The 62,500-nt window shown below is 44.5% G+C and overlaps 1 protein-coding gene across 1 annotated transcript; it reads right to left on the reverse strand.

The window, feature by feature from the left end:
* Positions 1–11,707: 11,707 nt before the first annotated feature.
* Positions 11,708–45,138, reverse strand: LOC139372772 (fibronectin type III domain containing 5b). Its single transcript, XM_071112573.1, has 5 exons — positions 44,762–45,138; positions 29,743–29,861; positions 25,234–25,432; positions 17,902–17,991; positions 11,708–11,847 (listed from the first exon to the last, which is right to left on the reverse strand). Exons 1-5 carry the CDS (start codon positions 44,838–44,840, stop codon positions 11,708–11,710), a joined length of 627 nt encoding a protein of 208 aa, XP_070968674.1. The 5' UTR covers positions 44,841–45,138.
* Between the last annotated feature and the right edge of the window lie 17,362 nt (positions 45,139–62,500).

Raw genomic sequence — 62,500 nt, forward strand, 5'->3', positions numbered from 1 at the left:
TGTCTGTCCAGCCTTCATCAAATCAACACGCCTACAGTATAATGAAGTAGACAGAGAATGCAGAGGGGAAGGAGGGACACTCCTCCCTGACTAAAGAAGGAACCCCTACACTCCTTCCTGACTAAAGAAGCAACCCCTACACTCCTTCCTCACTAAAGAAGCAACCCCTACACTCCTTCCTGACTAAAGAAGCAACCCCTACACTCCTTCCTGACTAAAGAAGGAACCCCTACACTCCTTCCTGACTAAAGAAGGAACCCCTACACTCCTTCCTGACTAAAGAAGCAACCCCTACACTCCTTCCTGACTAAAGAAGGAACCCCTACACTCCTTCCTCACTAAAGGGCCAATCCTAACTACCTAGTTAGTGCTACATTTTCACTTCATATTGATGTCAACAGGAGACTCTGTGAAAATGTGTATAAATGAGTCTCTTAATGAGACTCCTTCACAAGCAGTCCAAACACTGCATTAGAATTGAACACACTATTCTAGACTGTGAAGGAGAAAAAAATGAAACAAGCTGTCATTCAGTGAAGGTTTTACTGTCAAAGGGATTTCAGGAAGGGGCGAGGAAAAGATGACAGAAAGGTTGTCTGTGTATCCCCATGCAGGGCTTAAACTGACAATCACTCACAGATAAGTGATTTAAGTAAACAAAGTTTGTGTGTGTGTGTGTGTGTGTTGGTGTATTTGTGTATGCGTTTGTGTGGTTGTGGGTGTGATTGGCTGGCTGGATAGCTGTCCTGGGTCAGATGCTGTTTCTCTGTATAATAGCTGAACACTGGATATAGTGTGGCTGTTTCAAGTCATAATGCATAGATGCCGCTGTTGAATTAGGTCTCTCTCTCTCTCTCTCTCTCTCTCTCTCTCTCTCTCTCTCTCTCTCTCTCTCTCTCGCTCTCTCGCTCTCTCTCTCTCGCTCTCTCTCTCTCTCCCTCTCCCCCTCTCTCTCTCTCTCTTTTCAGCCATCATTCTCCCTCCATCTAACTTCTCTCCTTCCCTCTTTCTCTCATATTGCTCTAGTTTTCTCAAAGAGAGTGTTGACGTGGAAAAGCTCGGAGAGGGAGAGAACTGACGAGAAACAGAAGGGAAATAAACTGTGGAGGAAAATAGAGGAATGTGTAAGAAACCATTGGTAGCCTTGTTGTTGCTTCCCCCCCCCCCCCCCCCCCCCCCCCCACACCCTCTCCTCTCTCCCCTCACCTCCCTCTGGCTCATCCACCTACATCTTATATAAGACGCCCAAGACAAAGTATTGATAGTGTCTATTTCTCACTCTCCTCTTCCCTCCCTCCTTCCTTCCTCCCCTCCTTCTTTCTTCTCTCCCTCCCTCCTTCTGTCCCTCCCTCCTTCTGTCCCTCCCTCCTTCTCTCCCGCCGTCTCTAATACTCCTCTCTGCCAGCCAGAAATAATTAGCCGTCATTAAAGTAGAGTTTTACTGTCTCTGTCATAGAGGGAGGGAGAGAGGATGAAGGGAGGAATGGAGAGGAGAGGAGGATGATAAACGAGAGCGAGATGGCTGTCGGGAGAGAGGGGAGACCGAGATGGAGAGGTTGATAAATGAGTGTGCAGGACCTGGTGGAGGAGAAAAAGAGGAGAGAGAGAGAGATGGTTTCAAGGGAGTATGTGAGGGGTAAAGAGGGCAAAGAGAGAGGGAGGGATGATAAATGAGAGTGAGGGATGGGTGATGGGGTGAGGGGAGGTTCCAAGAGGGAGGGAGAGAGAGAGAGAAAGAGAGAGAGGGAGAAGGAAAGTGCAGACATGGAAAAGACAGAAAGATGGATGGATGGAAAGCTGAGACAAGTTGAACGAGGGAATAGAATGTGAAAATAGAGGGAGAGAGAGATGGAAAGAGAGAGAGGGATGGGTGTTGAGTCGAGGGTTCAGCACGTTAGCCAAATGGCCATCTCCCTGACACACTGAGTCTTTAACGGATTTCTGAGATGTCTCCTACTCCCCACACTGCTCAGAGAGAGACAGAGAGACAGAGACTAGCTTTGGCAATGTTACCATGTTTCCCATGCCAATAAAGCCCCTTGAATTGAAATGAGTGTGTGTCACTCTGCTGTTCTCTCTCTCTGTGTGTGTGTGTGTGTTTTCCTGTGTGTGTGCTCTCTCTCTCTGTGTGTTCCCCTCTCCCTCTGCTCTGATTTAATGATCCTATTGATCGAGGAGCCAATCAGACTGGATTCCTGTAATGATCCAGGAGCCAATCAGACTGGATCCCTGTAATGATCCAGGAGCCAATAAGACTGGATCCCTGTAAAACCCTGCCTTTAAAGAGGTCAAATTCTTCACTCCAACAATACTATCTGTCAGGTCAAATTCTTCACTCCAACAATACTATCTCAGGTAAACTACTTCACTCCATCAATACTATCTGTCAGGTAAACTACTTCACTCCAACAATACTATCTGTCAGGTAAACTACTTCACTCCAACAATACTATCTGTCAGGTAAACTACTTCACTCCAACAATACTATCTCAGGTAAAATACTTCACTCCAACAATACTATCTGTCAGGTAAAATACTTCACTCCAACAATACTATCTGTCAGGTAAACTACTTCACTCCAACAATACTATCTGTCAGGTAAAATACTTCACTCCAACAATACTATCTGTCAGGTAAAATACTTCACTCCAACAATACTATCTCAGGTAAACTACTTCACTCCAACAATACTATCTGTCAGGTAAACTACTTCACTCCAACAATACTATCTGTCAGGTAAAATACTTCACTCCAACAATACTATCTGTCAGGTAAACTACTTCACTCCAACAATACTATCTCAGGTAAAATACTTCACTCCAACAATACTATCTGTCAGGTAAAATACTTCACTCCAACAATACTATCTGTCAGGTAAACTACTTCACTCCAACAATACTATCTCAGGTAAAATACTTCACTCCATCAATACTATCTGTCAGGTAAAATACTTCACTCCAACAATACTATCTGTCAGGTAAAATACTTCACTCCAACAATACTATCTGTCAGGTAAAATACTTCACTCCAACAATACTATCTCAGGTAAACTACTTCACTCCAACAATACTATCTGTCAGGTAAACTACTTCACTCCAACAATACATTCTCAGGTAAAATACTTCACTCCAACAATACTATCTGTCAGGTCAAATTCTTCACTCCAACAATACTATCTCAGGTAAACTACTTCACTCCATCAATACTATCTGTCAGGTAAAATACTTCACTCCAACAATACTATCTGTCAGGTAAAATACTTCACTCCAACAATACTATCTGTCAGGTAAAATACTTCACTCCAACAATACTATCTGTCAGGTAAAATACTTCACTCCAACAATACTATCTGTCAGGTAAAATACTTCACTCCAACAATACTATCTGTCAGGTAAACTACTTCACTCCAACAATACTATCTCAGGTAAAATACTTCACTCCAACAATACTATCTGTCAGGTCAAATTCTTCACTCCAACAATACTATCTCAGGTAAACTACTTCACTCCAACAATATTATCTGTCAGGTAAACTACTTCACTCCAACAATACTATCTGTCAGGTAAACTACTTCACTCCAACAATACTATCTGTCAGGTAAACTACTTCACTCCAACACTACTATCTGTCAGGTAAACTACTTCACTCCAACAATACTATCTGTCAGGTAAACTACTTCACTCCAACAATACTATCTGTCAGGTAAACTACTTCACTCCAACAATACTATCTCAGGTAAACTACTTCACTCCAACAAAACTATCTGTCAGGTCAAATTCTTCACTCCAACAATACTATCTGTCAGGTAAAATACTTCACTCCAACAATACAATCTGTCAGGTAAACTACTTCACTCCAACAATACTATCTGTCAGGTAAACTACTTCACTCCAACAATAATATCTCAGGTAAACTACTTCACTCCAACAATACTATCTGTCAGGTAAAATACTTCACTCCAACAATACTATCTGTCAGGTAAAATACTTCACTCCAACAATACTATCTCAGGTACAATACTTCACTCCAACAATACTATCTGTCAGGTAAAATACTTCACTCCAACAATACTATCTGTCAGGTAAAATACTTCACTCCAACAATACTATCTGTCAGGTAAAATACTTCACTCCATCAATACTATCTGTCAGGTAAAATACTTCACTCCAACAATACTATCTGTCAGGTAAAATACTTCACTCCAACAATACTATCTCAGGTAAAATACTTCACTCCAACAATACAATCTGTCAGGTAAAATACTTCACTCCAACAATACTATCTGTCAGGTAAAATACTTCACTCCAACAATACTATCTGTCAGGTAAAATACTTCATTCCAACAATATTATCTCAGGTAAACTACTTCACTCCAACAATACTATCTGTCAGGTAAACTACTTCACTCCAACAATACTATCTCAGGTAAACTACTTCACTCCAACAATACTATCTGTCAGGTAAAATACTTCACTCCAACAATACTATCTCAGGTAAACTACTTCACTCCAACAATACTATCTGTCAGGTAAAATACTTCACTCCAACAATACTATCTCAGGTAAAATACTTCACTCCAACAATACTATCTCAGGTAAACTACTTCACTCCAACAATACTATCTGTCAGGTAAACTACTTCACTCCAACAATACTATCTGTCAGGTAAACTACTTCACTCCAACAATACTATCTGTCAGGTAAAATACTTCACTCCATCAATACTATCTGTCAGGTAAAATACTTCACTCCAACAATACTATCTGTCAGGTAAAATACTTCACTCCAACAATACTATCTCAGGTAAAATACTTCACTCCAACAATACTATCTGTCAGGTAAAATACTTCACTCCAACAATACTATCTGTCAGGTAAAATACTTCACTCCAACAATACTATCTCAGGTACAATACTTCACTCCAACAATACTATCTGTCAGGTAAAATACTTCACTCCAACAATACTATCTGTCAGGTAAAATACTTCACTCCAACAATACTATCTGTCAGGTAAAATACTTCACTCCATCAATACTATCTGTCAGGTAAAATACTTCACTCCAACAATACTATCTGTCAGGTAAAATACTTCACTCCAACAATACTATCTCAGGTAAAATACTTCACTCCAACAATACAATCTGTCAGGTAAAATACTTCACTCCAACAATACTATCTGTCAGGTAAAATACTTCACTCCAACAATACTATCTGTCAGGTAAAATACTTCATTCCAACAATATTATCTCAGGTAAACTACTTCACTCCAACAATACTATCTGTCAGGTAAACTACTTCACTCCAACAATACTATCTCAGGTAAACTACTTCACTCCAACAATACTATCTGTCAGGTAAAATACTTCACTCCAACAATACTATCTCAGGTAAACTACTTCACTCCAACAATACTATCTGTCAGGTAAAATACTTCACTCCAACAATACTATCTCAGGTAAAATACTTCACTCCAACAATACTATCTCAGGTAAACTACTTCACTCCAACAATACTATCTGTCAGGTAAACTACTTCACTCCAACAATACTATCTGTCAGGTAAACTACTTCACTCCAACAATACTATCTGTCAGGTAAAATACTTCACTCCATCAATACTATCTGTCAGGTAAAATACTTCACTCCAACAATACTATCTGTCAGGTAAAATACTTCACTCCAACAATACTATCTGTCAGGTAAAATACTTCACTCCAACAATACTATCTGTCAGGTAAACTACTTCACTCCAACAATACTATCTGTCAGGTAAAATACTTCACTCCAACAATACTATCTGTCAGGTAAAATACTTCACTCCAACAATACTATCTCAGGTAAACTACTTCACTCCAACAATACTATCTGTCAGGTAAACTACTTCACTTCCAACAATACTATCTGTCAGGTAAACTACTTCACTCCAACAATACTATCTGTCAGGTAAAATACTTCACTCCAACAATACTATCTGTCAGGTAAACTACTTCACTCCAACAATACTATCTCAGGTAAACTACTTCACTCCAACAATACTATCTGTCAGGTAAACTACTTCACTTCCAACAATACTATCTCAGGTAAACTACTTCACTCCAACAATACTATCTGTCAGGTAAAATACTTCACTCCATCAATACTATCTCAGGTAAACTACTTCACTCCAACAATACTATCTGTCAGGTAAACTACTTCACTCCAACAATACTATCTGTCAGGTAAAATACTTCACTCCAACAATACTATCCCAGGTAAAATACTTCACTCCAACAAAACTATCTGTCAGGTCAAATTCTTCACTCCATCAATACTATCTGTCAGGTAAAATACTTCACTCCAACAATACAATCTGTCAGGTAAACTACTTCACTCCAACAATACTATCTGTCAGGTAAACTACTTCACTCCAACAATACTATCTCAGGTAAACTACTTCACTCCAACAATACTATCTGTCAGGTAAACTACTTCACTCCAACAATACTATCTGTCAGGTAAAATACTTCACTCCAACAATACTATCTCAGGTACAATACTTCACTCCAACAATACTATCTGTCAGGTAAAATACTTCACTCCAACAATACTATCTGTCAGGTAAAATACTTCACTCCAACAATACTATCTGTCAGGTAAAATACTTCACTCCATCAATACTATCTGTCAGGTAAAATACTTCACTCCAACAATACTATCTGTCAGGTAAAATACTTCACTCCAACAATACTATCTCAGGTAAAATACTTCACTCCAACAATACAATCTGTCAGGTAAAATACTTCACTCCAACAATACTATCTGTCAGGTAAAATACTTCACTCCAACAATACTATCTGTCAGGTAAAATACTTCATTCCAACAATATTATCTCAGGTAAACTACTTCACTCCAACAATACTATCTGTCAGGTAAACTACTTCACTCCAACAATACTATCTCAGGTAAACTACTTCACTCCAACAATACTATCTGTCAGGTAAAATACTTCACTCCAACAATACTATCTGTCAGGTAAACTACTTCACTCCAACAATACTATCTGTCAGGTAAACTACTTCACTCCAACAATACTATCTGTCAGGTAAAATACTTCACTCCATCAATACTATCTGTCAGGTAAAATACTTCACTCCAACAATACTATCTGTCAGGTAAAATACTTCACTCCAACAATACTATCTGTCAGGTAAAATACTTCACTCCAACAATACTATCTGTCAGGTAAACTACTTCACTCCAACAATACTATCTGTCAGGTAAAATACTTCACTCCAACAATACTATCTGTCAGGTAAAATACTTCACTCCAACAATACTATCTCAGGTAAACTACTTCACTCCAACAATACTATCTGTCAGGTAAACTACTTCACTTCCAACAATACTATCTGTCAGGTAAACTACTTCACTCCAACAATACTATCTGTCAGGTAAAATACTTCACTCCAACAATACTATCTGTCAGGTAAACTACTTCACTCCAACAATACTATCTCAGGTAAACTACTTCACTCCAACAATACTATCTGTCAGGTAAACTACTTCACTTCCAACAATACTATCTCAGGTAAACTACTTCACTCCAACAATACTATCTGTCAGGTAAAATACTTCACTCCATCAATACTATCTCAGGTAAACTACTTCACTCCAACAATACTATCTGTCAGGTAAACTACTTCACTCCAACAATACTATCTGTCAGGTAAAATACTTCACTCCAACAATACTATCCCAGGTAAAATACTTCACTCCAACAATACTATCTGTCAGGTAAAATACTTCACTCCATCAATACTATCTGTCAGGTAAAATACTTCACTCCAACAATACTATCTGTCAGGTAAAATACTTCACTCCAACAATACTATCTGTCAGGTAAAATACTTCACTCCAACAATACTATCTGTCAGGTAAAATACTTCACTCCAACAATACTATCTCAGGTAAACTACTTCACTCCAACAATACTATCTCAGGTAAAATACTTCACTCCAACAATACTATCTGTCAGGTAAAATACTTCACTCCAACAATACTATCTGTCAGGTAAAATACTTCACCCCAACAATACTATCTCAGGTAAACTACTTCACTCCAACAATACTATCTGTCAGGTAAAATACTTCACTCCAACAATACTATCTGTCAGGTAAACTACTTCACTCCAACAATACTATCTGTCAGGTAAACTACTTCACTCCAACAATACTATTTGTCAGGTAAAATACTTCACTCCAACAATACTATCTGTCAGGTAAACTACTTCACTGCAACAATACTATCTGTCGGGTAAAATACTTCACTCCAACAATACTATCTGTCAGGTAAAATACTTCACTCCAACAATACTATCTGTCAGGTAAACTACTTCACTCCAACAATACTATCTCAGGTAAACTACTTCACTCCAACAATACTATCTCAGGTAAAATACTTCCACTTCAACAATACTATCTGTCAGGTAAACTACTTCACTCCAACAATACTATCTGTCAGGTAAAATACTTCACTCCAACAATACTATCTGTCAGGTAAACTACTTCACTCCAACAATACTATCTGTCAGGTAAAATACTTCACTTCCAACAATACTATCTGTCAGGTAAACTACTTCACTCCAACAATACTATCTCAGGTAAACTACTTCACTCCAACAATACTATCTGTCAGGTAAACTACTTCACTCCAACAATACTATCTGTCAGGTAAACTACTTCACTCCAACAATACTATCTGTCAGGTAAACTACTTCACTCCAACAATACGATCTGTCAGGTAAACTACTTCACTCCAACAATACTATCTCAGGTAAACTACTTCACTCCAACAATACTATCTGTCAGGTAAACTACTTCACTTCCAACAATACTATCTGTCAGGTAAAGTACTTCACTCCAACAATACTATCTCAGGTAAACTACTTCACTCCAACAATACTATCTCAGGTAAACTACTTCACTTCCAACAATACTATCTGTCAGGTAAACTACTTCACTCCAACAATACTATCTGTCAGGTAAACTACTTCACTCCAACAATACTATCTCAGGTAAACTACTTCACTCCAACAATACTATCTGTCAGGTAAACTACTTCACTCCAACAATACTATCTCAGGTAAACTACTTCACTCCAACAATACTATCTGTCAGATCTTTTCATAACTCTGAGTCCATAAATTCCTCATCTGTTGGGTAGAGAAATCGATGAATGAAAAAGACAGGGCCAGACTGGCATTGGGCCCTGGTCAAAAGTAATGTTTTACATAGGGGATAGGGAATAGGGTACAGGGTGTAGAGGATAGGGGTGTAGGGAATAGTGTGTAGAGGATAGGGTGTAGAGGATTGGGGTGTAAGGGATAGGGGTGTAGGGAATAGTGTGTAGAGGGTAGAGGATAGGGTGTAGAGGATAGGGGTGTAGGGAATAGGGTGTAGAGGATAGGGTGTAGAGGATTGGGGTGTAAGGGATAGGGGGTAGGGAATAGGGTGTAGAGGGTAGGGGATAGGGGTGTAGGGGGTAGAGGGTAGGGTGTAGGGGGTAGGGAATAGGGTGTAGAGGGTAGGGGATAGGGGTGTAGGGGATAGGGGGCCATCTTCTTCAGCCAGTCTTCTCTCTGACCCTGCTATATGCTGTCATAAAAACGGTGTCAGATTTGATCCTTCAGATTGGATACTGTAGGAGGACAACTAACAAGGGCAACAAGGTTTCAGCCCAGGAAGAGAGACAGACGGAGGGGAAGTCATTTTCCTTACGAGTCAGAGGGTTTAGGAGGGGAAGTCACCTTCCTTATGAGTCAGAGGGTTTAGGAGGGGAAGTCACCTTCCTTACGAGTCAGAGGGTTTAGGAGGGGAAGTCACCTTCATTATGAGTCAGAGGGTTTAGGAGGGGAAGTCACCTTCCTTATGAGTCAGAGGGTTTAGGAGGGGAAGTCACCTTCCTTATGAGTCAGAGGGTTTAGGAGGGGAAGTCACCTTCCTTATGAGTCAGAGGGTTTAGGAGGGGAAGTCACCTTCCTTACGAGTCAGAGGGTTTAGGAGGGGAAGTCACCTTCATTATGAGTCAGAGGGTTTAGGAGGGGAAGTCACCTTCCTTATGAGTCAGAGGGTTTAGGAGGGGAAGTCACCTTCCTTATGAGTCAGAGGGTTTAGGAGGGGAAGTCACCTTCCTTATGAGTCAGAGGGTTTAGGAGGGGAAGTCTCTTTCCTTATGAGTCAGAGGGTTTATGAGGGGAAGTAATTTTCCTTATGAGTCAGAGGCTAGGGTTTAGGAGGGGAAGTCACCGTCCTTATGAGTCAGAGGGTTTAGGAGGGGAAGTCATCGTCCTTATGAGTCAGAGGGTTTAGGAGGGGCTCTAAAACAACGTCATATTCCTGTCCAAAATAGGACTTAATGATGGGGGAGATAAAGAGTGTAGAGACAGTGATCTGGAGAGAGGGAGATAGAGAGTGTAGAGACAGTGATCTGGAGAGAGGGAGATAGAGGGTGTAGAGACAGTGATCTGGAGAGAGGGAGATAGAGAGTGTAGAGACAGTGATCTGGAGAGAGGGAGACAGAGAGTGTAGAGACAGTGATCTGGAGAGAGGGAGACAGAGAGTGTAGAGACAGTGATCTGGAGAGAGGGAGACAGAGAGTGTAGAGATAGTGATCTGGAGAGAGGGAGACAGAGAGTGTAGAGACAGTGATCTGGGGAGAGGGAGATAGAGAGTGTAGAGACAGGGATCTGGGGAGAGGGAGATAGAGAGTGTAGAGACAGTGATCTGGAGAGAGGGAGATAGAGAGTGTAGAGACAGGGATCTGGAGAGAGGGAGATAGAGAGTGTAGAGACAGGGATCTGGAGAGAGGGAGATAGAGAGTGTAGAGACAGGGATCTGGAGAGAGGGAGATAAAGAGTGTAGAGACAGTGATCTGGCGAGGGAGGGAGATAGAGAGTGTAGAGACAGTGATCTGGAGAGAGGGAGGGGGAGACAGATGCTCCTTGTCCAGAAACGATCACTAGCCCCTTCCCTCTAGACATCTGTTGCGATCTGAAATGATTTGATAGGTTTAAGCAATATGATCATAACTTTACCTTGCCCTCTGATAGTCTAGCTGGAACTTTCTGACCAAACCTGTCAATTCCTCTCTCTTCATAAAGCATCTCAGAGTGGGAGTGCTGATCTATGATCAGGCCTCCCGTGTCCATGTAACCTTGTGTATTATAATCTGAAAGGCACAACCCTAGACGCTGACCCAAGATCAGCGTCTCGGGGCAGCTTCACCCTACACCTCTTCAGTCTCCCCACTCTGGGTGGTAGGTGGTTGTGGTCCATCGTGGGCTGTGCTGCTGGGCTGCTGGGATTGGCTGGGCTGGGTTCCTGTGTGGGGCTGTGCTGATGGGATTGGCTGGGCTGGGTTCCTGGTGCGGGGCTGTGCTGCTGGGATTGGCTGGGCTGGGTTCCTGGTGCGGTGCTGTGCTGTAGTCTGAGGTGCTGATTTGTGGAGGAGATGGTGTCAGGGGTCTTAGCTCGGAGCTGGAGAGCTCATCATCATCGTAGTGGTGATCGTCATGTTGTAGATACAAGGACACGCACACTTCAGGAGAAGTATGAAGAATCAGGATGCAGCCTCAGGTATGACGGTTCTGGTTGGCTGTGTAGCCTCACCTGTCCTGAGGAATAGGATTGGAGGTTATTGCCATATAGGTGAGTGGCCAGTGGGGGCTGTTTTCAGACGTTGCTGCGCAGTAGCCCCCCCTGTGGGTGTTCTGGCGTACTGCACTCTGACGAGGTCTTGGCTTTGTCCTTGTTGTTGTTGGGCTCGTTGTCTTTGATGATGTCATACTGACGACAGAACAGGAGGATCACACCTGAGGGAGGGAAGGAGGGAGGGAGGGAGGGAGGGAGGGAGGGAGGGAGGGAGGGAGGGAGGGAGGGAGGGAGGGAGGGAGGGAGGGAGGGAGGGAGGGAGGGAGGGAGGGAGGGAGGGAGGGAGGGAGGGAGGGGAAAGAGAAAGATGAGTTATGAAACAGGCTCCTTTATTTCACTGTCTGAATGACAGCCTGCCTGTCTACTGTCTGAAATGACAAAGAGAGACAGAGAGAGACAGAGAGAGAGAGAGAGAGAGAGAGAGAGAGAGAGACAGAGAGAGACAGAGAGAGACAGAGAGAGAGACAGAGAAAGACAGAGAGAGAGACAGAGAGAGAGAGAGACAGAGAGAGACAGAGAGAGACAGAGAGAGAGACAGAGAGAGAGAGAGAGAGAGAGAGAGAGAGAGAGAGAGAGAGAGAGAGAGAGAGACAGAGACAGAGACAGAGAGAGGGGGGAGAAAGAGACAAAGACAGAGGGAGAGGCAGAGAGAGAGACAGAGAGAGAGACAAAGACAGAGGGAGAGACAGAGAGAGAGACAAAGAGATGGGGGAGAAAGAGACAAAGACAGAGGGAGAGACAGAGAGAGAGACAAAAAGAGGGGGGAGAAAGAGACAAAGACAGAGGGAGAGACAGAGAGAGAGACAAAGAGAGGGGGGAGAAAGAGACAAAGACAGAGAGAGAGACAGAGAGAGAGACAAAGAGAGGGGGGAGAAAGAGACAAAGACAGAGGGAGAGACAGAGAGAGAGAGTCAAAGAGAGAGAGACAGAGAGGGGGGGGGGAGAAAGAGACAAAGACATAGGGAGAGACAGAGAGAGAGACAAAGAGAGGGGGAGAGAAAGAGACAAAGACAGAGGGAGAGACAGAGAGAGAGACAAAGAGAGGGGGAGAGAAAGAGACACAGACAGAGGGAGAGACAGAGAGAGAGAGGGGGAGAGAAAGAGACAGACAAAGACAGAGGGAGAGAGAAATAAAGAGAGAGAGAGATAGAGAGAGAGAGAGAGAGAGAGAGAGAAAGACAGAGAGAGATCTAAGAGACTATGCAAGAAGGGCCTTCTATGCCATCAAAAATAACATACAACTCAACATCCCAATTAGGATCTGGCTAAAAATACTTAAATCAGTTATAGAGCCCATTGCCCTTTATGGTGGTGAGGTCTGGTTTCCACTCACCTACCAAGAATTCACCAAATGGGACAAACACTCAATTGAGAGTCTGCATGCAGAATTCTGCAAAAATATATTCTCTGTACAATGTAAAACACCAAATAATGCATGCAGAGCAGAATTAGGCCGATACCCACTAATTATCAAAATCCAGAAAAGAGACGTTAAATTCTACAACCACCTAAAAGGAAGCAATTCCCAAACCTTCCATAACAAAGCCATCACCTACAGAGAGATGAACCTGGAGAAGAGTCCCCTAAGCAAGCTGGTCCTGGGGCTCTGTTCAATTAGATCCAACCAAATCATGAGAAAACAAAAAGATAATTACTTGACACATTGGAAAGAATTAACAAAAAAACAGCGCAAACTAGAATGCTATTTGTCCCTGAACAGAGAGTACACAGTAGCAGAATACCTGACCACTGTGACTGACCCAAACTTACGGAAAGCTTTGACTATGTACAGACTCAGTGAGCATAGCCTTGCTATTGAGAAAGGCCGCCGTAGGCAGACCTGGCTCTCAAGAGAAGACAGGTTATGTGATCACTGCCCACAAAATGAGGTGGAAACTGAGCTGCACTTCCTAACCTCATGCCCAATGTATGACCATATTAGATAGACATATTTCCCTCAGATTACACAGATAAACAAAGAATTCGAAAACAAATCCAATTTTGATAAACTCCCATATCTATTGGGTGAAATACCACAGTGTGACATCACAGCAGCAAGATTTGTGACCTGTTGCCACGAGAAAAGGGCAACCAGTGAAGAACAAACACCATTGTAAAGACAACTTATATTTATGTTTTGTACTTACTTTATTTGCCCATTGTTACAACACTGTATATATATATAATATGACATTTGTAATGTCTTTTTTATTTTGGAACTTCTGTATGTGTAAAGTTTACTGTTCATATTTTGTATTGTTTATTTCACTTTTGTATATGATCTAGTTCACTTGCTTTGGCAATGTTAATGTATGCTTCCATGCCAATAAAACACCCTTAAATTGAAATTTGAATTGAGGGAGCGAGAGAGAGAGAGAGAGAGATGAATCTACTCTCCTCTCCACTATTCTCTCAGTCCTACTGTAGCTGCTGAGAGCTGCTATCTGCCTGTCTGCCTGTCTACCTGTCTGTAATCCTGCCTGCCTGTAATCCTGTCTGTCTGCCTGCCTGCTAGCCTGCCTGTCTACCTGTCTGTCGTTCTGCCTGCCTGCCTGCCTGTCTGCCTGTCTGTCTGTCTGTCTGTCTGCCTGCCTGTCTGTCTGTCTGTCTGTCTCTCTGTCTGTCTGTCTGTCTGTCTGTCTGTCTGTCTGTCTGTCTGTCTGTTTTTACCACCATCTACCAGTGCTCATCTCAAATAAAAATCAAAGCATAACGGGGAATCAGTCTGGCATTACTATCGCCCCATAGGTCCAATTTAAAAACCAAGGCAACTCTCTCTCTGTCTGTTTTCTCCTCATATTCCGTGTCTTGTTTTCCCTCTCTCCCTTTCTCTCGTTCTTGCTCTCACTTTTTCTCTACCACCACTCTTTTTTTCTCTGTCTTCCATCTCCTTCTTTACCTCTCTCTACTCTCTCTTCATTCCTGATCTCTCTGTCTTCCATCTCCTTCTTTACCTCTCTCTACTCTCTCTTCATTCCTGCTCTCTCTGTCCTCCATTTCCTTCTTTACCTCTCTCTACTCTCTCTTCATTCCTGCTCTCTCTGTCCTCCATCTCCTTCTTTACCTCTCTCTACTCTCTCTGTCTTCCATCTCCTTCTTTACCTCTCTCTACTCTCTCTTCATTCCTGCTCTCTCTGTCTTCCATCTCCTTCTTTACCTCTCTCTACTCTCTCTGTCTTCCATCTCCTTCTTTACCTCTCTCTACTCTCTCTTCATTCCAGCTCTCTCTGTCTTCCATCTCCTTCTTTACCTCTCTCTACTCTCTCTTCATTCCTGCTCTCTCTGTCTTCCATCTCCTTCTTTACCTCTCTCTGCTCTCTCTGTCTTCCATCTCCTTCTTTACCTCTCTCTACTCTCTCTTCATTCCTGCTCTCTCTGTCCTCCATCTCCTTCTTTACCTCTCTCTACTCTCTCTTCATTCCTGCTCTCTCTGTCTTCCATCTCCTTCTTTACCTCTCTCTACTCTCTCTTCATTCCTGCTCTCTCTGTCTTCCATCTCCTTCTTTACCTCTCTCTACTCTCTCTTCATTCCAGCTCTCTCTGTCTTCCATCTCCTTCTTTACCTCTCTCTACTCTCTCTTCATTCCTGCTCTCTCTGTCTTCCATCTCCTTCTTTACCTCTCTCTACTCTCTCTTCATTCCTGCTCTCTCTGTCTTCCATCTCCTTCTTTACCTCTCTCTGCTCTCTCTGTCTTCCATCTCCTTCTTTACCTCTCTCTACTCTCTCTTCATTCCTGCTCTCTCTGTCCTCCATCTCCTTCTTTACCTCTCTCTACTCTCTCTTCATTCCTGCTCTCTCTGTCTTCCATCTCCTTCTTTACCTCTCTCTACTCTCTCTTCATTCCTGCTCTCTCTGTCTTCCATCTCCTTCTTTACCTCTCTCTACTCTCTCTTCATTCCAGCTCTCTCTGTCTTCCATCTCCTTCTTTACCTCTCTCTACTCTCTCTTCATTCCTGCTCTCTCTGTCTTCCATCTCCTTCTTTACCTCTCTCTACTCTCTCTTCATTCCTGCTCTCTCTGTCTTCCATCTCCTTCTTTACCTCTCTCTGCTCTCTCTGTCTTCCATCTCCTTCTTTACCTCTCTCTACTCTCTCTTCATTCCTGCTCTCTCTGTCTTCCATCTCCTTCTTTACCTCTCTCTGCTCTCTCTGTCTTCCATCTCCTTCTTTACCTCTCTCTACTCTCTCTTCATTCCAGCTCTCTCTGTCCTCCATCTCCTTCTTTACCTCTCTCTACTCTCTCTTCATTCCTGCTCTCTCTGTTTTCCATCTCCTTCTTCACCTCTCTCTACTCTCTCTTCATTCCTGCTCTCTCTGTCCTCCATCTCCTTCTTTACCTCTCTCTACTCTCTCTTCATTCCTGCTCTCTCTGTTTTCCATCTCCTTCTTCACCTCTCTCTACTCTCTCTTCATTCCTGCTCTCTCTGTCTTCCATCTCCTTCTTTACCTCCCTCTACTCTCTCTTCATTCCTGCTCTCTCTGTCTTCCATCACCTTCTTTACCTCTCTCTACTCTCTCTTCATTCCTGCTCTCTCTGTTTTCCATCTCCTTCTTCACTTCTCTCTACTCTCTCTTCATTCCTGCTCTCTCTGTTTTCCATCTCCTTCTTCACTTCTCTCTACTCTCTCTTCATTCCTGCTCTCTCTGTCTTTCCACCAATCTTCTTCCTTCATCTTCCATCTTTTTTTTCATTTGCATCTAGCTGGGTAATTGTGGCCTCCATGTTTGACCAATAGAGATTCATCCAGCAGCGGTAGAGAGTCGGCTGTATGCATTCATAGCAGAGTGTGTAGATAAAACTGAGGGGTACACTGCAAAGCAGGAGCAAGGAGGTAGTTACATCAGAATATTTAGACTAGTTAGCTGACTGTTTATTTTCTAGAAAGATAAGCTGGAAAAGGGTTGAATCGATTCAACACATGAAAACACAAACGATATCTAAGCTTTTTTTAATGAACCGGAAAATCGCTAGTTATTTCTGGTTGCTTATCAAAGTCAGCCGGCCAAGTCATTGGTCCTGCTTTTTTAGTTTCTATCTCCGGTGATTTTTAGTTTCTATCTCCTGTGATTTTTAGTTTCTATCTCCGGTGATTTTTAGTTTCTATCTCCGGTGATTTTTAGTTTCTATCTCTGGTGATTTTTAGTTTCTATCTCCGGTGATTTTTAGTTTCTATCTCCGGTGATTTTTAGTTTCTATCTCTGGTGATTTTTAGTTTCTATCTCTGGTGATTTTTAGTTTCTATCTCCGGTGATTTTTAGTTTCTATCTCTGGTGATTTTTAGTTTCTATCTCTGGTGATTTTTAGTTTCTATCTCCGGTGATTTTTAGTTTCTATCTCCGGTGATTTTTAGTTTCTATCTCCGGTGATTTTTAGTTTCTATCTCCGGTGATTTTTAGTTTCTATCTCCGGTGATTTTTAGTTTCTATCTCCGGTGATTTTTAGTTTCTATCTCCGGTGATTTTTAGTTTTTATCTGCCTAGTGCTTGTTAGTCTAGGATAAAATTAAATCAACAACAAAGTGCCATATGTATGTTAAATTGTGTTTTGGTTGTATTCTGGTTGTGTTAACGGTTGTGTTAACGGTTGTGTTAACGGTTGTGTTAACGGTTGTGTTAACGTTGTGTTGCAGTTGTGATATGGTTGTGTTAATGTTGTGTTAACGTTGTGTTGTGGTTGTTAACGTTGTGATATGGTTGTGTTAATGTTGTGTTAATGGCTGTGTTGCGGTTGTTAGCGTTGTGATATGGTTGTGTTAATGTTGTGTTATGGTTCTGTTATACTTATGTTTGAAGTTGTAGTCATGGTTGAATAAGGTTCTCTTCCAGTCCGCATGATGCATGAATGTGGTTGTGTTGCGTTGTGGTTGTGTTGCGTTGTGGTTGTGTTATGATGTGGTTGTTTAATGGTTGTGTAGGCCTACTGGTTGAATTGTGGATGTGGTTGTGTTGTGGTTATGTTATGATGTGGTTGTTTAATGGTTGTGTAGGCCTACTTGTTGAATTGTGGATGTGGTTGTGTTGTGGTTGTGTTGCGTTGTGGTTGTGTTATGATGTGGTTGTTTAATGGTTGTGTAGGCCTACCGGTTGAATTGTGGATGTGGTTGTGTTGTGGTTGTGTTATGGGTGTGATGTGATGCGGTTGTTTAATGGTTGTGTAGGCCTACTGGTTGAATTGTGGTTGTGGTTGTGTTGCGGTTGTGTTACGGTTGACATACCTGCCCACATGACGAGCACCACTACGATGATGATGAGCTCTCCAACTCTGAGCTGCACTGCCTGTTCCATCTCCTCCCTGTTCACCTCGTCTGGAGAGAGGAGACACAGTTATACTGTAGGTAACTGTAGAAACCACACACACACACACACACACCTACTTTATCACCATCTCATCTGGAGAAGAAAGGGAAGACATAACAACATCCACGCATATTGGAAATGAGATGTTGTAATCCTAGCAACCAGGGAAAATCTAATTTGTTTTGAGGAAGAGATGTGAGTCATTCTCACACCCCCAGCAGCCTTTTTGATGTCTCCTACTGTGTTTCCCCACAGCCATGTCCTGACCTAGGCTAATTAACACGTCGTTAGGATGAGGCTGAGGATGATACCTCTGAGGAGAGAGAGAGAGAGAGTGGATTGGTTCTGCTCTATTCCCTGCTCTTTGCCATGACCATAATGCTTACATCTATCCAAGTCCTTTCAGATCTGTAAACACCAAAGGTGAAGCATCTAAGGCTGAAATGTGATGGGAGCAAACCTGGGTCTCAAACAGGAGTCACGATTGATCTGGGAAAGTTCAGTGCCTTGTCAGTCAGAGGAGCCTCCCTATGTCAGGGCCTCCTGAGTTAAGTACTCTTCAAAAGGTGAGAGCCCATGAAGGACCTGGTATTAAGAACCCTTAGATATGACCCTGAATGGCACTTTAAAGAGTGAGTGAGAGTTGGATTTCCGCAGACAGATGGCAGACTGAATGATGCTAGATACCCAGAGTCCCTGTGGTCATCAGTAGGCACACAGACTACTGACTACTGCAGGAGATGAGAGAGAGGAGGGAGGGAGAAAGAGAGGGAGAGAGAGAGAGACAGACCGAGAGAGAGAGAGAGAGAGAGAGAGAGAGAGAGGGAGACAGAGAGAGAGAGAGAGAGAGAGAGAGATAGAGGGAGAGAGAGACAGAGAGAGAGAGAGACAGAGAGAGAGACAGAGACAGAGAGAGAGAGAGAGAGACAGAGAGAGAGAGACAGAGAGAGAGACAGAGAGAGAGACAGAGAGAAAGAGAGAGAGAGAGAGAGAGAGAGAGAGAGAGAGACAGAGAGAGAGAGAGACAGAGAGAGAGAGAGTGTGTGTGAGAGAGAGAGAGAGACAGAGAGAGAGACAGAGAGAGAGAGAGACAGAGAGAGAGACAGAGAGAAAGAGAGAGAGAGAGAGAGAGAGAGAGAGAGAGAGAGAGAGAGAGAGAGAGAGAGACAGAGAGAGAGAGAGACAGAGAGAGAGAGAGAGAGGAAATACAGAGGCTGGTGAAAGTATTCATCCCCTTCGCCATTTTTCCTATTTTGTTGACTTACAACCTGGAATTAAAATGGATTTTTTATGGGCGGTTGTATCATTTGATTTACACAACATGCCTAACACTTTTTATTGTGAAACAAACAAGAAATAAGACAAAAAAAAAAAAAAACTTGAGTGTGCATTCACCCCCCCCAAAACTGCTCCAGCTCCTTCAAGTTGGATGGGTTCCGCTGGTGTACAGCTATCTTTAAGTCATACCACAGATTCTCAATTGGATTGAGGTCTGGGCTTTGACAGACATTTAAATGTTTCCCCTTAAACCACTCGAGTGTTGCTTTAGCAGTATGCTTAGGCTCATTGTCCTGCTGGAAGGTGAACCTCCGTCCCAGTCTCAAATCTCTGGGAGACTGAAACAGGTTTCGCTCGAGAATTTACCTGTATTTAGCGCCATTCATCATTCCTTGAATTCTGACCAGTTTCCCAGTCCCTGCTGATTTAAAAAACATAACCACAGCATGATGCCACCACCACGCTTCACTGTGGGGATGGGGTTCTCGGGGTGATGAGAGGTGTTGAGTTTGTGCCAGACATAGCGTTTTCCTTGATGGCCATAAAGCTCTCTCATCTGACCAGAGTACCTACTTTCATATATGTTTGGGGAGTCTCCCACATGCCTTTTAGCGAACACCAAATATGTTTGCTTATTTTTTTTCTTTAAGCAATGTCTTTTTTCTTCCGTAAAGCCCAACTCTGTGGAGTGTACGGCTTAAAGTGGTCCTATGGACAGATACTCCAATCTCCGCTGTGGAGCTTTGCAGCTCCTTCAGAGTTATCTTTGGTCTCTTTGTTGCCTCTCTGATTAATGCTTTCCTTGCCTGGTCCCTGAGTTTTGGTGGGAGGCCCTCTCTTGACAGGTTTGTTGTGGTACCATATAATTTCAATTTTTGAATAATGGATTTAATGGTGCTCCGTGGGATGTTCAAAGTTTCTGATATTTTTTTATAACCCAAACCTGATCTGTACTTCTCCACAACTTTGTCCCTGACCTGTTTGGAGAACTCCTTGGTCTTCATGGTGCCGCTTGCTTGATGGTGCCCCTTGCTTAGTGGTGTTGCAGACTCTGGAGCCTTTCAGAACAGGTGTATATCTACTGAGATCATGTGACAGATCATGTGACACTTAGATTGCACACAGGTGGACTTTATTTAACTAATTATGTGACTTCTGAGGGTAATTGGTTGCACCAGATCTTATTTAGTGGCTTCATAGCAAAGAGGGTGAATACATATGCACGCACCACTTTTCCGTTTAGAATTTTGTGAAACATTGCCATTTTTTAAATTTCACTTCACCAATCTGGATTATGTCTATTTGTAGAGAGGTGCGTACTGGCGGCAGAGAAGTCAGGCGCAGGAGAGGAAACTGATTCACAACGGTGTTGTTTAATATCCATAAACCACCGTCATCAGAACAATACAATACATGGGTCAAACAAAACCCGGTAAATACCAGCATACCGTTGCACAAGCACTACAAGAAACAATTACCCACAAGGACATGGGGGGGAACAGAGGGTTAAATACGCGACGTGGAATTGATGGAATTGGAACCAGGTGTGATGGAAGACAAGACCAAAACAATGGAAAATGAAAAGTGGATCGGCGATGGCTAGAAGGTCGGTGACGTCGACCATCGAACACCGACCGAACAAGAAGAGGGACCGACTTCGGGCGGAAATCGTGACGCTATTACTCGGAATCCAAATATAAATCAATTTAAATTATAGTTTGTAATAATACAAAATAGGAAAAATGCCAAGGGGGGTGAATCATTTTGCAAGGCACTGTAGTACTTATTTTCCACCATAATTTGCAAATAAATTCATTAAAAATCCTACAATGTAATTTTCTGGATTTTTTTTCCTCATTTTGTCTGTCATAGTTGAAGTGTACCTATGGTAAAAAATACAGGCCTCTCATCTTTTTAAGTGGGAGAACTTGCACAATTGGTGGCTGACTAAATACTTTTTTTGCCCCACTGTATATGATGAACAGAGACTAGCAGAAGACTAAAAAGAGGGGGTGGTGGGTGGTGGGACACAATGCAGATAGCCCGGTTAGCCAATGTGCAGGAGCACTGGTTGGTAGACCCAATTGAGGTAGTATGTACATGAGTGTATAGAGTGATGGTGATAGGGTTGTATTGAGTCATAGGAGGGAGAGAGGAGGGACGGGAACATAATGACTGCTGTGTGTGTGTGTGTGTGTGTGTCTGTGTGTTGATTTATAGTGGAGAGAGGAGATAGAGACGTCGTAATAAGTGGTGATTTAATCATGGCTCCTAATGAATCACAACTCACCTCAAACTGTCACCACAGGGCTGGAGGTAACGTATTAGAGAGAACCACACACACACACACACACACACACACACACACACACACACACACACACACACACACACACACACACACACACACACACACACACACACACACACACACACACACACACACACACACACACAGATACTCACGCACACACACCGCAAACAGAGATGTCACCTGGCGGCTGTCATATATGACTAATGATAACCAGAGCAGTTGTCACACACACACACACCACACACACAAACACACACACACGCGCACACACACCACACACAGAGATGTCATCTGGCGGCTGTCACCTGGCAGCTGTCATATATGACTAATGATAACCAGAGCAGTTGCCACACACACAAACACACACACACCACACACACACAAACACACACACACACACACACACACACACACACACACACACACACACACACACACACACACCACACACAGACATACACACTCACACAAACACACACACGCCACACATACAAACACAAACACAACCCCTCTCTCATACTCATGGAAATGAACACACACACCCCACACTCACACTCACGCACATGCACACACACCACACACACACAAACACACCACACTCACACTCACGCACATGAACACACACACATACAAATGCACTGACACACACATACAAACGCACACAGACACACGCGCACACACACTACACACACACACACACACACAAACACAAACACACTCACGCACATGAACACACACACACACATCTGTCCATTGCGGATGCCCAACTGTGTAGACTCAGGACGTTAGAGGTGACTACAATACGACTGGTTTCCCAGGAAACACTCATAGTTTTATACTGTATGTTGATGTGGTAATCTGCTGGTTTAGGAGGGTTTTATAATGTATGTTACTGTGGTAATCTGGTGGATTAGGAGGGTTTTGTAATTTATGTTACTGTGATAATCTGGTGGTTTAGGAGGATGTTATAATGTTCTGTATGGTACTGTGATAATCTGGTGGTTTAGGAGGATGTTATAACGTTCTGTATGGTACTGTGATAATCTGGTGGTTTAGGAGGATGTTATAACGTTCTGTATGGTACTGTGATAATCTGGTGGATTAGGAGGATGTTATAATGTTCTGTATGGTACTGTGATAATCTGGTGGTTTAGGAGGATGTTATAATGTTCTGTATGGTACTGTGATAATCTGGTGGTTTAGGAGGATGTTATAACGTTCTGTATGGTACTGTGGTAATCTGGTGGTTTAGGAGGATGTTATAATGTGTGGTACTGTGGTAATCTGGTGGTTTAGGAGGATGTCATAATGTTCTGTATGGTACTGTGGTAATCTGGTGGTTTAGGAGGATGTTATAATGTGTGGTACTGTGGTAATCTGGTGGTTTAGGAGGATGTTATAATGTTCTGTATGGTACTGTGATAATCTGGTGGTTTAGGAGGATGTTATAACGTTCTGTATGGTACTGTGATAATCTGGTGGTTTAGGAGGATGTTATAACGTTCTGTATGGTACTGTGATAATCTGGTGGTTTAGGAGGATGTTATAACGTTCTGTATGGTACTGTGATAATCTGGTGGTTTAGGAGGATGTTATAACGTTCTGTATGGTACTGTGATAATCTGGTGGTTTAGGAGGATGTTATAATGTATGGTACTGTGATAATCTGGTGGATTAGGAGGATGTTATAATGTTCTGTATGGTACTGTGATAATCTGGTGGTTTAGGAGGATGTTATAACGTTCTGTATGGTACTGTGATAATCTGGTGGTTTAGGAGGATGTTATAATGTTCTGTATGGTACTGTGATAATCTGGTGGTTTAGGAGGATGTTATAATGTATGGTACTGTGATAATCTGGTGGATTAGGAGGATGTTATAACGTTCTGTATGGTACTGTGATAATCTGGTGGTTTAGGAGGATGTTATAACGTTCTGTATGGTACTGTGATAATCTGGTGGTTTAGGAGGATGTTATAACGTTCTGTATGGTACTGTGATAATCTGGTGGATTAGGAGGATGTCATAATGTTCTGTATGGTACTGTGATAATCTGGTGGTTTAGGAGGATGTTATAATGTATGGTACTGTGATAATCTGGTGGTTTAGGAGGATGTCATAATGTTCTGTATGGTACTGTGATAATCTGGTGGTTTAGGAGGATGTTATAATGTTCTGTATGGTACTGTGATAATCTGGTGGTTTAGGAGGATGTTATAACGTTCTGTATGGTACTGTGATAATCTGGTGGTTTAGGAGGATGTCATAATGTTCTGTATGGTATTGTGGTAATCTGGTGGATTAGGAGGATGTCATAATGTTCTGTATGGTACTGTGATAATCTGGTGGATTAGGAGGATGTTATAACGTTCTGTATGGTACTGTGATAATCTGGTGGTTTGGGAGGATGTCATAATGTATGGTACTGTGATAATCTGGTGGATTAGGAGGATATTATAATGTATGGTACTGTGATAATCTGGTGGATTAGGAGGATGTCATAACGTTCTGTATGGTACTGTGGTAATCTGGTGGTTTAGGAGGATGTTATAATGTTCTGTATGGTACTGTGATAATCTGGTGGATTAGGAGGATGTCATAATGTTCTGTATGGTACTGTGGTAATCTGGTGGTTTAGGAGGATGTTATAATGTATGGTACTGTGATAATCTGGTGGTTTAGGAGGATGTCATAATGTTCTGTATGGTACTGTGATAATCTGGTGGTTTAGGAGGATGTTATAACGTTCTGTATGGTACTGTGATAATCTGGTGGATTAGGAGGATGTCATAATGTTCTGTATGGTACTGTGGTAATCTGGTGGTTTAGGAGGATGTTATAATGTATGGTACTGTGATAATCTGGTGGATTAGGAGGATGTCATAACGTTCTGTATGGTACTGTGATAATCTGGTGGATTAGAAGGATGTCATAATGTTCTGTATGGTACTGTGATAATCTGCTACTTCACGACTGATTCTCAATTGTTTTGTATTTTATTTTGATTTCTTCAGAACATTTCTCAATAGTACGAATAACGTCCTTTAAATCAAATCAAATCAAATTTTATTTGTCACATACACATGGTTAGCAGATGTTAATGCGAGTGTAGCGAAATGCTTGTGCTTCTAGTTCCGACAATGCAGTAATGGGGATGTTGGGAAACCAACATTTAAACGTTGAAACAAGATGATAAAAATAAGGTTATCTAAATGTAACCGTGGCAACTAATATTTTACAATCCCTAATGGTTTCCCAACATCCCCAGTGTAATCTGTTTATCCACGGTGTGATGTAAGGGCTGATGTCTTTCTCTCCTCTGTGTGTATCTGGGTCGCTGAGAGAGGAGGTGGTCAAACTGGAAGTTGCTCTAGTTAACAGCTTTAGCATTACAAATGGGAATTACATTTTTGGGGTGGGGTGGGGTGGGGGGGGGGGGGTCTGGCAAAGAACAGCCAGGCGTTTCTACTCTGGATTAAAACGGTACAATAGCCAGGGCATTTTAACAGGACATTTTAACAGGACATTGTATAAGGTGTTGTATGAAGCTGGAACCCCGTTGTGAGAAAACGAGAAAAAAATATCATTTTGGTGATTGTGTGTGTGTGCATGTGTGTTTGAAAGACAAAACGAGTGTGTGTGTGTGTGTATTACCTACCTGGGCCTGTGGAGGCCAGTTTCTCAGACTCTCTGGGAGTTCTGAAGCTGACCGGGTCACTGGGAGGACTACTGCCTCCCATGCTGATGCTCTGAACATGGACAATGTACTCAGTGTCCTCCTCCAAGTCCCATAATGCACAGGAACGCGTGGTCGTGTTTACTTCTTGGATGTACCGCAGCATGCGCACATCCTTCTTCTGTAACCAATGACAACAGGAGGTGTTTGGGTTACATTTAGGGCCGTAACAACAAGGATACAGACCAAGATATCAGATATGTAACCTGCCCTATCCCACTGCCCTATCCCACTGTCCTATCCACTGACCTTTTCACTGCCCTATCCCACTGACCTATCCACTGACCTATCCCACTGCCCTATCCGCTGACCTATCCCACTGCCCTATCCCACTGCCCTATCCACTGACCTATCCCACTGCCCTATCCCACTGCCCTATCCACTGACCTATCCCACTGCCCTATCCCACTGACCTATCCCACTGCCCTATCCACTGCCCTATCCACTGACCTATCCCACTGCCCTATCCACTGACCTATCCCACTGCCCTATCCACTGACCTATCCCACTGCCCTATCCACTGACCTATCCCACTGACTTATCCACTGCCTTATCCACTGACCTATCCACTGACCTATCCCACTGCCCTATCCCACTGCCCTATCCCACTGACCTTTCCACTGCCCTATCCCACTGCCCTATCCCACTGACCTATCCCACTGCCCTATCCACTGCCCTATCCACTGACCTATCCCACTGCCCTATCCACTGACCTATCCCACTGCCCTATCCCACTGACCTATCCCACTGCCCTATCCACTGCCCTATCCACTGACCTATCCCACTGCCCTATCCACTGACCTATCCCACTGCCTTATCCCACTGACCTATCCACTGCCCTATCCACTGACCTATCCCACTGCCCTATCCCACTGCCCTATCCCACTGCCCTATCCCACTGCCCTATCCGCTGACCTATCCCACTGCCCTATCCACTGACCTATCCACTGCCCTATCCCACTGCCCTATCCACTGACCTATCCCACTGCCCTATCCACTGACATATCCCACTGCCCTATCCACTGACCTATCCCACTGCCCTATCCACTGACCTATCCCACTGCCCTATCAACTGCCCTATCCACTGACCTATCCCACTGCCCTATCCCACTGCCCTATCCACTGCCCTATCCACTGACCTATCCCACTGCCCTATCCACTGCCCTATCCCACTGCCCTATCCCACTGCCCTATCTCACTTAGACAAAGCCTACTGCCTCTCTGTATTGGCCCACTGTATTGGCCCACTGCCCTATCCCACTGACCTATCCCACTGCCCTATCCCACTGCCCTATCCACTGACCTATCCCACTGCCCTATCCACTGACCTATCCCACTGCCCTATCCCACTGCCCTATCCACTGACCTATCCCAATGCCCTATCCACTGACCTATCCCACTGCCCTATCCACTAACCTATCCCACTGCCCTATCCACTGACCTATCCCACTGACCTATCCACTGATCTATCCCACTGCCCTATCCACTGCCCTATCCCACTGCCCTATCCACTGACCTATCCCACTGACCTATCCCACTGACCTATCCACTGCCCTATCCACTGCCCTATCCACTGCCCTATCCACTGACCTATCCCACTGACCTATCCCACTGACCTATCCACTGACCTATCCACTGCCCTATCCACTGACCTATCCCACTGACATATCCACTGCCCTATCCACTGCCCTATCCACTGACCTATCCACTGCCCTATCCCACTGCCCTATCCACTGACCTATCCACTGCCCTATCCACTGACCTATCCCACTGCCCTATCCACTGACCTATCCCACTGCCCTATCCACTGACCTATCCACTGACCTATCCCACTGACCTATCCACTGCCCTATCCACTGCCCTATCCCACTGCCCTATCCACTGCCCTATCCACTGCCCTATCCCCTGACCTATCCCACTGACCTATCCCACTGACCTATCCACTGCCCTATCCACTGCCCTATCCACTGATCTATCCCACTGACCTATCCCACTGACCTATCCACTGACCTATCCACTGCCCTATCCACTGATCTATCCCACTGACCTATCCCACTGACCTATCCCACTGCCCTATCCACTGACCTATCCCACTGCCTTATCCCACTGACCTATCCACTGCCCTATCCACTAACCTATCCCACTGCCCTATCCCACTGCCCTATCCCACTGCCCTATCCCACTGCCCTATCCCACTGCCCTATCCGCTGACCTATCCCACTGCCCTATCCACTGACCTATCCACTGCCCTATCCCACTGCCCTATCCCACTGCCCTATCCACTGACATATCCCACTGCCCTATCCACTGACCTATCCCACTGCCCTATCCACTGACCTATCCCACTGCCCTATCAACTGCCCTATCCACTGACCTATCCCACTGCCCTATCCCACTGCCCTATCCACTGCCCTATCCACTGACCTATCCCACTGCCCTATCCACTGCCCTATCCCACTGCCCTATCCACTGCCCTATCCACTGACCTATCCCACTGCCCTATCTCACTTAGACAAAGCCTACTGCCTCTCTGTATTGGCCCACTGTATTGGCCCACTGCCCTATCCCACTGACCTATCCCACTGCCCTATCCCACTGCCCTATCCACTGACCTATCCCACTGCCCTATCCACTGACCTATCCCACTGCCCTATCCCACTGCCCTATCCACTGACCTATCCCAATGCCCTATCCACTGACCTATCCCACTGCCCTATCCACTGACCTATCCCACTGCCCTATCCACTGACCTATCCCACTGACCTATCCACTGATCTATCCCACTGCCCTATCCACTGCCCTATCCCACTGCCCTATCCACTGACCTATCCCACTGACCTATCCCACTGACCTATCCCACTGCCCTATCCACTGCCCTATCCACTGCCCTATCCACTGACCTATCCCACTGACCTATCCCACTGACCTATCCCACTGACCTATCCACTGACCTATCCCACTGACATATCCACTGCCCTATCCACTGACCTATCCACTGCCCTATCCCACTGCCCTATCCACTGACCTATCCACTGCCCTATCCACTGACCTATCCCACTGCCCTATCCACTGACCTATCCCACTGCCCTATCCACTGACCTATCCACTGACCTATCCCACTGACCTATCCACTGACCTATCCACTGCCCTATCCCACTGCCCTATCCACTGCCCTATCCACTGCCCTATCCCCTGACCTATCCCACTGACCTATCTCACTGACCTATCCACTGCCCTATCCCACTGACCTATCCCACTGACCTATCCACTGACCTATCCACTGCCCTATCCACTGATCTATCCCACTGACCTGTCCCACTGACCTATCCACTGACCTATCCACTGCCCTATCCACTGCCCTATCCCGCTGACCTATCCCACTGCCCTATCTCACTTAGACAAAGCCTACTGCCTCTCTTTATTGGCCCACTGTGCTGGCCCACTGTATTGGCCCACTGTATTGGCCCACTGTATTGGCCCACTGTATTGGCCCACTGTATTGGCCCACTGTATTGGCCCACTGCATTGGCCCACGGTATTGGCCCACAGTATTGGCCCACTTCCCTAGCCCACTCACTGTACTGGCCCACTGCCACTGTATTGGCCCACTGTATCGGCCCACAGTATTGGCCCACTTCCCTAGCCCACTCACTGTACTGGCCCACTGCCACTGTATTGGCCCACTTCCCTAGCCCACTCACTGTACTGGCCCACTTCCCTAGCCCACTCACTGTATTGGCCCACTTCCCTAGCCCACTCACTGTATTGGCCCACTGTATTGGACCACTGCCCTAGCCCACTGTATTGTCCACTGTCCTAGCCCACTGTCCTGGCCCACTGTCCTGGCCCACTGTCCTAGCCCACTGTCCTGGCCCACTGTCCTAGCCCACTGTCCTGGCCCACTGTCCTAGCCCACTGTATTGGCACACTGTCCTGGCCCACTGTCCTAGCCCACTGTCCTAGTTCACTGTATTGGTCCACTGTCTTAGCCCACTGTCTTAGCCCACTGTCCTGGCCCACTGTCCTGGCCCACTGTATTGGTCCACTGTCTTAGCCCACTGTCCTGGCCCACTGTCCTGGCCCACTGTTTTGGCCCACTGTCCTGGCCCACTGTATTGGTCCACTGTCTTAGCCCACTGTCTTAGCCCACTGTCCTGGCCCACTGTATTGGCCCACTGTCCTGGCCCACTGTATTGGTCCACTCTCCTAGCCCACTCACCTGGCCCACTGTATTGGCCCACAGAGACAAAGCTGAGGCATCAGCTCTGGTAGCAAACATGAGTTTTCTGTCTCTCAGAATCAGACAAGGTCAGTCATCACACAATTGTAGTTCAACTCTCCAACTCCCGACTTAATCCAACACACAAACACAAACTCGCAGACGTGCACTCACAGTCAGACGGAGACACACAAACACACACACTCCCCTACCTGTTGTGTGACGGCAAATCCGATGACAGGATCTCCCTCCAGTATCTCCCATGTGACTATGGCTGTGTTCGCCTCCAGCTCCCTGATCGTCACATTGACAGGAGCCGACAGAGTTGAGTCTATACACACACAGACACACACACACACACACACACGGGCGCACAGAGACACACATGCAAATACATGCGCACACACATCACAGGAGAGGTGAGAAAGTGTCTAGGTAGAAAAACAGACAGACAGACGGACACCACAGGAGAGGTGTGAAAGTGTGTGACACACGGACAGAACCAACAGGACAGAAGGTGAGAAGGGTCCTAATGTGTCTTTACTCCTGGTTTGACATCACACACCTTTCTGCTCATAGCAACCTGTCACCTGCTCTTTCTCAGTGGGAGAAGAGTTAAAGGTCATAGCAACCTGTCATAGCAACCTGTCATAGCAACCTTTCGGTGGGAGAAGAGGTAATGTTAAAGGTCATAGCAACCTGTCATAGCAATCTGTCAATGCAACCTGTCAGTGGGAGAAGAGGTAACGTTAAAGGTCATAGCAACCTGTCATAGTAACCTGTCAGTGGGAGAAGAGGAGCCAGGTAATGTTACTGTATTTATATATCTCATTTGTATGTGTCTGTTTTCTGTTCTATTTTAACTGTTGGGGAGATGGGTAAATAAGAATTTGTTGTTAACTGACTTGCCTAGTTAAATAAAGAGGGATATTGTTCAACTGTCTTGACTCACGTCCTCTTTTACTATTGTCTGAGGATAGAAGGATAACTGAATGATATATTTTACTCTCCTTTCTCTCTCCTCTCTTTCCCTCTCGCTCCCTCTCTCCTCTCTTTCCCTCTCGCTCCCTCTCTCCTCTCTTTCCCTCTCGCTCCCTCTCTCCTCTCTTTCCCTCTCGCTCCCTCTCTCCTCTCTGCTGTCTCTCTCTCCTTTCTCTCTCCTCTCTTTCCCTCTCTCCTCTCTTTCCCTCTCGCTCCCTCTCTCCTCTCTTTCCCTCTCGCTCCCTCTCTCCTCTCTTTCCCTCTCGCTCCCTCTCTCCTCTCTGCTGTCTCTCTCTCCTTTCTCTCTCCTCTCTTTCCCTCTCGCTCTCTCTCTCCTCTCTTTCCCTCTCGCTCCCTCTCTCCTCTCTGCTGTCTCTCTCTTCTTTCTCTCTCCTCTCTTTCCCTCTCGCTCCCTCTCTCCTCTCTGCTGTCTCTCTCTTCCTTCTCTCTCCTCTCTTTCCCTCTCGCTCCCTCTCTCCTCTCTGCTGTCTCTCTCTTCTTTCTCTCTCCTCTCTTTCCCTCTCGCTCCCTCTCTCCTCTCTGCTGTCTCTCTCTTCCTTCTCTCTCCTCTCTTTCCCTCTCGCTCCCTCTCTCCTCTCTGCTGTCTCTCTCTTCCTTCTCTCTCCTCTCTTTCCCTCTCGCTCCCTCTCTCCTCTCTGCTGTCTCTCTCTTCTTTCTCTCTCCTCTCTTTCCCTCTCGCTCCCTCTCTCCTCTCTGCTGTCTCTCTCTTCTTTCTCTCTCCTCTCTTTCCCTCTCGCTCCCTCTCTCCTCTCTGCTGTCTCTCTTCTTTCTCTCTCCTCTCTTTCCCTCTCGCTCCCTCTCTCCTCTCTGCTGTCTCTCTCTCTTCTTTCTCTCTCCTCTCTTTCCCTCTCGCTCCCTCTCTCCTCTCTGCTGTCTCTCTCTCCTTTCCCTCTCCTCTCTTTCCCTCTCGCTCCCTCTCTCCTCTCTGCTGTCTCTCTCTTCCTTCTCTCTCCTCTCTTTCCCTCTCGCTCCCTCTCTCCTCTCTGCTGTCTCTCTCTTCTTTCTCTCTCCTCTCTTTCCCTCTCGCTCCCTCTCTCCTCTCTTTCCCTCTCGCTCCCTCTCTCCTCTCTTTCCCTCTCTCTCTCCTCTCTGCTGTCTCTCTCTTCTTTCTCTCTCTTCTCTCCGTCTCTCTTCTCTCTCCTCTTTCTCCTCTCCCCTCCCTCTTCTCTTTCTGTCTCTCTCTCTCCTCTCTGCTGTCTCTCTCTTCTTTCTCTCTCCTCTCTCCGTCTCTCTTCTCTCTCCTCTTTCTCCTCTCTCCTCCCTCTTCTCTCGCTCCCTCTCTCCTCTCTGCTGTCTCTCTCTTCTTTCTCTCTCCTCTCTCCGTCTCTCTTCTCTCTCCTCTTTCTCCTCTCTCCTCCCTCTTCTCTCTCTCTCCTCTCTGCTATCTCTCTCTTCTTTCTCTCTCCGTCTCTCTTCTCTCTCTCCTCTTTCTCCTCTCTCCTCCCTCTCCTCTCTGCTATCTCTCTCTTCTTTCTCTCTCCTCTCTCCATCTCTCTTCTCTCTCCTCTTTCTCCTTTCTCTTCTCTCTCACCCTTTCAACTCTCTCTCCTCTAACTAGCTCTCCTCTCTTTCTCTCTCTCTCCTCTCTTTCCTCTAACTGTCTCTCCTCTCTCTCTTTCACACACAAACACTCATTCACGTGCACCGATTATCTTGGATTCTCTGATGCTCTGATGCTCTGATTCTTTGATTCTCTGATTCTCTGATTCTTTGATTCTCTGATTCTCTGATTCTTTGATTCTCTGATTCTCTGATTCTCTGATTCTCTGATTCTTTGATTCTCTGATGCTCTGATGCTCTGATTCTTTGATTCTCTGATTCTTTGATTCTCTGATTCTTTGATCCTCTGATCCTCTGATTCTTTGATCCTCTGATCCTCTGATTCTTTGATCCTCTGATCCTCTGATTCTTTGATCCTCTGATTCTTTGATCCTCTGATTCATTGATCCTCTGATTCTCTGATTCTTTGATTCTCTGATTCTCTGATTCTTTGATTCTCTGATTCTTTGATTCTCTGATTCTTTGATCCTCTGATCCTCTGATTCTTTGATCCTCTGATCCTCTGATTCATTGATCCTTTGATCCTCTGATTCTTTGATCCTCTGATTAAAGCTCCGCTTTCCTCTCAGCCTGTTAGTTCTGTTGAGATGGCCTTAAAGCTCTGCTTTCCTCTCAATGCTGAGAGAGAGAGAGGGAGAGACCGAGAGAGAGAGAGAGAGAGAGAGAGAGAGAGAGAGAGAGAGAGAGAGAGAGAGAGAGGCTCAATGAGCACAGCCTTGCCATTGAAAAGAGTAGACAGGAAAACCTGCCTCCCTGTAGAGCAGAGGGTTAGGGTTAGGGTTAGGGTCAGGGTTAGGGTCAGGGTCAGGGGTTAGGGTTAGGGTTAGGGTCAGGGTTAGGGTCAGTGGTATTCAAAGTTGGGTTTGCGAAGTGGGAACTGCAGTGGGGTCGTCAAAATGTAAACAATTGAAATATATGGGACAATATTAAACAAACATTTTTTTAGATAAATTATTTGAAAGATTTTAATGAGTAAATGTATTTATTGGTTTCTTTTCATTTTGATTAGAGAAGAAAATGTAATTAAATCAAAGTTTATTTGTCATGTGCCCCAATACAACAGGTTTCACCCTTATTTCGCCTTACAGTGAAATGATTACTTACAGGTCCTAACCAACAGTGCAATTTTGAAGTAAAAAATTTAATGAACTGAAGGTTATTTGTTGATGAAAAAAATATAAATGTACCGATGTTGGACCTCTGTGTGTCATTAGATTTGGGTTGGGATCGCAATAAGTTATTGGAGAAAAATGGTGTCCCCAGAAACTCTGGTGGAAGAAAAAAAATGGTGTCCCTGCTGAAAATGTTTGAATTCCTTAGAGGAACTGCCTGATGGGAACTGCCTGAGAGGAACTGATTTAGGGGAACTGCCTGAGAGGAACTGCTTTAGGGGAACTGCCTGAGGGGAACTGCCTTAGAGGAACTGCCTGAGAGGAACTGCCTGAGAGGAACTGCTTTAGAGGAACTGCTTTAGAGGAACTGCCTGAGAGGAACTGCTTTAGAGGAACTGCCTGAGAGGAACTGCCTGAGAGGAACTGCTTTAGAGGAAGTGCCTGAGAGGAAGTGCCTGAGAGGAACTGCCTGAGAGGAACTGCTTTAGAGGAACTGCTTTAGAGAAACTGCCTTAGAGGAACTGCTTTAGAGGAACTGCCTGAGAGGAACTGCCTGAGAGGAACTGCTTTAGAGGAACTGCTTTAGAGGAACTGCCTGAGAGGAAGTGCCTGAGAGGAAGTGCCTGAGAGGAACAGCTTTAGAGGAACTGCTTTAGAGGAACTGCCTGAGAGGAACTGCCTGAGAGGAACTGCCTGAGAGGAACTGCCTGAGAGGAACTGCTTTAGAGGAACTGCTTTAGAGGAACTGCCTGAGAGGAACTGCCTGAGAGGAACTGCTTTAGAGGAACTGCCTTAGAGGAACTGCCTGAGAGGAACTGCCTGAGAGAAACTGCTTTAGAGGAACTGCCTTAGAGGAACTGCCTGAGAGGAACTGCCTTAGAGGAACTGCTTCAGAGGAAGTGCTTTAGAGGAAAGGATTTTCAACAACTGCACCGCAGCAGAACCCGAGACATAGCTGCATTTCCAGACAAAAATATAAAACAAATGGAGAGTGTCATTTCACCAAATTTGAAACCCTTATTCAAGGTTTCAAAGACCTCTTTTGATGAGAGTAGGCTACCCGTCCTGTTCAGGGAAGACACAGAGAGCTGTGGGTTGGCAGCGCACTACATTGCTGCCTGACATAAAATGAGGGACAGTGTCTGACAGACCAATTAACCTACACATGTACTCTACTGTATGCTTATTGTTATTGTTCAATGTATGGTTATTTTGACCCTTGGTTATTGTTGTTACGGATTGTCCCATTGACACATTTTTATTATGTTAATAATGTAAATTAATAACTTAATTTCCAAAGTAAACTTTGGCAAAATATACAGTACCAGTCAAAAGTTTGGACACACCTACTGTTTCAAGGGTTTTTCATTATTTCCTATATTGTAGAATAATAGTGAAGACATCAAAACTATGAAATAACCCATATGGAATGGCGTAGTAACCAAAAAAGTGTTAAACAAATCAAAATATATTTTATATCTGAGATTCTTCAATGTAGCCACCTTTTGCCTTGATGACAGTTTTGAACACTCTTGACATTCTCTCAACCAGCTTCATGAGGTAGTCACCTGGAATGCATTTCAATTAACCGGTGTGCCTTTTTAAAAGTACATTTGTAGAATTGATTTCCTTTCTTAATGCATTTGAGCCAATCACTTGTGTTGTGACAAGGTAGGGATGGTACACAGAAGATAGTCCTGTTTGATAAAAGACCAAGTCCATATTATGGCAAGAACAGCTCAAATAAGCAAAGAGAAATGACAGTCCATCATTACTTGAAGACATGAAGGTCAGTCAATGCTGAACATTTCAAGAACTTTGAAAGTTTCTTCAAGTGGAGTCACAAAAAACCATCAAGAGCCACGATGAAGCTGTCTCTCATGAGGACCTGTCACAGGAAAGGAAGGCCCAGAGTTACTTCTGCTGCAGAGGATAAGTTCATTAGAGTTAACTGTCTCTCATGAGGACCGCCACAGGAAAGGAAGACCCAGAGTTACCTCTGCTGCAGAGGATACGTTCATTAGAGTTAACTGTCTCTCATGAGGACCTCCACATGAGAGGAAGACCCAGAGTTACCTCTACTGCAGAGGATTAGTTCATTATAGTTACCAGCCTTAGAAATTGCAGCCCAAAATTAATGCTTCACAGAGTTCAAGCAACAGATACATCTCAACATCAACTGTTCAGAGGAGACTGTGTGAATCAGGCCTTCATGATCGAATTGCTGCAAAGAAACCACTACTAAATGACCCCAATAAGAAGAAGAGACTTACTTAGAGTAGATTTCTTTGACCTGATTTACATTAGTATTCAGACCCTTTACTCGGTTCTTTGTTGAAGCACCTTTGGCAGCGATAACAACCTTGAGTCTTCTTGGGTATGACGCTACAAACTTGGCACACCTGTATTTGGGGAGTTTCTCCCATTTTTCTCTGCATAGTCCGGATTGATTGAGTTTGGCCAGCTCTAGGACGAGTATTGGGTGTTCCAAACGTCTTCCATTTAAGAATGATGGAGGCCACTGTGTTCTTGGGGACCTACAATACTGTAGAATTTTTGTTGGTACCTTTCCCCAGATCTGTGCCTCGACACAACCCTGTTCTGGAGCTCAATGGACAATTCCTTCGACCTCATGACTTGGTTTTTGCTCTGACTTGTACTGTCAACTATGGGATCTTATATAGACAGGTGTGTGCCTTTCGAAATCATGTCCAATCAATTGAATTTACCACAGGTGGACTCTAACCCTAACCCTAACCCATCCTTCAGCTACCCTTAACCCCTCCTATCTATCTCTGAACACCATCCAGTCCCATCCTTCAGCTACCCTCAACCCCTCCTATCTATCTCTGAACACCATCCAGTCCCATCCCTCAGCTACCCTTAACCCCTCCTATCTATCTCTGAACACCATCCAGTCCCAGTCTTCAGCTACCCTTAACCCCTCCTATCCATCTCTGAACACCATCCAGTCCCATCCTTCAGCTACCCTTAACCCCTCCTATCTATCTCTGAACACCATCCAGTCCCATCCTTCAGCTACCCTTAACCCCTCCTATCTATCTCTGAACACCATCCAGTCCCATCCTTCAGCTACCCTTAACCCCTCCTATCCATCTCTGAACACCATCCAGTCCCATCCTTCAGCTACCCTTAACCCCTCCTATCTATCTCTGAACACCATCCAGTCCCATCCTTCAGCTACCCTTAACCCCTCCTATTTATCTCTGAACACCATCCAGTCCCATCCTTCAGCTACCCTTAACCCCTCCTATCTATCTCTGAACACCATCCAGTCCCATCCTTCAGCTACCCTTAACCCCTCCTATATATCTCTGAACACCATCCAGGTTTTTATTGCTGTTTGCCATATATTATTTCTGCAGAAATATTAATAATAATAATATAAAAGTTATTTAAAAAAAAATATTTATATTTTCTATTTCTATATTATTTCTGCTCTGATGTTTCGCAAAAGTTCTGAATAATTCTATTCACGGTAGGTTCTACAGATTGTAAATTTAAGATTAAACCTTTTTGCTATAAGTATTATTATATTATTGATCGATTGGCTATGACCTTTTCAAATCACCCAGCAGGGCTCCAGGATAATTTATTAATTCTTCCTAAACCTGCGACCAAAAACAAGCTACATATGGACAATACCAAAACAAATGATCTAATGATTCTGTCTCTTCATAGCAAAATCTGGAGAGCTGGGAAGGTTGTAATAATTTGGGAATAATTTTTGGGAATAATTTTTTATAATAATTTATATTGAAACATTTGAAGTTTTGACTCCGGACAAATTTTGTGCATCAGTTCATAAACGGTAGATGTAAAATTGCGCGACTAAGATCTCCTCTACAAAAACGTCAGAATTAATGACAGATTTCTTGAGTTATACCGTATTAATTCTGACTATTTTGAGGAAGTGTACCGTCGTGGCCAAAAGTTCTGAGAATGACACAAATAATAATTTTCACAAAGTTTGCTGCTTCAGTGTCTTTAGATATTTTTGTCAGATGTTGCTATGGAATACTGAAGTATAATTATAAGCATTTACTAAGTGTCTAAGGCTTTTGACAATTTCATGAAGTTGATGCAGAGTCAATATTTGCAGTGTTGACCCTTCTTTTTCAAGACCTCTGCAATCCGCCCCTGGCATGCTGTCCAATTAACTTCTGGGCCACATCCTGACTGATGGCAGCCCATTCTTGCATAATCAATGCTTGGAGTTTTTCGGAATTTGTGGGTTTTTGTTTGTCCACCCGCCTCTTGAGGATTGACCACAAGTTTTCAATGGGATTAAGGTCTGGGGAGTTTCCTGGCCATGGACCCAAAATAACATTGTTTTGTTCCCCGAGCCACTTAGTTATCACTTTTGATTTATGGCAAGGTGCTCCATCATGCTGGAAAAGGCATTAATCGTCACCAAACTGTTCCTGGATGGTTGAGAGAAGTTGCTCTCGGAGGATGTGTTGGTGCCATTCTTTATTCATGGCTGTGTTCTTAGGCAAAATTGTGAGTGAGCCCACTCCCTTGGCTGAGAAGCAATCCCCACACATGAAGGGGCTCAGGATGCTTTACTGTTGGCATGACACAGGACTGATGGTAGCGCTCACCTTGTCTTCTCCGGACAAGCTTTTTCCCGGATGCCCCAAACAATCGGAGAGTGGAATCATCAGAGAAAATGACTTTACCCCAGTCCTAAGCAGTCCAATACCTTTTGCAGAATATCAGTCTGTACCTGATGTTTTTCCTGGTGAGAAGTGGCTTCTTTTGCTACCCTTCTTGACACCAGGCCATCCTCCAAAAGTATTTGCCTCACTGTGCGTGCAGATGCACTCACACCTGCCTGCTGCCATTCCTGAGCAAGCTGGTGGTGCCCCGATCCCGCAGCTGAATCAACTTTAGGACACGGTCCTGGCGCTTGCTGGACTTTCTTGGGCTCCCTGAAGCCTTTTTCACAACAATTGACCCGCTCTCCTTGAAGTTCTTGATGATCCAATAAATGGTTGATTTAGGTGCAATCTTACTGGCAGCAATATCCTTGCCTGTGAAGCCCTATTTGTGCAAAGCAATGATGACGGCACGTGTTTCCTTGCAGGTAACCATGTTTGACAGAGGAAGAAAAATTATTCCACGCACCACCCTCCTTTTGAAGCTTCCAGTCTGTTATTCGAACTCAATCAGCATGACAGAGTGATCTCCAGCCTGGTACTCGTCAACACTCACAAAGAGAATAACTGACATGATGTCAGCTGGCCCTTTTGTGGCAGGGCTGAAATGCAGTGGAAATGTTTTTTGGGGGATTCAGTTCATTTGCATGGCAAAGAGGGACTTTGTAATTACTTGTAATTCATCTGATCTCTCTTCGTAACATTCTAGAGTATATGCAAATCGCCATCATACAAACTGAGGCAGCAGACTTTGTGAAATTTAATATTTGTGTCATTCTCAAAACGTTTGGCCGCGACTGTATACTGGGTACGGCGTCTCAAGATGGACAAACAGTACTATTGCCACTTTATTATCGTTTTTCAAGTGAAGGTCTTTAAAGGGAATATGCAAGCACACTCGTTCGGCTTGCCTAGCCTAGTTCGGCTAGTGCCGGCCAAACCGGCATTAGGCAAAGTATGCCAATATCTTCTGCATTAATGCCAGAATGAATGGGTCCAAGCCATACTGCTCGCTTAACCCGGAAGCCAGCCACACCAATGTGTTGGAGGAAACACTGTACAACTGGCGATCGTGTTAGCGGCGTGAATGCGCCAAGACCGCCACAGGAGTTGCTAAAGCACAATGGGACAAGGATATCCCGGGCCGGCCAAACCCTCCCGTTACCCGGACGACGCTGGGCCAATTGTGCGCCGCCTCATGGGTCTCCCGTCGCGACAGGCTGCGACACAGCCCGGGATTGAACCCGGATCTGTAGTGATGCCTCAAGCACTGCGAAGCAGACCTCTGTACCACTCGGGAGGCCAACCTACACTTTAAAAGAAAGAGCTATTGAAGATTGTAAGTTTAAACAAAGTTTTATTTAATTTTTTTAAAGCTGTGGATTTTTGTCAATCCTTCCCTGATACAGAGTATATTGTTTTCGTGGTCATGGCACGCTTTGTGTAAGAGCTATTGATATGCATTTATGGATGAGAACGTGAACTTGCCATTTTGGGATTACCGGCTTTGCCTACGCCAACAGCCTTAATTAAAGGCTAGCATATTAATATTAATACCCCAGTATATGAATTAACATCTAACTTACACATCTCTATCTTGACTTCTCTCTCCTTAAGCAAATCATGCATCTCCGCTGGCATCTCCTCTCTCTCTCTCTCTCTTTCCATCATCTCTGTATTGCCCTAATAGCTCTTGAACCAGTAGCAGGTTGACATTTATTGTCCTTGAGGCAGAACTGAGCACTTCCCCCTTGGACAGGTCTGCTGCAAAGTCAAAATTGGCTCTATATTCATGAAAACTGGTTCGCAGGTTAGCAGTGTGGTTAAGGTTTACAATAAATCAGATTTGATGACTTTGGGTCTGTGCCAGCTAGTGACGGCTCTGCAGAGCAAGATTCACAATGAAAAGCGCTAACCTGCGAACCAGTAGCCTAGCCCAATGCGTGTCCCAGAAGTAGCAATATAGTTCTCCCTGTGCCCCAGTAGCCTAGCCCAATGCGTGTCCCAGAAGTAGCAATATAGTTCTCCCTGTGCCCCAGTAGCCTAGCCCAATGCGTGTCCCAGAAGTAGCAATATAGTTCTCCCTGTGCCCCAGTAGCCTAGCCCAATGCGTGTCCCAGAAGTAGCAATATAGTTCTCCCTGTGCCCCATGTTTATGTTTACGTCAGAATACCCAATGTTAGAACATTTCAAAGGAAATGTCTGAATTAAACTAGATAGTTTTCCTATCGGTCTAATTTGCATAAACATTGTGATTGGTTGAAACTGTAGCTGCAAGGGTTATCGAATGTTATCGAGTTCATTTAAAGTTCATGTTTGAAGAAAGACCAGTCTCTTTGGCAAATGACAGGCGTGTAATAGCTGATCAGAGATGGCAACCGTGGCTAGAGAACAACAAGCACCAAGATAAAGCACCGCTGGCCTGCAGATTTTATATCTGCTGTCTGGGCACTTTCTTTCTGCCGTTGGTTTGTCTTAGCTTGATGTAGGAGGCACGCACACAGTCACACGCAGAGCTCACACACACACACACAGTCACACGCAGAGCACACACACACACACACAGTCACACGCAGAGCTCACACACACACACACAGTCACACGCAGAGCTCACACACACACACACAGTCACACGCAGAGCACACACACACACACAGTCACACAGACACACACACACACACACACAGTCACACACACACACACACACACAGTCACACGCAGAGCACACACACACACACACAGTCACACGCAGAGCTCACACACACACAGTCACACAGACACACACACACACACAGTCACACGCAGAGCACACACACACACACAGTCACACAGACACACACACACACACACACAGTCACACACACACACACACACACACACAGTCACACGCAGAGCACACACACACACACACACTCACACAGTCACACACACACGCACACAGTCACACGCAGAGCTCACACACACACACACAGTCACACGCAGAGCACACACACACACACAGTCACACAGACACACACACACACACAGTCACACACACACACACACACACACACAGTCACACACACACACACACACACACAGTCACACAGACACACACAGTCACACACACACACAGTCACACACACAGTCACACACACACACACACACACACACACACACACACACACACTGTATGGAACCGTCTCTTTCCTTGTCTCCTCTTCCTTTCCTTGTCTCCTCTTCCTTTCCTTGTCTCCTTTTCCTTTCCTTGTCTCCTCTTCCTTTCCTTGTCTCCTCTTCCTTTCCTTGTCTCCTCTTCCTTTCCTTGTCTCCTCTTCCTTTCCTTCTCTCCTCTTCCTTTCCTTCTCTCCTCTTCCTTTCCTTCTCTCCTCTTCCTTTCCGTGTCTCCTCTTCCTTTCCGTGTCTCCTCTTCCTTTCCTTGTCTCCTCTTCCTTTCCTTGTCTCCTCTTCCTTTCCTTGTCTCCTCTTCCTTTCCTTGTCTCCTCTTCCTTTCCTTGTCTCCTCTTCCTTTCCGTGTCTCCTCTTCCTTTCCTCGTCTCCTCTTCCTTTCCTCGTCTCCTCTTCCTTTCCTCGTCTCCTCTTCCTTTCCTCGTCTCCTCTTCCTTTCCTCGTCTCCTCTTCCTTTCCTCGTCTCCTCTTCCTTTCCTCGTCTCCTCTTCCTTTCCTCGTCTCCTCTTCCTTTCCTCGTCTCCTCTTCCTTTCCTCGTCTCCTCTTCCTTTCCTCGTCTCCTCTTCCTTTCCTCCTCTCCTCTTCCTTTCCTTCTCTCCTTTTCCTTTCCTTGTCTCCTCTTCCTTTCCTTGACTCCTCTTCCTTTCCTTGTCTCCTCTTCCTTTCCTTGTCTCCTCTTCCTTTCCTTGACTCCTCTTCCTTTCCTTGACTCCTCTTCCTTTCCTTGTCTCCTCTTCCTTTCCTTGTCTCCTCTTCCTTTCCTTGTCTCCTCTTCCTTTCCTTGTCTCCTCTTCCTTTCCTTGTCTCCTCTTCCTTTCCTTGTCTCCTCTTCCTTTCCTTGTCTCCTCTTCCTTTCCTTGTCTCCTCTTCCTTTCCGTGTCTCCTCTTCCTTTCCTTGTCTCCTCTTCCTTTCCTTCTCTCCTCTTCCTTGTCTCCTCTTCCTTTCCTTGTCTCCTCTTGCTTTCCTTGTCTCCTCTTGCTTTCCTTGTCTCCTCTTCCTTTCCTTGTCTCCTCTTCCTTTCCGTGTCTCCTCTTCCTTTCCTTGTCTACTCTTCCTTTCCTTGTCTACTCTTCCTTTCCTTGTCTCCTCTTCCTTTCCTTGTCTCCTCTTCCTTTCCTTGTCTCCTCTTCCTTTCCTTGTCTCCTCTTCCTTTCCTTGTCTCCTCTTCCTTTCCTTGTCTCCTCTTCCTTTCCTTGACTCCTCTTCCTTTCCTTGTCTCCTCTTCCTTTCCTTGTCTCCTCTTCCTTTCCTTGTCTCCTCTTCCTTTCCTTGTCTCCTCTTCCTTTCCGTGTCTCCTCTTCCTTTCCGTGTCTCCTCTTCCTTTCCGTGTCTCCTCTTCCTTTCCGTGTCTCCTCTTCCTTTCCTTGTCTCCTCTTCCTTTCCTTGACTCCTCTTCCTTTCCTTGTCTCCTCTTCCTTTCCTTGTCTCCTCTTCCTTTCCTTGTCTCCTGTTCCTTTTCTTTATTCCCACCGATCTGCATGACTGTCAGCCATACAAATCAATCCTGTTGTTTCACTTATGTAAGTGCTGATGAGGAAAGGGAGCATTTTAAGAGTACTTGGATGTAGCCTTGGCAATTGACTATTGACCCTGTGGGTGTCTCTCAATACTCTAAAGAGTCATACCTCTTGCCAGTGCAAATGAAAGAAAGGAGACAAGGGACTGGGAAAGGAGGAAAGGAAGCCACTTTCGGATAGTGAGATCCACCCACCATTGTTGCAATTTTCGGCATTAGTGTCCTGTGTGAATGACAATCCCACTGGGCACAGACGTCAATCCAACGTCTATTCCAAGTTGGTGCAACGTAATTTCATTAAAATGACATGGAAACAACGTTGATTCAACCAGTGTGTGTGCCTGGGTTTGTTTCCCAAACCAGCTCATTTATCAGTCTCTTGCTGAAAGAGCAGAACTAAGAGGTTAGAATAAACACGAGATTACTTTACGGGTGAAGTACGGTCGACAATACTGTACGTTCAACAATACTGTACGTTCAACAATACTGTACGCTCAACAATACTGTACTGTCAACAATACTGTACGCTCAACAATACTGTACGGTCAACAATACTGTACGCTCAACAATACTGTACACTCAACAATACTGTACTGTCAACAATACTGTACTGTCAACAATACTGTACGCTCAACAATACTGTACGGTCGACAATACTGTACTGTCAACAATACTGTACGCGCAACATTACTGTACGCTCAACAATACTGTACTGTCAACAATACTGTACGCTCAACATTACTGTACGCTCAACAATACTGTACGCTCAACAATACTGTACGCTCAACAATACTGTACGCTCAACAATACTGTACGCTCAACAATACTGTACGCTCAACAATACTGTACTGTCAACAATACTGTACGCTCAACAATACTGTACGCTCAACAATACTGTACGCTCAACAATACTGTACGCTCAACAATACTGTACGCTCAACAATACTGTACTGTCAACAATACTGTACGCTCAACAATACTGTACACTCAACAATACTGTACTGTCAACAATACTGTACGCTCAACATTACTGTACGCTCAACAATACTGTACGGTCAACAATACTGTACGGTCAACAATACTGTACGCTCAACAATACTGTACTGTCGACAATACTGTACTGTCGACAATACTGTACTGTCAACATTACTGTACGCTCAACAATACTGTACGCTCAACAATACTGTACGCTCAACAATACTGTACTGTCAACAATACTGTACTGTCAACAATACTGTACTGTCAACAATACTGTACGCTCAACAATACTGTACTGTCAACAATACTGTACGCTCAACATTACTGTACGCTCAACAATACTGTACGCTCAACATTACTGTACGCTCAACAATACTGTACGCTCAACATTACTGTACGCTCAACAATACTGTACGCTCAACAATACTGTATGGTCAACAATACTGTACGCTCAACATTACTGTGCGCTCAACAATACTGTACACTCAACAATACTGTACGCTCAACAATACTGTACGCTAAGAAACACTCCAAGAACACACACACACACACATACACACAACACACACACACACACACACACACACACACACACACACACCTTTTACAATGTCAGGAGTTTTGAATCGTGGACTGACTGATTACAGTCATATACTTCGAAAACTCAATGTCCAAACTGTCTAAATCCTATTTATCTGACTGATTGGTTCCATAAATGTCGTTCATGGATTGTAATTGGATTCATGGTACATAAATGTCAGTCACGGACAATCCACGTACACCTCTGTACTCCTAATGATATTGAATTGACCTATAAAATGCCGACAAAAAGCATCCCCAGCTTGATAATGTGAAAGCTGTAGGCTATAAGCATAACGCATTCACATGTACAGAAATAGAAATCGGGACTGTTGCTCCTGCATCGTGGTCGTGTAATGGAACAGATAGCCTAATAGCCTACCTACCGTTCATTATATCTCATCCTGTCATCACAGCCTATTAAATAAATAGCCCGTTCACACACGATTCTACTTACTGTCAAATATAACCAACTGATTTACTGGTATATGAATCTTCAATTTAAAAAAAAATGTGCGTGTACGGTCATTGAACTGTCAAGTCATTGATTTGGTTTATTATCGATTGATAAGGCCTATTCTCTATGCTACTATTAATCATATGACCATCAACGCATGTCAATGTACACTTACCACCAGCGGTAACGGATACCGTGAGCCAACCCAGAACGAGCAGTGGCAGTGTCGCCGCAGAGAAGCGTTGTTTCCCCATGCTTCAAAAGATGTTTTACATCCTGCCCGGCCAACCGAATATCCCATTTATTCGCGTTAACGGGATCCACACCTCGGTCTGTGGCGGAGAGTTGCTTAACATTCACCGCACTGGGCTCCTTTCCTCCACCACTCGGGGTTTCCTGTTGTCATAAGAAATCGGTGTTGGCGGTGTAGCCTAAACTTGGTCGTTGGTTGCTACGGAAACGCGCCACCAGCGCTTTCAGCACCTGGGACAGAGCCGACACCGGGAGGCACGGTCGGCACGGTCTCTTGTCAAATGAACACACAGATCAAAATACTGGTCTTATTTGAAACGATTACCTCAGTAATGGAGCACTTCCATAGTCATAAAATTCGTTGCCACTGTTTGCTAACCGGTTTATCGAAGGTTAGGCTATAAACAGACTCGTTTAGGTTATTTTTTTCCCTTGTGCCGTGCTTCGTTACAGAGGCGCGCTCCCCGAGAGCTCGAGTGCTGCAGAATGAAACGTACTGGCACTGTCAGATGGCAAAAATCCTCTCTCTCTCTCTCTCTCTGAGAGAGAGAGAGAGAGAGAGAGAGAGAGAGAGAGAAGTCGCAGGAGGGAACCACATTCCCCAAATTGCCTCTCTGCGACGTGGAGAGCTTCCCACCAACACCGTGCACGGTTGTGGCAGCACCCGAGATTAATGAGCACAATGTCACTGAATGCGACACTTTCTAATCATTGTCCAGAGATGATTTTATAAGATCAAACCTACTGTTTTGTGTGTGTGTGTGTGTGTTTTATATATTGTATTGTAAAAACGTATAGGATTATCCTAAATATGGATGAGAATTGTTTGGCAGCATATGGTTTAGTTAGTCTCTTCCACTCCCATTAACTGTTGCCTTTGTGCTACAGCTCAATACAAAATGAATGGCTTAAAAAAACAACCCAAAGCTTTTTTCGTTGATGTTGTTGTCTACAGTGCTACATGGTTGGAATAGACTACGTCTGTGATGAATGCATTTCCCCATTGGGATCAATGAAGTCCAATTCCATTTGATATTGATTGGATGTCTTGTAGAAGTTAAATGTCCTACCTTTAATTTGAGATGAGAACTTAAAACTACCCTCAAATAGTCATTAACACGGGGAGAGATTGGGACTATAAGGTTATATCTGCAAAACAAACAAACAAAAAAAACGATTCTGAGATAATTGGCTTTAAAGTCCTGATCCCTCATTGGTTTGAATGGTGTCAGCAACGTGAATACGGGTATTTAGATACAGTAGGTAGAGAACATTGAACAGAACTAATAGCAATAAATACATTTAGACAATAATACCGGTAGAACCTTATAGTCCCAAACTCTCGATGTCTCAGTAGACACTATTGGACCAGAAGAAACCAGGCTGCAGTGGGTATGTGTGTGTGTGTGTGTGTGTGTGTGTGTGTGTGTGTGCAGTGTGCTGCATTCAGGGTGGTGTAAATGGGGACAGTAAAGGCCAGCTGGAATATCAATGGGCTTACAGTGGATGATAAGGAGCTACAACAAAACACACACACACACACACACACACACACACACACACAGGTCCCCATGCGTATAGTGTGTAAAATCACTAACTCTGTTGTTAATGCAGAGATAAAGAGATATTCAAGAAGAAATAGCTGTAGATTACACAGTCAAATCAATAAGTAATTAGTATTCTCCATGGAAAACACTGTCTCTATCAAAGACCGACAGTGGAGGGAAGGAAAGAGAGAGGAGGGAGGTAATATTGCTGCGGAGACAGTCCTCTCTCTCTCTGCAGGATACCACGGGGAGTGTGTTGCTGAGACAGTCCTCTCTCTCTCTCTCTGCAGGATACCATGGGGAGTGTATTGCTGAGATAGTCCTCTCTCTCTCTCTGCGGGATACCATGGGGAGTGTATGGCTGAGACAGTCCTCTCTCTCTCTCTCTCTCTCTCTGCAGGATACCACGGGGAGTGTATTACTGAGACAGTCCTCTCTCTCTCTCTCTGCAGGATACCATGGGGAGTGTATTGCTGAGACAGTCCTCTCTCTCTCTGCAGGACACCATGTGCAGTGTGTTGCTGGGACAGTCCTCTCTCTCTCTGCAGGACACCATGTGCAGTGTATTGCTGGGACAGTCCTCTCTCTCTCTCTCTCTGCAGGACACCATGTGCAGTGTGTTGCTGGGACAGTCCTCTCTCTCTCTCTCTCTCTGCAGGACACCATGTGCAGTGTGTTGCAGGGACAGTCCTCTCTCTCTCTCTCTCTCTCTGCAGGACACCATGTGCAGTGTGTTGCTGAGACAGTCCTCTCTCTCTCTCTGCAGGATACCATGGGCAGTGTGTTGCTGAGACAGTCCTCTCTCTCTCTCTCTGCAGGATACCATGGGGAGTGTATTGCTGAGACAGTCCTCTCTCTCTCTGCAGGACACCATGTGCAGTGTGTTGCTGAGACAGTCCTCTCTCTCTCTCTCTCTCTGCAGGACACCATGTGCAGTGTGTTGCTGAGACAGTCCTCTCTCTCTCTCTCTCTCTGCAGGATTCCATGTGCAGTGTGTTGCTGAGACAGTCCTCTCTCTCTCTCTCTCTCTCTCTCTGCAGGATTCCATGTGCAGTGTGTTGCTGAAACAGTCCTCTCTCTCTCTGCAGGATACCATGGGGAGTGTATTGCTGAGACAGTCCTCTCTCTCTCTGCAGGACACCATGTGCAGTGTGTTGCTGAGACAGTCCTCTCTCTCTCTCTCTCTGCAGGATTCCATGTGCAGTGTGTTGCTGAGACAGTCCTCTCTCTCTCTGCAGGATACCATGGGGAGTGTATTGCTGAGACAGTCCTCTCTCTCTCTGCAGGACACCATGTGCAGTGTGTTGCTGAGACAGTCCTCTCTCTCTCTCTCTCTGCAGGATTCCATGTGCAGTGTGTTGCTGAGACAGTCCTCTCTCTCTCTGCAGCATACCATGGGGAGTGTATTGCTGAGACAGTCCTCTCTCTCTCTGCAGGACACCATGTGCAGTGTGTTGCTGAGACAGTCCTCTCTCTCTCTGCAGGATTCCATGTGCAGTGTGTTGCTGAGACAGTCCTCTCTCTCTCTCTCTCTCTCTCTCTGCAGGATTCCATGTGCAGTGTGTTGCTGAGACAGTCCTCTCTCTCTCTCTCTCCCTCTCTGCAGGATTCCATGTGCAGTGTGTTGCTGAGACAGTCCTCTCTCTCTCTTTCTCTCTGCAGGATACCACGGGGCGTGTATTGCTGAGACAGTCCTCTCTCTCTCTCTCTCTCTCTCTCTCTCTCTCTCTCTCTCTCTCTCTCTCTCTCTCTGCAGGATACCATGGGGAGTGTTTTGCTGAGGCAGTCCTCTCTCTCTCTGCAGGATACCATGGGGCGTGTATTGCTGAGACAGTCCTCTCTCTCTCTCTCTCTCTCTCTCTGCAGGATACCATGGGGAGTGTGTTGCTGAGACAGTCCTCTCTCTCTCTGCAGGATACCATGGGGAGTGTGTTGCTGAGACAGTCCTCTCTCTCTCTGCAGGATACCATGGGGAGTGTGTTGCTGAGACAGTCCTCTCTCTCTCTCTGCAGGACACCATGTGCAGTGTGTTGCTGAGACAGTCCTCTCTCTCTCTGCAGGACACCATGTGCAGTGTGTTGCTGGGACAGTCCTCTCTCTCTCTCTCTCTCTGCAGGACACCATGTGCAGTGTGTTGCTGGGACAGTCCTCTCTCTCTCTCTCTCTCTGCAGGACACCATGTGCAGTGTGTTGCTGGGACAGTCCTCTCTCTCTCTCTCTCTCTGCAGGACACCATGTGCAGTGTGTTGCTGAGACAGTCCTCTCTCTCTCTCTGCAGGATACCATGGGCAGTGTGTTGCTGAGACAGTCCTCTCTCTCTCTCTCTGCAGGATACCATGGGGAGTGTATTGCTGAGACAGTCCTCTCTCTCTCTGCAGGACACCATGTGCAGTGTGTTGCTGAGACAGTCCTCTCTCTCTCTCTCTCTCTGCAGGACACCATGTGCAGTGTGTTGCTGAGACAGTCCTCTCTCTCTCTCTCTGCAGGATTCCATGTGCAGTGTGTTGCTGAGACAGTCCTCTCTCTCTCTCTCTCTCTCTCTCTGCAGGATTCCATGTGCAGTGTGTTGCTGAGACAGTCCTCTCTCTCTCTCTCTCTCTCTCTCTCTCTGCAGGATACCATGGGGAGTGTTTTGCTGAGGCAGTCCTCTCTCTCTCTGCAGGATACCATGGGGCGTGTATTGCTGAGACAGTCCTCTCTCTCTCTCTCTCTCTCTCTCTCTCTCTCTCTGCAGGATACCATGGGGAGTGTGTTGCTGAGACAGTCCTCTCTCTCTCTGCAGGATACCACGGGGCGTGTATTGCTGAGACAGTCCTCTATCTCTCTCTCTCTCTCTCTGCAGGATAACATGGGGAGTGTGTTGCTGAGACAGTCCTGTCTCTCTCTCTCTGCAGGATACCATGGGGAGTGTGTTGCTGAGACAGTCCTCTCTCTCTCTGCAGGATACCATGGGGAGTGTGTTGCTGAGACAGTCCTCTCTCTCTCTGCAGGATACCATGGGGAGTGTGTTGCTGAGACAGTCCTCTCTCTCTCTGCAGGATACAATGTGTTGCTGAGACAGTCCTCTCTCTCTCTGCAGGATACCATGGGGAGTGTATTGCTGAGACAGTCCTGTATCTCTCTCTCTGCAGGATACCATGGGGAGTTGCTGAGACACCTTTTCCAATCTCCTCCAACATTAATTATTTTGAGCTAGCCATACTACATTTATGATTAACTAGGGCTGAGGCTGATTCACCTAACTATTTTATATCCCAAATGGTACACTATATAGTGCACTACTTTAGACCAGAGCCCTATGGAACCCTATTCCCTATATAGTGCATTACTTTAGACCAGAGCCCTATAGAACCCTATTCCCTATATAGTGCATTACTTTAGACCAGAGCCCAATGGGATTCTTCAACAGTAGGTTCTTATTTAAAGGTAGAGTCATCAGTGCATGAAAGTAAACTGCAAAATCCACCCGACTTCCGAAACAACTAAGAGTACGAATCGCGAGGCAACACTTTTCTGCTGTTTAGGTCTCGCATAGCTCTCGTGTTTCAGCAGCGCGAAGCGCTCCCCGTGCACGTGCTGCGGAAACTGTGCGATACTCTGTGAGTGCATCGTCTTGCGTCATGCTCTTCTGTAACATTTGCGGTTGCTGCTTGTGGCACCGTCATATCGCTGAGTCTCAGTTAAAGGTCAGCTGAGATCCATGTCTCTGCCATTCTGGCACTAACCGTTCTGTCAATCTCCCTCACTGTATTGGCTTGGAAACCTCAAGAGCTTGCAGCTTTTCAATGCTGCTTCCCTCAGGCATCATTTTAAACGTTGGGTCAATGTCCCAGATGTACTAGAAGAATGGAGTGTTCATCTGGGTAGTCATATTTCAGATGTTTTTGTTTGTTGACGTGACCAAAAAAAAAAACATCAAATTATTTAAAAAAAACATCAAATTATTTCAGAATGTTTTCTTTTATTCAGTAAAAAAAATAAAATGATAACACGTGTCGACCTCAATCAGTAAGAACTGTATACGATTCAGGTGGAAATGCAGCTTGGCCTCATTACACTGACATGAAAGGAACCTTCTAGAAGTCAACCAGGAAAGTTCCTCAGCCAGGTCACCCGTGATACAAGTCAGTATTTGACGTCCATCCAGGTCTGAGGACGTCAGCCAGGTCACCCGTGATACAAGTCAGTATTTGACGTCCATCCATGTCTGAGGACGTCAGCCAGGTCACCCGTGATACAAGTCATTATTTGACGTCCATCCATGTCTGAGGACGTCAGCCAGGTCACCCGTGATACAAGTCAGTATTTGACGTCCATCCATGTCTGAGGACGTCAGCCAGGTCACCCGTGATACAAGTCAGTATTTGACGTCCATCCATGTCTGAGGACGTCAGCCAGGTCACCCGTGATACAAGTCAGTATTTGATGTCTATCCATGTCTGAGGACGTCAGCCAGGTCACCCGTGATACAAGTCAGTATTTGACGTCTATCCATGTCTGAGGACATCAGCCAGGTCACCCGTGATACAAGTCAGTATTTGACGTCCATCCATGTCTGAGGACGTCAGCCAGGTCACCCGTGATACAAGTCAGTATTTGACGTCTATCCATGTCTGAGGACGTCAGCCAGGTCACCCGTGAAACAAGTCAGTATTTGACGTCCATCCATGTCTGAGGACGTCAGCCAGGTCACCCGTGATACAAGTCAGTATTTGACGTCTATCCATGTCTGAGGACGTCAGCCAGGTCACCCGTGATACAAGTCAGTATTTGACGTCTATCCAGGTCTGAGGACGTCAGGAGATGACGTGGAAACCGGCGTTGTGGACGGGGATGCCGGACGTGGGAAAAACATCTGCCTCTGAGTAAAAAGGTTAAAAGTTCAAATCCACGTAACAGAAAGATACATTTGAGATTTCTGTTTTCTGCCTATCCCAAACCTTAACCCTTAACTTAACCGTTGGAAGTTAGTGCCTAACCTTAAGACTTTGGAGTTAATGCCTAACCTTAAGACTTTGGAGTTAATGCCTAACCTTAAGACTTTGGAGTTAATGCCTAACCTTAAGACTTTGGAGTTAATGCCTAACCTTAAGACTTTGGAGTTAATGCCTAACCTTAAGACTTTGGAGTTAATGCCTAACCTTAAGACTTTGGAGTTAATGCCTAACCTTAAGACTTTGGAGTTAATGCCTAACCTTAAGACTTTGGAGTTAATGCCTAACCTTAAGACTTTGGAGTTAATGCCTAACCTTAAGACTTTGGAGTTAATGCCTAACCTTAAGACTTTGGAGTTAATGCCTAACCTTAAGACTTTGGAGTTAATGCCTAACCTTAAGACTTTGGAGTTAATGCCTAACCTTAAGACTTTGGAGTTAATGCCTAACCTTAAGACTTTGGAGTTAATGCCTAACCTTAAGACTTTGGAGTTAATGCCTTTACACTTCGATATTGGACGTTTACAAAAACTAAAAAAATTAGACGTTTGAGAAATATGGATGAACGTCTAATTTTGACGAGAGACTGTGAGATCTAGTTGAAGTTACATTCACTCACCCTACAGAGTTCACTTTCCTTACCCTGTTACCCTACAGAGTTCACTTTCCTTACCCTGTTACCCTACAGAGTTCACTTTCCTTACCCTACAGAGTTCACTTTCCTTACCCTGTTACCCTACAGAGTTCACTTTCCTTACCCTGTTACCCTACAGCAGGGGTGTCAAAGTCAAATGGACGGAGGGCCAAATAAAAAAATCAGCTACAAGACGAGGGCCGGACTGTTCGAATGTTCATTGAAAATTTTTTAAATGACGCATATAGTCTAGTGAACCTAATTGAACCTACTGAAAACCTAACAAATATATTACAATATGATCAGATAAATAAAGCAATATTTTCTTATGGCTCTGTCAGTAATCTTTAATTTTCAACAGACACAAAAGACAAATTTCCTTTATATAAATATCCCCATAACATGAACATTAAATGAAAGAAACCGGTATTCAAGGCACCATCAGTAGACTATATTTTCTATTTTAGCAAAAGTGGGCTAAATTTACTTCAAAGAAAAAACAATAATAGCAATTTTCTATCATCCACTCAACTGAAATATTTTTAAAATATAATTGGATTGAAATACAAAAAAATAAAGTGCAAAAATCTATTAATCAAAAACAACACTTTGTTTAAGGAGAAGTAACATGCAGTGAAAACAAATATTAAATTTTAACTTTTAAACTTGAACTGAGTAAAAACTCTAAATATGTGATTGCACAGTAATGTTCACTTGTTTGAGGTTGAGGGTGATACTTGGTGGTGTCCCATCTTTTCCACAAGTTCATCAATGTTCGGGGTAAGGCTCTGAGCTGAAGAAATCCTCAGAATTGAGTGGAGGTGTTCAGCAGTAAGTCGACTTCTGTGTGATGTTTTGTTCAGGTTCATCAAAGAAAACAGTTGTTCACACAGGTATGTGCTGCCAAACATAGACAACGTTTGAGCAGCCTGGATGCGCAGCTGGGGCATTGTGCCGGGGAGGAAACGGGCGAACTCCGCAGCACCCACTGCCGCATATTTTGCCCTCAGTGCATCATTGCATTGGAGGTCAATCAACTCCATTTGGAGGTTTGGTGGTGAGCTTTCCACGTCAACAGCAAATGGGTTACCGAGCAGTTCCAACCTGCTTTTTTGTGCTTCAAAGTCAGCAAATCGGCGTCGAAAGTCAGCGGCAAGCATACCTATTTTATCAGCCAACTGTGTGCTCGGGAACGCACTGGTAGAGAGCTTCTCTTTCATGGTCTGGCAGCTGGGAAAGTGGCTCAAATTTTCTTTCCGCATCTGCGTCTCCCACAGAGTCAGTTTGGTTTTAAATGCCTTCACTGTACTGTACATATCAGAGATGACACGATCCCGACCCTGCAGCTGCAAGTTTATTGCATTCAGATGACTCGTAATGTCACACAGAAAAGCCATTTCACACAGAAACATTTCGTCTCGGAGTTGAGATCAACATTTATTGTCATTCTTTTTAATCCGAGAAACACAGGAGGTGTTAAATGAGGTTTTAAACAGAGTTGAATATGAGAGTGGATGAGGTTTTAAACAGTTTAATATGAGAGTGGATGAGGTTTTAAACAGAGTTGAATATGAGAGTGGGTGAGGTTTTAAACAGAGTTTTATGTAAGAGTGGATGAGGTTTTAAACACCTCTTAAGTCTACCCCTTCCTTTTTCGAACATTCTGTTAAAAATCGCGCAACTTTTCAGCGTCCTGCTACTCATGCCAGGAATATAGTATATGCATATGATTAGTATGTGTGGATAGAAAACACTCTGAAGTTTCTAAAACTGGTTAAATCACGGCTGTGACTATAACAGATCGTGTGTTTCATTGAAGATCGTGTGTGCATGTTTCATTGAAAAACGCAAGAAGATTGAAAAACGCAAGAAAAACTGCTCTCTGAAAGCTAAAAATAATTTCCATAAGTCACTTTCATGGGTTGTTAAAAGGGCACAAAATGTATTATCGACCTGCATGCAATTCATACAGATTCCACACGATGTCGCCATTGTCGTCATTTTCAATTGAGTTTTTTCTTGGAAAATCCAACTAACTGGATTCCGTTTCTTCCGGTCTCCACCAGGATGTTTTGAATGTGCACATTGGCAGCCATTGATTTGAAGACGAGGAGCTATTGAATACACATCGCCCTGTAATCATTTTGATAGATTATAAACATTTACTAATACCTAAAGTTGGATTACAAAAGGATTTCGAAGTGTTTTGTGAAAGTTTATCGTCAACTTTTTTAATTTAAAAAAATGATGCAGCGTTAAAAAACAATGTTTTTTTCTGAATGACACAGCTTCCATAGAAAGCTATTTTGGGTATATATGGACCGATTTAAACGAAAAAAAGACCCAATAGTGATGTTTATGGGGCATATAGGAGTGCCAAGAAATAAGCTCGTCAAAGGTAATGAATGTTTTATATTTTATTTCTGCGTTTTGTGTAGCGCCGGCTACGCTATATCTTTGTTTACATCGCATTCAGGCATTTTGGGGTGTTGCATGCTATCAGATAATAGCTTCTCATGCTTTCGCCGAAAAGCATTTTAAAAATCTGACTTGTTGGCTAGGTTCACAACGAGTGTAGCTTTAATTCAATACCCTGCATGTGAACTTTGATAAAGGTTTGAGTTTTAACGAGTACATTTAGCATTTAGCGTAGCGCAAGAAGTTTTAAATATGAGTTAATCCCCTGTAAAAGGAGTTTAATGGTGGTAGGAACAGAGAATCTCATTGCTACTTTGAAGTGACGTTATTTTTATCGATCCTTTAAATCTAGTTTTGCGTCATAGCTTCTCTGAGTTGCCCTCGGGTTAGTAGAGTTTAATTGTACTGACTGATGTTGGTGTGTCTGTGTGTGTTAATGTGTGTGTGTGTGTGTGTGTGTGTGTGTGTGTGTGTGTGTGTGTTTGTGTGTGTGTGTGAGAGAGAGAGAGAGAGAGGGAGAAAAAAGGTGAGAGAGAGAGAGGGGTTTTAAGAGAGGGAGAGAGAGAGGGGTTAAGAGCGGGAGAGGAGAGAGAGGGGTTGAGAGAGAGAGAGAGAGAGAGGGGTAAAGAGAGGTTAAGAGAGTGAGAGAGAGAGGGGGGTTAAGAGAGGGAGAGAGAGAAAGAGGAAAGGAGAGGTTAAGAGAGGGAGAGAGAGAGGGGGGCTAAGAGAGGGAGAGAGAGAAAGAGGAAAGGAGAGGTTAAGAGAGGGAGAGAGAGAGGGGGGTTAAGAGAGGGAGAGAGAGAAAGAGGAAAGGAGAGGTTAAGAGAGATAAAGAGGGGTTAAGAGAGGGAGAGAGAGACAGAGGAAATTATAAAATATACAGACAACAAATTCCAATTGGCTTAAACTCTTTAACATCATCCTCAGCTTTGGCATCTTCACCAATATTTGGAACCAAGGACTGATCACCCCAATCCACAAAAGTGGAGACAAATTTGACCCCAATAACTACCGTGGGATATGCGTCAACAGCAACCTTGGGAAAAGTCAAAGGCAAAGTCTTCTCATGCATTATTGATTTCAAAAACGCTTTCGACTCAATTTGGCATGAGGGTCTGCTATACAAATTGATGGAAAGCGGTGTTGGAGGTAAAACATACGACATTATAAAATCCATGTATCCCAAACAACAAGTGTTAAAATTAGCAAAACAACACACACATTTCTTTCCACATGGCCTCACCCTACTAGAATCTGAAGTCAATTGTCGACTGTTTGCTGATGATCTGGTGCTTCTGTCACCAACCAATGAGGGCCTACAGCAGCACCTTGATCTTATGCACAGATTCTGTCAGACCTGGGCCCTGACAGACCTGGGCCCTGACAGACCTGGGCCCTGACAGACCTGGGCCCTGACAGACCTGGGCCCTGACAGACCTGGGCCCTGACAGACCTGGGCCCTGACAGTAAATCTCAGTAAGACCAAAATAATGGTGTTCCATGAAAAGGTCCAGCTGCCAAGACAACAAATACAAATTCCATCTAGACACCGTTGCCATAGAGCACACAAAAAACTATACATACCTCTGCCTAAACATCAGCGCCACAGGTAACTTCCACAAAGCTATGAACGAGCTGAGAGACAAGGCAAGAAGGGCATTCTATGCCATCAAAAGGAACATGCAATTCAACATACCAACTGGGATCTGGCTAAAAATACAAAATGGGACAAACACCAAATTGAGACTCTGCATACAGAATTTTGCTAAAATATCCTCTGTGTACAATGTAAAACACCAAATAATGCATGCAGGGCAAAATTAGGCCGATACCCACTAATGATCAAAATCCAGAAAAGAGCCGTTAAATTCCACAACCACCTAAAAGGAAGCGATTCCCAAACCTTCCATAACAAAGCCATCACCTACAGAGAGATGAACCTGGAGAAGAGTCCCCTAAGCAAGCTGGTCCTGGGGCCCTGTTCACAAACACAAACACACCCCACAGAGCACCAGGACACAAACACAATTAGACCCAACCAAATCATGAGAAAACAAAAAGATAATTACTTAACACATTAGAAAGAATTAACAAAAAAACAGCGCAAACTAGAATGCTATTTGGCCTTAAACAGAGAGTACACAGTGGCAGAATACTGTGACTGACAGTGGTCTTTATGTAAAATGTATCACTAGCCACTTTAAACTATGCCACTTTTATATGTTTACATACCCTACATTACTCATCTCATATGTATATACTGTACTCGATACCGTCTACTGCATCTTGCGTATGCCGTTCTGTACCATCACTCATTCATATATCTTTATGTACATATTCTTTATCCCTTTACACTTGTGTCTATAAGGTAGTAGTTTTGGAATTGTTAGTTAGATTACTCGTTGGTTATTACTGCATTGTCGGTACTAGAAGCACAAGCATTTCGCTACACTCGCATTAACATCTGCTAACCATGTGTATGTGATAAAAATAAAATTGGATTGGATTTGATTTGACCCAAACTTAAGGAAAGCTTTGACTATGTACAGACTCAGTGAGCATAGCCTTGCTATTGAGAACGGCCGCCGTAGGCAGACATGGCTCTCAAGAGAAGACAGGCTATGTGCACACTGCCCACAAAATGAGGTGGAAACTGAGCTGCACTTCCTAACCTCCTGCCCAATGTATGACCATATTAGAGAGACATATTTTCCTCAGATTACACAGATCCACAAAGAATTCACAAACAAATCAATGTTGTTAAACTCCCACATCTATTGGGTGAAATTCCACAGCAGAACGATTTGTGAAGAAATGGGCAACCAGTGAAGAACAAACACCATTGTAAATACAACCCATATTTATGTTGATTTATTTTCCCTTTTGTACTTGAACTATTTGCACGTCATTACAACACTGTATATATATATATATATATATATATATATATAATATGACATTTAAAATGTTTTTATTATTTTGGAACTTTTGTGAGTGTAATGTTTACTGTACAGTTTAATTGTTTATTTCACTTTTGTTTATTATCGACATCACTTGCTTTGGCAATGTTAACATATAGATTTCCCATGCCAACAAAGCCCTTAAATTGAATTGAATTGAGAGAGAGTATAGAGAGAGAGAGAGAGAGAGAGTAGATCAAGAGGGAGAGAGGAGAGAGAGAGAGGTAGCGAGAGAGAGAGAGGGGTAGAGAGAGAGAGAGAGAGAGTGAGAGGTAGTGAGAGAGTGGGGTAGAGAGAGAGAGAGGTACAGAGAGAGAGTGAGAGAGAGAGAGGTACAGAGAGAGACAGGAAGAGGGGAGAGAGAGAGGTACAGAGAGAGGTACAGAGAGAGAGAGAGAGAGAGAGAGAGAGAGAGAGAGAGAGAGAGGTACAGAGAGAGAGAGAGTGAGAGAGAGAGAGAGAGGTACAGAGAGAGACAGGAAGAGACAGGGAGAGAGAGAGGTACAGAGAGAGGTACAGAGAGAGAGAGAGAGAGAGAGAGAGAGAGAGAGGTAAAATATTTAGAGAGGTAGAGGTAACAGAGTCAGATTGGAATAGCAGGTGGCTCTGACCTACAAATAATCTGAGAGAAATAAGAACAATGAAAAGAAGGAAGAGATGAGAAGTGACTATGTCTGCAAAGAGAGAGAATGGGAGAGAGAGAGAGAATGGGAGAGAGAAAAGAGAGAAACAGAGAAAGAGACAGAGAGAGAGAGAAAAGAGAGAAAGAGACAGAGAGAGAGAGAAAAGAGAGAAAGAGACAGAGAGAGAGAAAAGAGAGAAAGAGACAGAGAGAGAGAGAAAAGAGGGAAAGAGAGAGAGAGAGAGAGAGAGAGAGAGAGAGAGAGAGAGAGAGAGAGAGAGAGAAAAGAGGGAAAAGAGAGAGAGAGAAAAGAGAGAAAGAGACAGAGAGAGAGAAAAGAGAGAAAGAGACAGAGAGAGAGAGAAAAGAGAGAAAGAGACAGAGAGAGAGAGAAAAGAGGGAAGAGAGAGAGAGAGAGAGAGTTTGAGTTTTAAATACTCTTTATTGGGTCTGGGGGCCCACCACACAATAAATACTCATACAAAACCACAGTTACACATCAATTAAAAACACAACTCCAATTCCTCCTCCACAGTAACAAAACACAACAGCCTCTGAATACCCCATATACTCAAAAACAGATCAATATTGTTGACAAGTTTATAATAGGCAAACTCAACCCTTAGTCTCGCTGCCAACATTCCCTCCAGCATTCCCACCACATCCACAGACCCCTGTCCCCAAATGCTGTTCTTTCGGGTCTTCCATATCGCTAATTTTGCTGCCCCTAACACAAAATTAAGCAACACAACTACACCCTTTTGACTGAACCTGTACTTTGGCCCAAATATATACAGTTGGGAAGAGAAAACCTCTCCCAACGTTGAGAACCAATCAGTGATCAGTTCAATCATCCCAACCAACCTGGGACACAGTAAAAACAGATGTGCCAGAGATTCATCCTCAGCACAGAATGGACACCCCTCCCCAACAGTAGGGTCCAGGTGTACCAGATGCATGTTGGTGGCTATAGCTCCATGTATTATCCTCCATTGGAGATCAGCTGTCCTCTTATCAATAGGCAGTTTATAAAATGATCGCCAACAGCCTTTTGGAGAAGCACCTGGACCAAGCACATCCGCCCACCTCGTCGATTTTACCCCTTCCAGGGAAGAGGCATGGGACACCTTCACACATGTTCTGTACATAGCCTTCTTTCCCACCTCCTTGAACTCCCCCAGCTCCGGGGTATCGAAAGAAAGCAGCATCCCCGCGTCCTCCTCAAATGCCCCCATCGCAGCACTAACAATCAGTGCAGGGAACACATAATCCAGACCCTCCTTCCACCGATCAGAATTGGAAGTGTCAGTCACATACTGCAGATGAAGCACTGGCAAGGAGTCGCAGACCTCATCGACGACCTTCCTCAGTAGGCGAGATGATCGGATCCCCGCTCTTTCTCTCAGCTCCTCCAATCTGCTCCTGCTCCGCATCAGATGACCCAGCTTGGTACACCCCACGCCTAATAGGCATGAACGTAGGCTAGCTGAACCCAGAACACGGGACTGGATGGCAGTGTTATGAAAAAGAGGCTCTTCAAAAAGCCACATCCCTGGTGGCGTGCCGGTCTTACGGGACTTGACAAAGACTCTCCAAGCCTGCATAACAGACTCATAAAATGGAGTCAGGCCAGTCAAATCACCCCCCTCCAGCTTTAAGAGGAAAATATGTTTGTCTAAGCCCAAACAGCACGCTCTCCTCATCAATATGTAGGCTGTTTCGACCCAGCTAGAACAGTCTCTGTACAACAATCTCTGGGCTGCTTGGAGCCGGAAAGCTGTGATCCTAGAGGAAATGTCCACCAGGCCTTGCCCACCCTCGTGCAGTGGCAGATACAGGGCTGCAGCTTTGATCCAGTGTTGTCCAGACCAGAATAAATTGACAAGGGTCCTCTGAAGCTCTTGTATCAGACCCTTTGGTGGCTGTAAAATCATTAGTCTGTGCCACAGGGTAGAAGCAGCAAGATTATTAGCTACCAGGACCCGTCCCCTATAGGACAGCTGGGGCAACACCCATTTCCACCTTGACAGTCTGGCACACACTTTCTCCACTACACCCTCCCAGTTCTTTTTCTGAAAGACATCGGAGCCTAGAAAAACTCCCAAAGTCTTCATTCCATCTCTGCCCCACTGAAGCCCCCCTGGTAACCGTGGAGCGGACCCCATCTGAAGCTGACCTGCCCACAGCGCTTCACTCTTTCCTCAATTGACTCTAGCTGAGGAGGCCCCCTCATACACCTTTAAAGTGTTTGAGAGAACCTTAACATCCTCACCCCCTGTAATAAAAACGATCACGTCATCTGCATACGCAGACAGTGCTATCGTGGGACCCTTCATTACACCTGGCACAGAGAAACCAGTAAGCTTCGCTCTTAAAAAACAAAGCATTGGTTCAATCGCCAGACTATATAACTGCGCTGAAATTGGGCATCCCTGCCTGATGCCCCTTTTGACAGGGATGGGGCAACTCAAACCACCACCAACCTTCACCATACACGAGGCTCCAGCATACAGTAAATTCACCCAAGACAGAAAAACATCCCCAAACCCAAAGGCTTTCATTGTTTTAAACAAGTACTGGTGGTCCACACGATCAAAAGCCTTCTCCTGATCCAACGAAAGTAAACCCACATTTACATCAGACAGTTTACAAATGTCTAAAACATCTCTTATCAGAAACAAGTTGTCAACAATAGAGCGATCAGGTACACAGTAGGACTGGTCCTTGTGGATCAACAATCCCAGATACTCTTTCAACCTGTTTGAGAGACATTTAGAAACAATTTTGTATTCTGCGCACAGCAAGGCAACAGGTCTCCAATTTTTTATGAGAGCCAAATCCCCCTTTTTTGGCAACAGTGAAAGCACTGCACGTTGACAGGATACAGGAGGAGAACCCTCATGAAAAGATTCACACAACACTTCATAAAAATCCTCCCCAATAGACCCCCAAAAGTGCTTATAAAACTCAGATGGTAAACCATCGATGCCAGGGGCTCGGCCTGTTGAGAGCTGCATAACTGCTGTGGACAGCTCTTGCAGTGTAATATCAGCGTCCAATGCGACTCTCTGCTCAGGTCCCAATTGAGGAAGACTGTGTAACAACTGTTCAGTACATAAAGAGTCACAATCCTCCGCCTTATAAAGGGATGAGTAAAAATCCACGGCATGTTGACGCATTTCAATATCATTCGTGGTCACCTTCCCATCAGGGAGACGAAGGCAGACCATCTGTTTGCGTTGAAATTTCAACTGTCCTAGGTTGGAAAAAAAAGCGCTAGGAGCATCCATATCCTTGAGGGAAGCGAAACGAGACCTAATCAAGGCACCCTTCACTCTTTCATGCAGAAACGACCTCAGTTCATGTCTCTTGTCCTGTAAGTTCATGACTAGTCCAGGGTCTGAGTGAGCAGCTTCAATTCAGTAGATTTGATGTCCTGTTCAAGGGCCTTGATAGTCTCTTTAACCTCAATTTGAGACAGAGCAGTATACTGTTGACAAAAAACTCGTATTTGGGCCTTCCCAACCTCCCACCATTGTCTCAAGGACTCAAAATTCCCTTTTATACCCCTCCATTTTTCCCAAAACAACAAAATCTGTCACAAAACATGACATCATGTAACAATTTAACATTAAAATACCAGTAAGGCGATGACCGTCGTGGACAGGACAAGTGAATATCAACAGTAACAATATGATGATCAGAGAAACCCACAGGAGTAATGGCACACTTTCCAACCCTACTACAGTAGTGATCAGATACATACAACCTGTCTAACCGTGCTGCACTGACACGACCTTCATTCATTTTTAGCCATGTGTACTGCCTAACTTTTGCATTCCTTACTCTCCACACATCAGAAAGCTCAAACTCAGTTAATAGACCAGACAGGCAAGTGGCTGACCGCAGGTGAGGTTCTTCAGCGGTGCGATCAACAGTAAAATCCACTGTACAGTTCCAGTCCCCCCCTAAAACCATACACCCCTCTTGGTCACACTGTCTTAAGGTTTCCTTTATTTGATCAAATATAGCAATACGCTCTGTACCCTCATTCGGCGCATAAACATTCAAAAAAACAAACAGAAACCCCATAACATCCACCTTGACCAATAAAACCCGACCCTTGACAATCTCTGTTGTAGATACCACAGTCACCCCTAAGCCTGAGGAAAACAAGATTGCCACCCCAGCACTGAAATTAGTACCATGACTGAGTACATGCTGCCCCTCCCACCACATACCCCAGTCAACCTCATTTTCCTCATCACTATGTGTCTCCTGTAGGAAAACTACATTAAGCCTTTTCTGTTTTATTACTTCTAATACCCAAGCCCTCTTATTCCTGTCCCTTCCCCCATTAATATTGAGAGAACCTACCCTTAGTACCTCCATATAGAAAAGAGAAAAGAAAAGCAGAAGAAACCACAGAGAAACCAACGAGAAAAAAGACACCCTATGAAGCATGATCATCATCATTATTTTTCTTTCTTCTCTTAACCTGAACACGTTTCCCACCACCTTTTGCTGCTGCAACAGCAGTAATAAAT

The sequence above is a fragment of the Oncorhynchus clarkii genome, chromosome 18 (assembly GCF_045791955.1).
Source record: "Oncorhynchus clarkii lewisi isolate Uvic-CL-2024 chromosome 18, UVic_Ocla_1.0, whole genome shotgun sequence".
Lineage (NCBI taxonomy): Eukaryota > Metazoa > Chordata > Actinopteri > Salmoniformes > Salmonidae > Oncorhynchus > Oncorhynchus clarkii.

Coding starts and splice junctions, on each gene's coding strand:
- LOC139372772 (XM_071112573.1), bottom strand. CDS start 44,840: ATGGGGAAACAACGCTTCTCTGCGGCGACACTGCCACTGCTCGTTCTG. Junction 17,992..25,233: donor ACTGGCCTCCACAGGCCCAG/GTAGGTAATACA, acceptor TCCTCTCTCCAG/ACGAGGTGAACAGGGAGGAG. Junction 11,848..17,901: donor GGTGCTCGTCATGTGGGCAG/GTATGTCAACCG, acceptor TCCCTCCCTCAG/GTGTGATCCTCCTGTTCTGT.